Source organism: Triticum urartu, chromosome 5 (genome assembly GCF_003073215.2).
Source record: "Triticum urartu cultivar G1812 chromosome 5, Tu2.1, whole genome shotgun sequence".
NCBI lineage: Eukaryota > Viridiplantae > Streptophyta > Magnoliopsida > Poales > Poaceae > Triticum > Triticum urartu.
This window is the reverse complement of record NC_053026.1, coordinates 53118708-53190796: the sequence shown is the minus strand read 5'-3', so window position 1 is coordinate 53190796 and position 72089 is coordinate 53118708. Positions and strand designations below refer to the sequence as shown.

Here is a 72089-nt window from a genome sequence, read left to right as displayed (position 1 = left end):
CTTTGGTGGATTGTATATCTGTGTTCTTGAGGTAGCTATGGGGCGTGAGGAGCTCCAAAAAGCCGAATCCTTCCTCTGGTCGCCTCGGGCCTCCTTTTATAGAAAAAGGGGTTGCCACAGTGGCACACAGGAGGTGGAAAGGGTACAGTGATGCGAGGTCATCCCTCGCATTATGTGACAAGGCGCATTTAATGCGTCTTGTTTAGGTGTCCTTGCTTTATCGGGGATGGGGGAGAAACATGTCTCATCCGTCGCCGCTCCTTCTTGTGTCGACACGCGCCCTGGCCAGTGACGCTTGCGATGCCACGTAGGTAGGCAGGCAGCTGAGGTGGCGCAGTGGTGGGTCTTCACGAAGATCTGCATGCCGCCACGCAGGTGTCCGCCCAGCTGGTTGGGTCGGCAGCTACATGCGAATGGCGGTGGAGGTTTAGTCGGCGTGGGCCTGATGGTGGCCCTGCGGGTGTCCTCGGTAAGGGCCTTGCCGGGGCGCCTGCTGTCATCCCCAACAAGGCGCTTGCCGGGGGCCTTGTGGTCTTCCTCGGCTGGGATCCCACCAAGGGTTGTCGTCTCCTTAGTGCGTATCTGATCTTGAATGTCTTCACAAAGATCTGCATGCCGCCACGGGGATGTCTCTCGAATCCTTGCCCTTTGGGGACAGTGGACTCAAGGGTGGTTTGCTCCGTAGGTGCGGGACGAGTCGCCGCGGCAAGGGTCTTGCCGGGGCTGCTAGAACTGTCTCCCGGCAAGGATCTTGCCGGGGGAGTCCGCTTCGTCCCCTTTGCTCTTCGTGGTCTTGGCCTTGGCGTTGTTCTAGTTCTCTTGAGCTTCGGTCTTACTCTGGCTCACCTCCCTTGCCTTGCTTGGTGTGGTGGTGCCCGTGGCTCAGACTGCCCGTGCACAGTTATAGGGGTACAAAAAGTGTACCCCACTTTTTGTACACCGACAGGAGCCCCCGGGCCTGGGCCACACATAAGCGCAACGCGTTGTTGGGCTTGGCCCAAAAACGGTGCGCGGGCAGGCGGGGCGATTTTTACCGCGGTAAGGTTCTGCGCGCGCCGCGCTTCCCATGACTCCCGCGCGTGGCGCGGCATGGGGAGGCACGTGTGACGTGGGCGGCATGCGTGGGGTTGGTTCCCGCAGGCATGCGTCACATCATAGTAAAGGGGCGGTTCGCGCCTTCCCTATAAACGGAGGGAGGCGTGGAGGCGCGGCCCATTTACTGAATGGGGCTGAGGCGCGGTCTTCAAGGCGTCCGCTCCCCACGATCACGGGGTGGGGAGTGGTCTTCTCACCCGTCCCCTCGGTTCTGCACGTCCGCCACGTGTCCCCATGCACCTGGGGTGGCAAATGGTGGAGGCGGGAAACTGGGTTGTTGCTGGTTGGGGCGGCGGGTCGGTCCTGGCTCCCTGCGCCTTTCGTATTTTGATTGTCCGAGCGGGGCGGCCGAGCCCCAACCTCGATCCTTTATAAAGAGCGGGAGGGGGGGATGGAGTCCCACATTCTTTCATCTTCTTCTTCCTTCAGCTTCTGCTCCTCCCTTCCATCCGTCATGGAGAGAGGGAATCCCGGTCCTTCAACAGTGGCGGCGAGGGTCGCCGCTCGACAACGCGTCCCTACTTCTCCTGCACCTGCGTGGCAGAGCCAACCGCGAGGGGAAGGGGGAGGGGGCGAGGCCGTGGGCGAGGCCGGGGCGCTCGGGGAAGAGGAGGACGGGGTGGCGCGCCGGCCTCGCCTCCGCCAGCAGCTTCTCCTCCAATAGAGGGGCATGTTGGGGATGAACCTTGTGAGTTCTTCGTCAGGCTACGCCGGCCGCCGCGCCATCGCCTTCGTCTCCCGACTCCATTTGCGTGGGAGATGGAGCTGGATCCGCCGGAATCGTTGCGGCTGCACATGAGGGGCTGCGGGATCAGTGGCACGCGGGTCTGCGTCGACTTCCCCGCCCCTCACGTGATGTATCTTTGTCGGGGATGGAAGACGTTTGCTCATATCCACCGCTTGACGGAGGGGCTCACTCTCCATTTTAAGCTGATGGAGGGTGGCCTTCTCTCCGTCAAGGTCTTTGGGTGCTTTGGGACCCGTGCAAGGTGCTGCGTGGAGATCTCTTCTGATAGTGAAGACTCCTCCTTGGGAGGGAGTGACGAGGAGGACAGCGGCAGCGACGATGAGGGTAATAGGCAGCAGGATGACGGGTCCGACTAGGTGTCGGGTGCCGCTCCGTGCGGCACCGACGACCCCATCATCCGTGTCGCCGGCTCCTTGAACTTCTCGGGGTTGTCTCCTTGGGCGGCTGGCGTTGGGAGGCTGCGGAAGAGGAAGAGGGCGGGCGGCAAGGCCTCAAGTCGGAGTACGCGGGCACTGACGCCTTCGACGCGTGCTGACGTCCTACCGCCTCGTCTTTGAGCTCTGCTTCCGGCGCCGCCATCACCATCCAGCCTTTGGACGGCCACCAAGATGTTCTCTTGGTGTCTTCTGCCACCCGTAGCTCGCCTAGGCGCTCCTTTTGTCCCTTTCGCCTCCTTGACCTGCCTCTTAAGGAGAGGGACAAGAAAGGGATTACGGGCACCTTATCTCTTTTTAGTTTGTAAGCCTTCAGGCCTTTGTTGAATTTAAAACTTGTAATCCCATCATTCATGTTTTACATTCCCTATGGACTGTACCTGAGTGGAATGTTTTTTTAATGAAAAAGGGATGCTTGCCGGGTCATTTGTTTGCGGGTGGAACCCACAACAAGGAGTAAATCCTTGATATCTTCAAGATAAACATTTCCTTGCCTGGCAACAGGCCTTGCCGTCTCCCCACTTTGCTCGACCTTCCTCACGCCTGTGGCGGAGGCAGGGATGAGGCGGGTTCAGGCTCCTTGTTTCATCCTTTCGCTGCCGCGACTACGACCAAACTTGGCCCCAGGAACGAGCCCTAGGGCCTAGAGTTATGGGAGCACGATAGCTTAGGGGAAAACGAGGTTTCACATACCTCAGTCCATAATGGAATGCATGATAAGGGATGAAGAACTTATCTGAAGCTGCAGTCCCCGGCAACCCTGGTTCGCCGTGGGTGAATCTTTGCTCTTGCAGCCCCCGGCAATACTGGCTTGCCGGGGGCTAGATGCTGGTCTGTTCCTCTTTTTTTTCCCCAAGTGGTTCGGCACGGATATCTGTGTGTCCTGTGAACCAAAGAAGACAAAAGAAAGACAAAGAGACGCACACTCGACCTCTAAGCTAGGGTTTAGTCACCGCTAAGCACTATCAACCCTAACCAAGGACGAGACTCGACCTAGCATGCATGCTATAACTTAGGGCACCAGCGCTTCATTTATTTATGGTCAGGGTCTGCGCCTGGCTTTGTACAGAGGGTTACATGCGTCATCGGCAAGGCTCATACAAAAGGTGGATTGTCGGGGGGCCCGACAAGCCGTGCCTCACGGGTAAAACTTGCGAAGATGCTCAATGTTCCAGGAGTTACTCACCGGAACGGCATCTTCGGTCTCCAGGCGGACTGCGCCGGGCCTGGTGACTCGTATTACCCGATAAGGGCCTTCCCACTTTGGCGTCAACTTGTTGGAATTCTTGGCCGATTGAACGCGCCGAAGAACAAGGTCGCCTTCCTCAAAGCTTCGGGCATGAACCTTGCGGCTATGGTAGCGGCGCAAGGCTTGCTGGTAGCGCGCTGCTCTCACAGCCGCCCGAAGACGATCTTCCTCAAGGAGCGTTGCATCATCTTTCCGCAATTGCTCTTGCTCAAGCTCGTCATAAGCGAGTACTCGAGGTGACCCATATATGAGTTCCGTGGGGAGAACTGCTTTTGCCCCGTATACCAGGGCAAAGGGTGTCTGGCCGGTGGCTCGATTTGGTGTCGTTCTGATTGACCAAAGAACCACCGGCAATTCATCAATCCAGCGCCTTCCACTCTTGTGCAGTCTGTCAAAGGTCTTTGTCCTCAGGCCTCGTAGTACTTCAGCATTTGCCCTCTCAGCTTGACCATTGCTTCGTGGGTGAGCAACAGAAGCGAAACAGACCTTGCTGCCGAGGTCTTCAATATATTGCATGAAGGTGTGGCTTGTGAACTGCGTGCCATTGTCGGTGATAACCCTATTGGGTACACCAAAACGGAACACCAGTCCTTTGAAGAACTTGACGGCTGACTGTGCTGTGACCTTCCTCACTACTTCCACTTCTGGCCACTTTGTGAACTTGTCGATTGCAACGTACAAGTACTCAAAGCCCCCGACAGCGCGGGGGAAAGGGCCCAGTATGTCGAGCCCCCAGACCGAGAAAGGCCAGGAGAGAGGAATGGTTTGAAGGGCTTGAGCTGGTTGATGAAGCTTCTTTGAATGGAACTGACACGCTTCACACCTGGTGACTAGTGTCGTCGCATCCTGGAGGGCGGTGGGCCAGAAGAAGCCTTGCCGAAACGCTTTGCCGGCAAGGGCCCTTGACCCGATGTGGGATCCACATATGCCTCCATGTATCTCTGCCAACAGCCCCAGTCCTTCCTCTCAAGGGATACACTTCAATTTCACTCCGTTCGGCCTCTTTCTATACAGGACGTCATCGACGAACTGGTACATAGTAGAGCGACGGGCTACCTTTTCCGCTTCTTCCTGCTCCTCAGGAAGTTCCCCTGTTTGGAGGAATCAGATGGTATGTTGTGCCCACGCTGGAGCCTGGGGCTCGACGGCGAGGACTAAAGGCATTTCCTCAGCTATCGGAGTGGTTGTCTCCATGGCAAGAGCTTGATGCTCTGTTGGAGCTAGTCGTCCCGTGGCGGGCTCAGTGTCTCCGGCAACATCCTTGTCGGCGGCTCCAGGGAGCTCGGCGGGAAAGTACTTGCCGGGCCCTGATTTTCTCCTCTTGTTCTGCTCTGTTGATGGATCAACTGATGGCTGAGTTAGCCGAAGCACAAAGGTACCTGGTTCCACAGGTAGCTTGAGGGCAGCGCGTTTTGACAGGTAATCGGTGATATTATTCTCCCCTCAGGGAACGTATTTTGCCTGTATACCGTCAAAACGCTCTTCCAGCTTTCTCACTTCATCGACGTAGGCCTTCATCAACGGGCTCTGGTAATCCTTGTTGACTTGCTTGATGACAAGTTGCGAGTCGCCTCTGACGACGACATTCTTGATTCCGAGGTCCGCAGCGATCCTAAGACCGGCAAGCAGCCTTTCGTACTCAGCCGTATTGTTTGTTGACACCTCCCTGGGGAAGTGCATCTGGATCACGTACTTGAGGTGCTCTCTAGTGGGCGCGACAAGCAGTACGCCAGCCCCGGCGCCCTGTAAGGAGAAAGCTCCATCAAAGTACATGATCTAGTCGCAACTTGCCTCCTTGCCGGGGAGAGCAGTCTCTTGGGTTTCTTCGTCAGGCATCGCGGTCCATTCTGCAACGAACTCCGCCAGGACTCGGCTTTGAATCGTCGAGGTACTCTCAAACTTGAGACCAAAGCTGGACAGTTCCAGTGCCCACTCCACGATCCTTCCCGTTGTGTCTGGATTGTGCAATATCCGTTGCAGAGGGAGGCGAGTGACGACAGTGATTTCGTGCGCCTGGAAGTAGTGACGCAGCTTCCTCGAGGCCATAAGAAGGCCGAAGAGCAGTTTCTGCACCGCGGAGTACCTCGATCTAGCCCCCTACAGGAGGGAACTAACAAAGTAGACCGGGTGCTGCATCATTTTCTTCTTCAGCGACACTTCAATTGGTTGCGTCATCTCGGCATCGGTGGCATCGAGCTCCGTCGCTGCTATTACCTCATCATCAATTTCTCTTTGTGCCACTAGTGCGGCGCTGACCACCTGGTTCGTTGCTGCCATGTACAACAGTAACAATTCCTGTGGCCTAGGCGCAACTAGTATCAGCGTGGAGGAGAGGTACCTCTTCAAATCTTGCAATGCTGCTTCGGCTTCTGGTGTCCACTCCATCGGGCCCGCCTTTTTCAAAATCTTGAAAAAGGGAAGGGCGCGCTCGGCGGACTTGGAAATGAACCTGCTCATGGCGGCAACGCAACCAACAAGCCGACGGACATCCTTGACTCGCTTGGGCGCTTCAATCTGCTCTATAGCTTTGATCTTGTCCGGATTGGCCTCTATCCCACGCTGTGACACAAAGAACCCTAGAAGCTTGCCAGATGGGACGCCGAAGACGCACTTCTCAGGGTTCAGCTTGAGATTGATCTTGCGTAGGTTTGCAAATGTTTCTTGTGAATCTGATATGAGGGTTGTCTTGTTCTTGGTTTTGACCACTATATCATGCATATAAGCTTCCATATTTCTATGGAGCTGGGGTTCAAACCAATCTGGACCGCCCTTGCAAACGTTGAACTAGCACTCTTCAACCCGAAAGGCATCCGTATAAAGCAATACGTACCACATGGGGTGATGAATGCCGTTTTCTCTTCATCTTCCCTTGTCATGAAGATCTGGTGGTAGCCGGAGTAGGCATCGAGGAATGACAACAGATCACACCCAGCTGTGGAGTCAACAATCTAGTCGATGCGCGGCAACGGGAAGGGGACTTTGGGACAAGCCTTATTAATATCTGTGTAATCAATACACAGCCTCCACTTCCCATTTGCCTTGCGCACTACCACCGGATTGGCCAACCACATTGGATGGAGCACTCCTCTTAACAAACCCGCTGCTTCCAGTTTCCGGATCTCCTCTGTGATGAACTCTTATCGTTCCAAAGCTTGCTTTCTGACCTTCTGCTTGACGGGCCACGCATGAGGACAGACAGCAAGGTGGTGCTCAATCACCTCCCTGGGAACGCCGGGGATGTCGGATGCTTGCCATGCAAACACATCGACATTCGCCCGCAGGAAGGTGACGAGCGTGTCTTCCTATTTGTCATCAAGGGTGGAGCTTATGGTAAAAGCTCCTCCCGTGCCATCCTCCTTGACAGAAACCTTCTTGATTCCCGGCAGTGTGGCCTTGGACTTCTTGTTTTTGTCGGCGGAGCTCTCTGGCACGTCCTCGACGGGAGCGCTACACTCTGAAGAGGTGCGCTTGCCGGAGTGGGTGCCTGAGGTCTCACCGGTCTTCTTCTTTCACCTTCCCGGGGCTCCAGCGGCAGGAGCAAGCGCCTTAGCAGTGGCGGCTGCTGCAACTGCTTGTTGGTAGAGTTGGTCAGCGCAAATTAGCGCATCCTTCTTGTCTGATGGGACAGTGATGATCGTCACAGGCCCCGGCATCTTCAGGGTGTTGTAGGCGTAATGCGACGCCGCCATGAACTTGGCCAGCGCTGGGCGGCCAAGGATCCCGTTGTAAGGTAAGGGGATCTTGGCAACGTCGAACACAATCCTTTCTGTCCTGTAGTTCAGATCACTCCCAAAAGTCACGGGCAACGTGACCTTTCCCTTTGGTTGACTTCTTCCCGGGTTGACCCCCTGAAACGTGCCCGTCTCTTCGAGGTCTTCATCAGGAATCTGCAATTTCTCGATCACGGCAGGCGAGATTAAGTTCAGACCGGCCCCGCCATCGACTAGCATCTTTGTCACCTTGAGGTTGCGTATTGTTGGTGAAACCAACAATGGCAAGTACCCGACTGCAGTAGTGCGATCAGGGTGATCCTCAGTGTCAAAAATGATAGGTGTGCTGGACCACTTCAATGGCCTTCGGGCATCAAACGACGGTTTCGCCGCTGTAATCTCACGCGCCCACTATTTAAGCTGGCGGTGAGAGGTATGCAGCGAGGCGCCGCCATCGACGCACATGGCCTCTGTAGCTTTCTGAAATTCTTGGTCACCAGACTCATCGTCCTCTTCGTGATCATCGTCTTCTGGCTTTTTGTCATGGCCCCGGGCGGGCCTCTCCTGCTGTTTATCTTTGCCGCGACGGCCCGCCTGGCCGTTACGCTTCTTGCCGGACCCCTCAGCACCGTCCTGGCCTTTCTCCTTGTCCCGCCTCTCATATTCAGCCCTCTGCCTCTCAGCAAGGAGCTCAACCTGTCGGCAGTTCTGGAGATCATGGCCTTTGGTGCGATGGATCTTGCAATATTGCTTGTCGGAGTTTCCTGGCTTCTCGGGAGCCGCCAAGGCCCGGCAGGCGACACATCCGGCAATTTCCTTGCCAGGGTCATCTGCCTTGGTTTTCTTGGCGGAGCCGGCGTCGTCAGATCCCTTGACGGCAAGCACAACCTTACCTTTGCGCTTCCTGTTGCGGCGCCGACCTTTCTTCGCCGGGGCGGCAGTATCCTCATCTGAGGAGTCGGTTTCCACACCAGCATCTTCGCCGGGGTACTTCCTTCCCTCTTCAGCTCGGGCACATCTGTCAGCAAGAACATAGAGTTCTGCCACATCTTTCACCTTGTTCATTGCCAGTTCTTCGCGCATCTTGCGGTTACACACGTTCTGATGGAACGCGCTGATGATGGCGGCAGGGTGAACATCAGGGATATTGTACTGTACCCGGCTGAACCTCTGTATATACTTGCGCAGACTCTCGCCTCCCTTCTGGGGAATGAAATGCAGGTCGCTTGCTTGGCCATGGGCTTGGTGAACTCCAGTAAAGGCGCCCACAAACTCATGGCACAAATCCGACCAGGAGGAAATAGAGTCTACCGGCAAGTGCATCAACCACGACATGGCGTTGGGTTTAAGAGCCAATGGAAAGTAATTCGCAAGCACCTTATCGTCGCGGGCTCCGGCGGCTTGCATCGCGATGGTGTAGATGCTGAGGAACTCAGACGGGTGAGTCTTGCCGTTGTACTTTTCGCCAACGTCAGGTTTGAAGGTGCGGTGAGTGGGCCACTGGAACTGCCGCAACTCACGGGTAAAAGCCGGACAGCCTACCTCGTAAGGTAGGCCTCCAGGGCTCTCCGGGGCCGGGTGGTTCACAGCAGGCCCTGCTCGCCTGTCTGACTGGTGGCGCGCTCCGCGCCGACGCTCAATAGTGGTTTGAGCATCTTCATGGGCTCGTTCCCGAAGAACTTGGCGCTGGTCACAGTGGGTCCGCAGGTCAGACGATGCTATGGAGATGTCGTCGCCCGCAACGTCGCGACAAGCCGGCGTCCGCGGTACTGGATGGGGAAGAGGTGAATGCACCGTGGTCGTGGCACCGCCGACTTTTCCGCCACTGGTCCGCGGGACTCCATCGGAGCGTCGACCCGGGGGACTCACCGGACTTGGTTCATCTTTGTTGGCCACCGCAAAAAGGCTTCGGATAGTGGCTCTCCATTCGTCGAGTTTCCCCGTAGTGGGAGGAAAATCGAGGAGCAACTGCGCGCGCGCCAGGGCCTCTACTGGCGTCGGTGGCAGCGAAACCTGCACAGATCGCGACGCGCTTCGACTTCAAACCATGTCAGAAGGAGCTCTATCACGACCCCGCGGTCGCATGCCGTTTTCACCAGCGCCTCGGCGAGTGGGCAGGTCTTCTACGTCCCGGGAGTGGCGCTCGGGGCTCTTCCCGTGGCGACACCCGGGATCTTCGGCGTGATTACGCCGTTCATCGCGCGCTGTTGGCGCCGGCGTGGGAGTCTTGGAGGCCCTTGCGTCGCCTTCGGGCGGGGCGGCGATGACCCTAGAAGGCTCCGCTCCACCCGCGAAGGGCTTGGCTCCGCCTTTGAATTTGGCGACGTGTGGCCCATTACCAGGCGCACAAACATCGCCGCCTCCCAAACTCCGGCTGTTGGGATGGTGTTGGTGTTCGCGAGCAGTGCCCCGGGTCCTTTATACGACCGGTCCGCTGCTCGCCCGTGTCGGGACGGGCTGTCTGGCTTCCGACTGGCCAACCACCACCGTCGTCTTCTTCTTGGGCGCCATGATGATGAAGAAGTGTCGAACTAACTGCTAAAGCCGATTCTCACAACTGCGCCCCCTACCTGGCGTGCCAGAGATGTCGGTGGGAACGACACCTATGGGATCACAAGAATCCCTACTGTGGTTGGCGGGGCGCGGGGTCGTGAGAAGAGCGGATCAAACATATAGCACACGGTTCGTTTATCTAGGTTCGGGCCGCGAGGATGCGTAAAACCCTACTCCTGCTTTGGTGGATTGTATATCTGTGTTCTTGAGCTAGCTATGGGGCGTGAGGAGCTCCAAAAAGCCGAATCCTTCCTCTGGTCGCCTCGGGCCTCCTTTTATAGAAAAAGGGGTTGCCACAGTGGCACACAGGAGGTGGAAAGGGTACAGTGATGCGAGGTTATCCCTCACATTACATGACAAGGCGCATTTAATGCGTCTTGCTTAGGTGTCCTTGATTTATCGGGGACGGGGGAGAAACCTGTCTCGTCCGTCGCCGCTCCTTCTTGTGTCGACCTGCGCCCTGGCCAGCGACGCCTGTGATGCCACGTAGGTAGGCAGGCAGCTGAGGTGGCGCAGTGGTGGGTCTTCATGAAGATCTGCATGCCGCCATGCAGGTGCCTGCCCAGCTGGTTGGGTCGGCAGCTGCATGCGAATGGCGGTGGAGGTTTAGTCGGTGTGGGCCTGATGGTGGCCCTGCGGGTGTCCTCGGTAAGGGCCTTGCTGGGCCCCAGCAAGGGTCTTGCCGGGGCGCCTGCTGTCATCCCCGGCAAGGCGCTTGCCAGGGGACTTGTGGTCTTCCTCGGCTAGGATCCCGCCAAGGTTTGTCGTCTCCTTAGTGCGTATCTGATCTTGAATGTCTTCACAAAGATCTGCATGCCGCCACAGGGATGTCTCCCGAATCCTTGCCCTTTGGGGGCAGTGGACTCAAGGGTGGTTTGCTCCATAGGCGCGGGACGAGTCACCGCGGCAAGGGTCTTGCCGGGGCTACTAGAACTGTCTCCCGGCAAGGATCTTGCCGGGGGAGGCCGCTTCGTCCCCTTTGCTCTTCGTGGTCTTGGCCTTGGCGTTGTTCTAGTTCTCTTGAGCTTCGGTCATACTCTGGCTCACCTCCCTTGCCTTGCTTGGTGTGGTGGTGCCCGTGGCTCAGACTGCCCGTGCACAGTTATAGGGGTACAAAAAGTGTACCCCTCTTTTTGTACACCAACACCCGGCGCTTCTGAGATCCAGAGCCGGATGAAGAGCCAAAATCACGGGAGTGCTTGTGTGAAGCGTCATAATCAGACTGGCCTGTCTCAGCACTAATGGCTTTATTGACCAAGTTCTGAAAGGAGGTGCACTCGTGCAGACGAAGAACTCGGCGAAGCTCAGGGAAGTCCCTTGCGGAACCTTGCCTGCTTCTTAGTGTCGGTAGATACTTCTTCAGGATCATATCGTGCCAGATTCCCAAATTCACGGCTATATGCATCCACAGTCAGTCTTCCTTGGGTGAAATTGCAGAACTCTTCCCTCTTGCGATCTATGAGACCTTCCGGGATGTGATGCTCACGGAAAGCCTCACTGAATTCAGCCCAAGTAGTGATTTGGACGACTAGGCGCATAGCTTCAAAATTTTCCCAGCAAAGACTAGCAGGGCCTTCGAGGTGATAGGCAGCATAAGTAACCTTATCAGCTTCGGCTACGTTGGCAGAACGTAGCTTGTGGGTGATGCTGCGAAGCCAGTCATCCGCGTCGAGGGGCTCGACGGAATGGTTAAACTTTGGTGGGTACAACTTGATGAAGTCATTGATTGACACCAAGTCATTTCGCTGATGGCGTGCAGTGTTCTGCTCAATCCGCTCCAGCAAGCAGTTAGTCTCACGCTTGTTTCTTTCCGCCTCCAGCATCACTTCGGCCAGAGAAGGCGGGTGAGGCAGATTTTCACCCCTAACTGCATTGGCTTCCCCCTGCTCTGGGGCAGCAGGGTTACTGCGGGTGTTGACCATCCTAGGAGAAAACAAGGCAACGGTTTAGATAAGGATGGCACAACTTAGCAAGTAAGTGCATAATGTAATGGATAACACGGAATGCAGAGATGTTCATCCGTATGTCATGGTAATATAGAACTTCCATATATATATACCAACGGTCATACACACCATACATAGTTTAGTACAAGCCCAGGCTACAGTACAACTATGATGAAAGACGTTACATCTCATCGGAGGCATTCCAACTCCTATACATTATTTTTCTACACCTCCAGAATTGATTACACACTAAGTCATATTCCACAAGTCACGCAGGACATTGAAGATACAACTATTACAATACTAGTGATACTACTACTAACTCAAACAGCTCCGTAGTAGTCCTCATAGAAGTCACCTCCATAGCCTGGAAGTTCAACGTGATCATCCGGGAACAGACGGTCCTGAGGAGCTTGTGGACCAAAGGGGCTAGGATGAGGTCTTGGACCAACAAACGGTGGCCTGCAGGGACCACGGGGTGGGGTGATGCCTCCCACATCACGCCAATCCACCATGTCTGGCAGAGCAGATCTCACAGGATACAGATCCCTCGTATCCATACATCCAGCTTGCACAGCAGGTGCAAACCGAGTCAAAGTGGCCCAATGATCAGCACGGGTGTTGAAAAGCTCCAGTCTCAAGGCCCGATTCTCTCAGTCCTTATCCTTGAGCATCTCGGCAGTGGTGCGAGTTAGTGAGTCCTCACGTGTGGAGTCAGCATAGATATCCTGGAGATACCCTTGCGCTCCCGGGAGTGAAGCTGGCATATAACAGAAGTCGGTGTTCCGAAGCAGGTCAGTCCGGACTCGCATGATGGTCATCATGGAATAGGCAGCATCCTGCACAGCCATCTCAACAGTAACCCTGAGTCCATAGGAATAGTGGAGGGGCTCGGTAGATCCAGGATAAGAAGGAAATATCCTGATGGTGCAGAAATATTGGCTTTGATTAAAGTCTTGGAATTGCTCTTCGACAGTGTATTCGGGATACCAACGCTAACCCGTCTCGATCATTACCCGGACTAACATAGAAGTATGTCCTAGCACATCGAGGCACCGGGTCAGGCGAACCACTTGGTTTTGAGCACGAGTGGCCATCTAAAAGCACAACCACAATGCAAAGACATTAGAATTTCTAGGGAAAATTGGACAGCATAACAGCTGTAAATGCTCAGAAAAAGATTTGAGACATCCACAACAGTTTGCAACACCACTCAACAACATCATATCAAGGTTCTGATTCAACTGGCAACATACTAAAAGTAGTAGAAACTGTACTGAGGCTTGTAACAACAATCCTATAAGCTACTACGGATTAGTAACACGTGAACCTGATAGAAGAAGAGAGCCTAGTCCTTAACCCACGTTGAATGAGAAGAGAATGACTTAGATCAGAGGGCATAAGGTAAAGGAGTAAAAGAGCCTTATGTTCCCTCCCACAATCAATTCCCCTACATATAGCTAAATCATTTCTAGACTCGACATCGACCAGTTTGGCTCAACGAACCTACAGGCAGTCCAGCTCTGATGCCAACGCTGTCAGGACCCCGATTCCAAGTCACATCGATCTAGCCGGTAACACTTCATATCACATTGCGGCCTCCCGCACGGTATCCCCACGGGTGTTGCCTTACCATGGCCCGGGACCGTTTGCGCCTTTTGGCTCACGTATATGATAGTGTCGCTAGCATCCATATGATAGGGAACCCGGGCCGACATAGCTAGTCGTGAACCCAAAGCGGCACAGACCTATGGAGACAGGCATACGTGAATCACATCAAGCATGTCGGTCATCAGTGTATGAATCCGGGCTGTAGCACTGGGCTAACAGGACTTCGGGGACCCCGGGCTGTAGCAGGCTAGGCAGGACTCCGGATATCACCGCGTGACATTTCCCCGAAGGGACAGACATAGGAACGAAGTGAAACACATGCCGACCAGTCAAGTGTCCTGAGCAGTAGTGCTGGGCTAGCAGGACTCCAGTGAACCGGGCTGTAGCGGACTACTATGGCTCGAGGAACACTAGACTACATTTCCCCATAAGAAAGGCTGCCAAGGATAAACAACTAGATTGTCGGATCCCACACATACCAAGCATTCCAATCATACACACAATATGCTCGATATGTGTAAATACAACATGGCATCACAACAAAACTCTACAACTCAAGTACTTTATTTAAAGGCTCCAGAGAGCCATACATAACATGTTAATATAGGTAGGGGTCACATGACCCGACACTCAAGTCATACAAGCATACAAGCACATGCGGAAGCAAATAGTCTGGGTACAGACACTAGAAAGAAAGAAGGCTTCTCGAAGCCTGTCTATCTACATAGGGCCCTCCATGGCCAGGATCACCACCTGGGTGGCAAGTCACTCATCGACGTCGAGATCTACATAAAACCCATCGGAGGGGCGGTGTTGTCATCTTAAAACAGTAATTAAACAAACATGAGTACAAAGGTACTCAGCAAGTCTTACATCAGAACCTACTATACATGCTCATTCTCAAGAAGGTGGTGGAGTTATTGTAGCAAGCCAGCTTTGACTCTTGGCTAAGCTATCCTATGAGACTCCACTAGTAAAATAGTTTTCGCACATGAGTCCGCTAATCACCAGCACAATACTCCACTGGGGACCTCCCTCGTCATCCTACGAGAGAGCCATCCTCGGTACTCACACTTATCTTGAGTCTTTTAGTAGTATCCATTAACTTGTCTATGAACTGTATAGGCAACCAAGTAGTCCTTTACTGCGGATGTGGCTATTCGAATAGAAGATGTTAACCCTGCAGGGGTGTACTTCTTCATACATGCTCTAACCACTTATCGCCGTTTACACGACATGTACTCGGCAACCTTCAAGCGGAAGCCCAACGAGGGTGTCCGCCACGGCCTACCTAAACACTCAAGTCTCTAGTCCAGGTTTATCGCCTATCCAGGTTCCATCCGCAGGGAGTCCGGCCAAGGTTTCCACATACGGCCCCGAACGATGTGAACAGGGTTCCCGAGACACCAAACGGGTGACTCGGTACACCGTGCCACGGTGTATCTACCGCAACATAGCCCACCCCTAGGGTCAGCGCTATGCACATCCGCCAACACATAACCTACAAACACCAGAAACTAATTGCAACTCCTGGACAGAGTACTAGAGTGATTAAGAAGCCGAGAGGGTCCATTGGTTTCGGGCCCAATGTATGGTAGTAACTGAATCTTAAATCACACATACAAATCTCAGTTCTTAGGGACGGCCTCAATGAAACAACCCACCATGTACTCCTACATGGCCTCTCATCGATACCTTTACCAAAACATGTTCAACACATCCCTCACATTACCGACATAATCATTTCACTCTAGCCCATCACCCAGATGAACCAGACCTGACACAACTCTAAGCATAGCAGGCATAGCAAGGTAGGAAACACAAACATGGCTCAATCAACTCCTACACATGCTAGTGGGTTGATTTTCTATGATAGGTCATGCAGAGGATAAGGGTTCAACTACCGTAGCACACAGCAGTTTGAAACGATGTTGTCTTAATGCAGTAAATGAGAGCAGAGGCAAGAACATGGGATTGTATCGATATGATCAATGGGGCTGCTTGCCTGATGGAGTGGTAGTAGGGTACTGCCCTTCAGTTGGATACTCGGAGATATCCTCGGAGGCAGAACCTACCACGAGGGACACACAGAACATAATCAACACATGACAATATGCAACAATATGGTGCATGCTATGACATGGAAAAATGATGTGTCCTGCCTAATGCAATGTGAAACAAGTTGAAATGGGTCCATTTGAACCAAAGATTCAAATGGAAGTTAAAGTTCTTATGCATAATAAGTGTGTTAGCTTGTTTCACCTAAACAGCAAGGTTAAAGTGGTTTGTCATGCATGAAACCATTACATATGGATAGATTGAATTTTTCTAATTATTTTTCATATATAATTTGTTTGATTTGGAGCTATGGTTGATTTTCTATGATTTTTAGAAGTTTTGGCTATTTCCTGGAATTTCCTATATAAAAATAAATCCAGAAAATGAATAACTGCGTCAGCACTGCGTCACTGTGACATCAGCGAGTCAAAGGCGCCAGGGCTAGTCAAACCTGACTGGTGGGCCCTGTCTGTCAGTGTCTCAGCTAACTAACAGAGTTAAGTTAGTACTAATTAACTGTCAGTGGGGCCTGGGCCCACATGTCAGTGACCTAAACTAACTAAAATTAGTTAATACTAATCCTAAACTAATTAACAGGTGGGCCCCACCTGTCATAGGCTCAGGGGGAAGTCAATTTGGGCCCACACGTCAGTCCACGGGTCAAAACGTGGTCAACTCGCCGGCGTCTTGACGCTGACGACGACAGACGCGGCGGAGGGGCTCGGGTTTGCATCTCCGGTGACCAAACAGGCGGCCGAGACCATCTACGGGGAGATGGAAGCGAGCCGCGTTGTTTGGTGGTGGAAGTGGAGCTCGGGGAGGCCGGGAACAACGCCGGCGACGACCTTGGCGGTCGCCGGAGCTCGGGTGAGCTCGGGCTCGTTGCTGCAATGGCCTAGGCGGGGCGGCGCTAGCATCTACGGCTCCTACGCGATGCGGGGAGTGTGTTGGACACAAGCCCAGGACCATATGGTCACTGGAGCATGACCGGTGACGACGCGTGCGGGTGAGCTTCGTGCAGTCGATGCAGGGGACGACAGCGAGAACGGAGAGGATGGGAATGTAGCTGAGCTCACAGTGGTTGCGACGATCTAAACGGCGAGGTCGGGGACGAGCTAGAGCAGTGGTGACGGCGAAAGGGATCTCCGGTGGCGATCAGCGAAGACGAGGACAAGGCGGTAACTCCAGGGCGAGCGAGCGCTCGGGGCTCGGTCTGCTCGATGGAGAGGAGGGTGGCAAAGCTCCTGGACATGGTGGCATGGCATGGAGATGACGGAGAGCACGACTATGGCGACGGTGTGGCTACGGCAACGTCGGCCATCGTGGGAGAGAGCAAGGGAGAGAGGCAGGGGCGCGTGTGAGGTGTCCACGGGGTCGGGGCGGTGCCGCAGAGGCTCTTCGAGGCGTCGCGCTGGCGCGGGCGACGGCAGGCAGGTAGAGAGGTGGCGTGGCGAGCTCCTGTGCTCGCCGTTGAGCACCTGCTCGCCTCGCTGGCTAGGCGAAGCAGCTGCGTGGAGCGGCTGCTGGGCCAGCTAGGTGGGCCGGCTGGTGGGCTTCCAGGTAAGCTCTAACTCTCTCTCTCTTTTCTGTTTTGCTTTTATTTATTTCCTACTATGTGTATTGAAATAGAATAGATACTATTTCATTTCCAAAAACTCTGGAAATATTCAGAGGCACATTTGGGAATATTCTCAACTGCCTAAAAATGCTTCCAAGATTACTTGAGCACTTTAAAATATTTATAGCATTTAAAATGCCCAAATTCAAATACTTATGGCTTGTTCAAAAATCCAGAATGGCTCCATAAATTGCAAGACCATTTTTGGCAGAGGTTTTAGACAAGACCAAAAATGGTGGGCTTTTATGAAGGGCATTTTGGGTTCATTGAAATTCCAATTGTTGGAAATTAGCATTTTCAGGGGGGGGTGTTGGGGTTGATTAGGCCCCATTTCAAGTTTAAAAGAAATTTAAACATGATGCACATGTTCATCCAATCCTAATGCATGACTAAAAGCAGGGATGTGACAAATTGATAACAAAATGAAAACGACAATTCAATTGTTTGTGCAGGTGTACAACATGGATTAAGGAAAATGTGGAATATGACACGTTCACATGCATTTTGGCAACAAGTGCACTTTTGGAGGGGGAAAACAGGTAGCCCCCGTGCCTCCCACGATTTTTGTTCCATGTATTTCGCCACAAATATTGGAGGAAAAAATAAAAATGTATTTTCCCCTCAAAAAACGACTTGGGAACAAAATTTAAAGTAACCATATTTAGCTACTCCGTGGAGGTTGTCCCCCGTGGGGAGATTCGATCTACCTCTCCTTGATTTTAGGGTGAGTTCAACGTGAACGTGATGGTGAGAGGCTGAAGAAGGAGTTTTGTGTGTTTATAACAACCTTTGTTTTAGAACTGTATAATAATAAATGAAAGAGAATATGTGAAAAACAAAAAAGAAAAAGGATATGCGTACATGATGGGCCAGCCCAACCATCTATAGGGACGTGTGGTCCAGCACGCGGGTGAGGTTCGCCTGGGATAGCCCAACAAAAATTGGCCCAACGCTGAGATGCACCGGGCGCAACTGACGGGTGGTGGGAGTTTAGTCCCACCTCGCCAAGAGAGACGCGCACGCACCTACTTACATACGCGGCTGAGACACCAATTGCATGAGCCTCTCTCACTGAAACAACAAGTTCCCTATCCACTTCTATGTATGCCCTATGGGGCCTACTAGCAGGAGAAATCAGCGTCTCACGGGCTTGCATCCTGGCCCATATGGTTGTCGGGTTTCTAGTCGTATGCAGGCCGTGGGGTTTGATATCTCTTGTTAGTTGGAGGGCGTTTTCTTTTCCAAATCACCCATTTTTTTCAACACAGTCACATCCATGTAATAAACATGATTATCAAAGAAAATTCAGCAATAATGAAGTTTACACTTTCTCCTTAGGGTAAAGTCAGAGGTATGTACCTGAGTTTCACTGAGCCACTTTAAATTATATAAAATTCTAAAAAATGGAAAACTTTCAAATTCCGTCTATGTTTATGGAAAGATCATGTGTACAAAATTTCAGGTGATTTGGATGTGGTTGAAAAAACCACCTTGTTAGAACAACTCGCTTAAGTGAGAGCAAACAGTCCGTTTGTAATGAAGTGATTTTTTTGACCATCTCCAAAATAACCCCAAATTTGTTGTACATGATGCCATAAATGTAACAAACAGGATATCCAAAAATAAAACTCAAATTTTTTAGGTTTACACTGTCCCCTTATGAAAAATTTCGTGGTAAGGCAAGTGAGGTAGCTCATGACCATAGCCATGGCATCCATTGTTCAAATGGCCTCAAACCGTTCCTGTAGGATCGAAAGTATGTCTAGAGGGGGGTGATTAGACTACTTGACCAAATAAAAACTTAACCTTTTCCCAATTTTAGTTCTTGGCAGATTTTAGCTATTGTAGGACAAGTCAAGCAATCATCACACAATTCAAGCAAGCATGCAAAGAGTATATTGGCAGCGGAAAGTAAAGCATGCAACTTGCAAGAATGTAAAGGGAAGGGTTTGGAGAATTCAAACGCAATTGGAGACACGGATGTTTTTCCCGTGGTTCGGATAGGTGGTGCTATCCTACATCCACGTTGATGGAGACTTCAACCCACAAAGGGTAACGGTTGCGCGAGTCCACACAAGGCTCCACCCACGAAGGGTAACGGTTGCGCGAGTCCACACAGGGCTCCACCCATGAGGGGTCCACGAAGAAGCAACCACCCACAAAGGGTCCACGAAGAAGCAACCTTGTCTATCCCACCATGGCCATCGCCCACACAGGACTTGCCTCACTAGCGGTAGATCTTCATGAAGTAGGCGATCTCCTTGCCCTTACAAACTCCTTGGTTCAACTCCACAATCTTGTCGGAGGCTCCCAAGTGACACCTAGCCAATCTAGGAGACACCACTCTCCAAGAAGTAACAAATGGTGTGTAGGTAATGAACTCCTTGCTCTTGTGCTTCAAATGATAGTCTCCCCAACACTCAACTCTCTCTCATAGGATTTGGATTTTGTGGAAAGAAGATTTGAGTGGAAAGCAACTTGGGAAGGCTAGAGATCAAGATTCATATGGTAGGAATGGAATATCTTGGTCTCAACACATGAGTAGGTGGTTCTCTCTCAGAACATATGAGTTGGAATTGTGTATGTGTTCTGATGGCTCTCTTCACGAATGAAGAGGAGGTGGAGGGGTATATATAGCCTCCACAAAAAATCCAACCGTTACACAAAGTTTTCCAATCTCGATGGGACCGAATCAACAAACTCGGTCGGACCGAAAATGTAAACCTAGTGACCGTTAGAGATTTTCGGTGGGACTGACATGCAACTCGGTAGGACCGATATGGTTAGGGTTTGGGCATAACATAATCTCGGTGAGACCGATTACACAAACTCGGTGAGTCCGAATTTGGTAATTAGCTAACCAAAGAGTTGGTCAGGCAAACTCGGTGGGACCGATTTGCTCTTTCAGTGAGACCGAAAAGTTACGAAAGGGAAACACTGAATTTACATTGCAATCTCGGTGGGACCGATTCGCTCTTTCGGTGAGACCGAAAAGTTACGAAAGGGAAACAGAGAGTTTGCAATCCCATCTCGGTGAGACCGAGATCCCTATCGGTAGAACCGAATTGCTAGGGTTTGGCAGTGGCTTATGACAAGTGAAACTCGGTGGCGCCGGATAGGAAGAATCGGTAGGACCGAGTTTGGCTTAGGGTTTAGGTCATATTTGGATATGGGAAAGTAGTTGAGGGTTTTTGGAGCATATCACTAAGCACATGAAGCAAGAGGCTCATTAAGCAACACCTCATCCCTCCTTGATAGTATTGGCTTTTCCTAAAGACTCAATGTGATCTTGGATCACTAAAATATAAAATGAAGAGTCTTGAGCTTTTGAGCTTGAGCCAATCCTTTGTCCTTAGCATTTTGAGGGTTCCACTTTCACATCCATGCCATGCCAATCATTGAGCTTTCCTGAAATAGTCATCTTGGAATAGCATTAGCTCAATGAGCTATATGTTGTTATGAATTACCAAAACCACCTAGGTATAGTTGCACTTTCAGTTCCCCTTTACCCAAGTTGATCCACACCATCCATCCACCCTTGACCCCACCTCAGTTTGTTAGTTCTCCAACCAGTCCCTCCCTCCGTAAGCCAAGCATGTCAAAGAGACACACGGCTACCCGTCTTGCACACCGAGATTGGGCATCATGCACTAGTGCCAGCAAACATGTCCAACTGAGCATCTTTGCCCATCATGGACACTACCGCATGGCTACATCAAGGTGGCTAGCGGTGCATGTTGTCGGCTTGGTTGGCTAAGGGTGCATGATATGGGTCAACATGAATTTTATTGCATCACATCTAGATTCCCCTGTCCGGTACCGGACGCCAGAGGCCCAGAGCAGCACATGCATGGTACAAGAATCTGCACGGTCGCTGGCGGAGCTTGGATAAAACAAATTTGACCTAACTGACATGTGGTAGGTGCATGCTGAAATTCAATATTTAGGAATTGTTAACAAAATAAAAACAACAATTCAATTGTTTGTACAGGTGACACGTTCACATGCAATATGGCAACTAGTGTACTTTTGGAGGGGAAAAACAGGTGCACTCGTTCCACCATGCCTCCCACGATTTTTCTTCCATGTATTTCGCCACAATATTGGAGGAAAAAAATAAAGTGATTTTGCCTCAAAAAACGACTTGGGGAGAAATTCTCAACTAACCATATTTAGCTACTAGCTGGAGGTTGTCCCCCGTGGGGAGATTCGATCTACCTCTCCTTCATTTTAGGGTGCGTTCAACGTGAACGTGATGGTGAGAGGCTCAATGTGGAGCTTTGTGCGTCTACAACACATTTGTTTTAGGAAAAAATAAGCACCTTATAATGTGAAATTATAAAATCCTTATTAAAACATGCTAAAAACCCTTAGTTTAAAAAACTTGTTTGTCTTGCCAGATAAAACAAACATAAAATTATGGGGATCATTTATTGCGTGGCCTTCCCCCTCCCCCCTCCCTCCCATATTCGGGACATTTACCGCATTTCTAGGGTTGTAACATTGAAAGTTCAAGATCTACGGCGGCCACATGAAATCATAGCAAGGCTTGGGATGAAAGCCCCATGTTAAGCTCTTTGGTCCATATATGCACCATATGCTACCAAAGGGAGGGGTGGCCTCGACGCCTTTCTCTAGGCTATGATGCTCATCATCTGTCGTTATAACCATGCAAATTATGGAGGGGCCGAAAATTCACGGGACCTAGCGCAAGTGTAATCATACGACCCCTAGAGGGTGTGCTAAAACATCGAGAGCGGCATGCGTAGGCCCTCACGTAGGTTGTGGGCAACTGGGGCCATATCCCATGCTGGATCAAGCCACAGAGTGGGAATGCGTCCGTCCTGTGAAGGGAGTGCGGGGCCCGTTCCTTCATTTGCCTCAAATATCGGTGCCGCATGATGTTAGACCTAGTAACCAAGAACTGTCCCGTGCATCGCACTCAGCTGGAACCACAACATGCATGCACACATGGCCACATATGAGTCTACACGGCGGGGATGCATGGTTCGGGGGCTGGCATAAGTGTCGCGGGTCATGTGTCTAGGTGCTACTCCACTTGGGTCTAAACAGCGGGGGTGCATGGTTTGGATCTAGCTACCGAGAGGTAACGCGCCCGGTTTGTGCCTAGGCGGTGCATCACGGGGCTGGCGTGGTCTCATCATATGACCCATGAAGGGTATGGTCAAACAACGAGAGGGGCATGCATAAACCCTCACACGGGGTAAGTATAAACGAGGCCATACCGCATGTTGGATATAGCCAATGGGAGGGAACAAGTCCGGCATGCGGACGGTGTGTGGGGCTCGTTCCTTCACTTTCCTCAAACTTCGGTGCAGCTTCATGTGGGCCCTAACCACAAAGGCCCGTCCCGTGCATCACACTCACCTGGACCCAGATTGTGCAAGCACACTTGGCCACGTAGACACACACCGATAAACCTTGACAATAGCTAGGGTTTAATAATTATCCATTCATTTTACCTAATCGGTACAACATAGCTAGCGATGAACAAAAAAGCTAGTAGATGCCATGTGAAATTAAATGTGCCAACTGTCCCTTCTAGTATTTTTTTCAGTAGTTCTCCCTTCTAGTATTTAGTAGTACCGCGCAAAACAAAAAAACGTCCCTCCTATTTTGCTGTTTTTTTAACACACTATTTTGGTGTTCGGTTTATGTTGCCACGTTTGTGGACCGACATTGTGCACTTTTTCTTTTACTTGGTTGGTTGATTGGTTGGTTCGGGCAAATCTCTGGGTGTGCACGATGCCGTATACATGCATGTTTGTACCTAAATTTCAAAAGTGACGAATTGTGCGCGGCCATGACCTCTCTCTCCCAATCAAACTGAATTTTCACTCCCCAAATCTCGCTCCTGCCTCCAGCGCTCAATCGCCTCTGCATATCCACCCACGTCTTCATCGCCACCCACTACTCGCCGCCGCCAAAAAGCCCACATTCTTGCCGGCGAGGATGATCCTACCTGCCGGGAGAGGGTGCGTGGCTGGTGCGCTCCATGCGGTGGATGTGGACCCCATGAAGGAACTGGTCGACAAGGACGTCGTCGCCGCCGATTCGCAGCCACAGCTGGTCCAACACAGCACCAACGACGACGAATCGGTTAGTGTCTGCAGATATTAACCCTAGAATTTGCCTTCTCGAGGTTAACCCTAGAAATTGCTCTCTTGTTATTCCTCACTATTCGTATAGACAATCGTACCGTTCGGCTTTTTTTGATTAATCGTACGGTTATCAGTCCTAGGGTTTGCAAATTTAGATGAATGGATCATTTGTATTCCATTTTATGCCTGTCTTTCATATAACCAAAGTTTTAGGAAACCAATACAAAGAAAAAACAATCTATTACCTGCCTTTGATATAATGTACAATTCGCTGGCACAAGATTTTTTTCTTCTAATACCAGATTGCAGATTTGGAAGAATGGGAGAACTACCTACAGCCGAGGGAAGCTTTCAGAAAGAAAATCTTCAAGTGGTTCATGGCTGCAAAGATTGTGTACCGGCGTAACGGTCTCTATAAATGCCCGTTCTGCAGGAAAGAGAACCAGCATTCCAAAACCACAACAATTGCATCTTACAGAAAGAGGTGGCATCTTAAGGCAAAACCTGCTGAGTTGGCCAACAAATTGGGGAGGGTGAAGATCTAAAAGCATATAGTCATGTTTGTTTTTTGTGTTCTATCGACACCAAATGTAAAAAATATGGGCCCACATGAACAAGTATCAATCTTTATCTCCTTAGACGGTCAGTCCCACATTGGCCAACATGAACAAGTGTTGATCTCATTGGACTTACATCCTGGCAAAATTCGGTGTCATTCTGAACCTGCTTCATGGGAGGCCTTTCGGGACGGGAAGGGTCCATCTCGAAGCATGTTTTTATCGACATCCTTGAAGTGGACCAACAACCTTGTACCAACATGACTAGCATCATTGCCAAGTTTCGTAGCTTTTTGACATTGTAAGGATTATCTAGGGCTTTCGCGTCGATAAATCATACTAATACTTACGTTTCTTTCTGCGCCTGTTCTTTTTCTGCACTCGAGGGTGGGCTGCCATGCATCGTGTCGTTGGGCTGTGTAAAGAAGCCCACCCGTTGGACCGATGATGTCCGCCGCCATTGCATGCGCCCGAGCGAGCCTACGTTGCATGCGGTTGCATGCATGCGTCCGCTTCAGCCTATGTTGCATGCGTGCACATACACGAAGGAGCACGCGCCGCAGAGCCGTCCCCGGTTGACCCGACCGACGGCACATAGGCCAGCACTTAAACTTCGCATTTTGATTCACACTACAGTTTCCCACGCGTGTACACTCCCGATGCCGCGGTGGGTGGAAAATTTGTTCACATTTGACCCCATTACTGGCACGGTGGCTATTTAAGCCACCTATCATGTTCCTCTTCCTCTCACACCCTTCATCCATCTCCCATACTCTCCCACGTGCATTTTGCGCCTGCCCTTCTTCTTCTTCTTCACCATAAACAGCCCCAAGAACCAGCCCGCCGCAGCCATGCAGTACACCGGGCCAACCTACCGCTTCCCCCCCACCGTGCCGGAGATGCTCTACCCCGCCGGGGTGTACGTCGAGAGCACCCTTCGTGTGTGGGCAATGTCAAGGTGGAGGGGCGCAAGGGGGCTCACCGACTTCTTCCTTCGGGCCGGCTACGGGCACCTCCCTCGGGGATCTCCAAGGATGTACCGAGTCGAGGAGGTCATCCACAACGGGGTTGTGGTTGCTATCATTGCCCACTTCACTAACCCCTTCGACGCATTCTACCTCCTCGGCCGCGTGTTCTGGTGTGGCTGCGAGTTCATAGCTTTCACCACCCATAACATCTTCACGGACTACGACAACGTCTTCCCCACCGACGAGCGCATGCACACTCTGCCATACCCCATCAACAACACCGCGGAGGAGCAGTGAAGGGCGCCCGGAGGAGGAGCAAGGAGGAGCCTGGTGGAGAAGCGGCGGCCATCTATCTATCTATCTTTTTTAGCTAAAAAATCTATCTATCTATATTTGACTTGGTGTTATTTAAGTTGTAAGTGTACTATTAATTCATGTTGTGGGCTTTGGTTGGCCCGAATTATCTATATTTATTATAGAAAGTTTTACAGTGGTTGGGCTTTTTTGGAACCGTTTTAATCTCTGGCATTTTAGTCATAGGAAAAAATTATCTCAAAAAAAGTCATAGGAAGAAAACAATCACGCGCCGCCCCTCTCATCCAATGCAGAACCGCCGCCATCGTCCTTCCTCTCACCCATCGCCATTATAACTACGACATCTCCTCCCTCTCCTTCTCCTTCTCACGGCCGCAACTTTGCTCGTCTCCTCTTCCACATCCCACGCCCTTCTTCCATCCACACAAGAACCTTGATGGAGGAGCAGATCGCCGGCAGCGAGAACGCCGACTTCGTGGAGATCGCCGGCGGTGACCAGGTAAAGATGGCCAGGTTGATGGAGATCCGTTCTTGGTTTAACAACATAAGGCAGTTGCACTGTACGACAAGGGCCACTTTGAGGGAAATGACATCCAGGGAGAAGAAAAAGCTTTTCCCCCCGCCCGCATAACCGAGGCACGACATCGAGATCCTCCCGTGGGTGATGGAGCAGGCCAATTCGTCCAGCCCGTGGGACAGGCGCAGGTGGTGGACGTTCAGATCCAGGGTAGAACATCCACTGAATCAGGAACCCACGGTGCACGAGGTGCCGTTGCAGATTGTGGAGCCTCCAACCAAGGCGGAGATGACTCCGAAGCGCAAGAGGAGGAGGACAGTGGTCGCGACATCGCTTCCCCGCCGTTCTCCATGCTTCCCTCGCCGCTCCCCTCGTCTGAACGGCGGCGGTACCGTTGTTTAGGGTAAGCTTCCCCACTCCTAATCTTCCTACGGCTCGTACTTACAGTTGCGGTGGTAGTGATTGAGTACATGCTTTTGGGGGCTGGATTATGATGTATATGAACCCTAGGCTAAATTTGTACTGTTGTAGTGGTAGTATTTGATGTTCACCTGCACTTCTACTCCAAAAAGTTGTTATGTGTCTTTCTATTATTAAGTGCTTGATACTATATTTGAACCTTTTTTTGAGTTGTTGATTTCTTTTTGGTAGAGCTACCAGCTCTTATGGAGATGCTCATGTTGTATGTCTTGTTCTCCATTATTTGTACTTAGCATTTTGTGCAATTAGATGCCATGACAAGCCATGTAGCATATTTATTTATTGCCTCCAACATGCCATCATTTTACTCTGTGCATCTCAGCAAGTATAAATCTGTCAGCTATAAAATTTTGCGAATTTGCTTGATGGTTCCCACTAAACTATAAACCCCCCTTTTGTTTTCAAAGTAAGCCACTGACATCCGGGTTCCACGACAGTCACGCACACACAAATGCTCCTAGTCATGTGGCCCCTGGCCCACTGGTCATCCTCGATGGCTAGCCAACGTCAGTGTGTCTCTACCAATAACAGCAGCCCTTTCTGTTATAAAACTATGCAACTTTGCTTGAAGGTTGCCACTAAAAATATAACTTCTATGGCCATGCTTCCTAAAATTTATTTTCATTATGTTGTCAATACTTTCATGCCATGCCTTTTGTTGCTATGACAAGTTTATGTTGCATGGTAAAATTTTGCTCTAAAGTGGCCATGTTAATATAATTGTTTGATGTTAAAAGTAAGTTGCACTTGTGAGCTTGGTTTTGTTTGCTTGTTGTAACCATCATGTCAACACTGTTTGTCATTATAACTGTTTCAACATAACTGTAATTTTCACTAAGTCCTAACCTGTAACAGCAACTTTGCCATTTGTGTTTCGCATGAAAAAAACTGGAGTTCACAAGGCTGGAGACCTGGAGTTGTGAGGCTAGGAGGCTGATGGCGCTGCTGCTGGCTGATCCTTCTTCTTCCAGCTTTTGTTCCTCCTTTTCTCTCTACTCGTTGGATTCCTGGGCTACATCCCTATGTGCTGTTAATGTATTAAGTTGATCCTTTGAATTTATTGTATCAAATTTAATGTGGAAGTACCTTAATCTCTATGAAAGAGATGTTGGTTCTATGACTGATAATTTCTAGGAGCATGCTTAAATTCAATATTTAGGGATTTTTTTGACTTGTTTAGATTGCTTACCATATGTGTCACATGGTCAATATGTAGGGATTATTAACATATGAAAACAACAATTCGATCGCCTATGTAAATGTGTACAACATAATTTTCAAGATAAATTGAAACATGACACGTGCACATGCAATTTGCCAACAGGTCCAGTTGTAGTAGAAAAAGACAGCATGTGCACGTATCCAACCGTGCCTCCTACGATTTTGCCCCATGCTTTTGTCGCCACATGTCTTTGGAAGTAAAAAAAATATAAGGTGATTTTCACATAATAAACCGTTTTGGAGAGAAATTTGCAACCAACCAAAAATATCTACTGCGTGCAACTTGGCCCCCATGGGGAGATTGGATTGACTCCTAGATTATAGGGTGAGGCCATCGTGATCGTGAGAGAAGAAATCTTTTTTTCGAGGGAAGGTAGGAATTTTGTGTGGTTACGAAATGGACCTTATTGTAATTAAGAAAATTATTATTTAACAGAAACCTTGCTATTTTCAAGCCATTATAAAAATAACTAAATTGTTTTGGCAAAAAAAAGTTGATTATGGGTTAGTTCGTTTTTTGGACACGTACGTGTAGTGGTGCATGATGTGGGCCCAGGTGGCTCTAGGTGCATGCAGTGTATCATGCTGGCTAGGGGTGCACAAGGTAGTAACCTGGTGAATCGGGGTGGAAGTCTTGTGCTAATTCTATTTTGTGGTGTGCGACATATGAGTCTACCCGGGGGGAATGCTTGGGCTTGGGGGCCGGTGTAAGTGGTGTGGGTCTACTGCGTAAGTGGTGCGCCACATGAGTCTAGACGGCGGGGGTGCATGGTTTGGATCTAGCTACCTTGAGGTAACACATCCGGTTTGCGCACTGAGTGCGGGCCCGTTCCTCCGTTTTCATCGGTGCTTTCTCTCGGGTCAACGGAGAACAATCCAAACGCGCATGCTAGGTCCCGGCCTTTCTTGGGTCCCGCGTGCCATATTCGGGACAGTTGCCGCATTTCTAGGGTAGTATCATCAGGAATTCACGATCTATACCGCGGCCACATGAAATCATAGCAGGGAATGGGGTAACAATCACATGCTAAGCTCTTTGGTCCATATATATGGGCCATGTGCCACCAAAGAGAAGGGCCGCCTCGGAGCCATTGTCCATTGAGAGGAAATGAGTCTGGCCTATGAACGGTGTGCGGGGCCTGCCCTTCATCTGCTCAGAACTCCGTGGCGCAAGATGTGGACCCTAGCAACCAAGGCTCGTCCCGTGCGCCGCACACCAACTGGACCCACACCATGCATGCACACGTGGCCAAGTAGACACTCACCGGTTAACCTTGACAATGTACACAAGACGCATGCGCACTCATTAGCCATCTAGCACACAACCATGCACACCTAGCCAGCTTCACTCAAACCGTGAACCATTTTCCAGGTTCACCCACACCATCCATCCATTATTTACCCCTCCTCGGTTCATTGGACCTCCGACACGAGTCCCTTCCCTAGGCATTTCAGGTATGTCAAAGCAACACGCGACTACACATATTGCACACCGAGATACGACGTCATTCACTAGTGCCAGCCAAAACTGTGCACCTGAGCATCTCTACCCATGATGGACACTAGCGCATGGTTAGGATCGAGAAGCCTAGCATCACATGATGTCGGCCCGATTGGTTGGGGGTGCATGACATGGGTCCATATGAAACGCATGGCATCGCATGGATCCACATTCCCCTGCCCAATACCAGACAGTGGGCATATACCAGACGAATCCAAGCAGTCGCTAACGAAGCTTGGAAACCATGTGTTATGTGCATGCTGAATTTCAATATTTAGGAATTATTAAGATACGAAAACAATAATTCAAGCATATATGTAAAGGTGTACAACATAGTTTTCAATAAAAATGAAACATGACACGTGCACATGCAACTTGCCAACAAGTGCACTTGTAGTACAAAAAGATAACATGTGCACGTATCCCACCATGCCTTCTAAAATTTTTGTTCCATGTTTTTTCGCCACATATCTTTGGAAGGAAAAACAAAAGAATGTGATTTTCCCATAAAAAACCATGATGGCGAGATGGTTGCAACCAACCAAGATAGATAGTGCGTGGAAGTTGTCCCCCGTGGGGAGATTGGAACGACCACTCCTAGATTATAGGGCGAGGCCACCGTGAATGTGATCGTGAGAGGGTGAAGAAGGATTCGTTTTTTTGAGGGAAAGGAAGTAATTTTGTGGGTTTACAAAAAGGAATGCACCCCTTTTTGAGGGACAACAAATGAAAATTATAATGTGTAATTAATGAAATTATAATTTAACAGAAACCTTGCTATTTTCAAGCAATTTAAAAACAACTTACTTGTTTTGGCAAAAAAATGTTGATAATGCGATAGTCCATTTTTTGGACACTTACGTGTAGTGGTGCATGTTGTGGAAATCGGGGTGGAAGTCTTGTGCTAAGCTATTTTGCCGGGTGCGGCATATGAGTCTCCACGGGGAATGGTTGGCTTGAGGCCGGCGTAAGTGATGTGGGTCTAGTGTCTAAGTGGTGCACCACGTAGGTCTAGACGGCGGGGGTGCATGGTTTGGATCTAGCTACCTTGAGATAACGTGTCCGGTTTGCGCAATGAATGCGGGCCCGTTCCTCCATTTTCGTTGATGCTCTCTCTCGGGTCAACGGAGAACAATCCAAAAGCGCATGCAAGCTCCCGACCTTTCTCGGAGCCCGCGCTTGCCATATTCGGGACATTTGCCGCATTTCTAGGGCAGTATCCTCGGAAATTCAGGATCTATACCGTGGCCACATGAAATCACAGCAGTGATTGGGGGTGACAGTTCCATGCTAAGCTCTGGTCCATATATGTCCCATGTGCGACCAATGGGCAGGGCCGCCTCAGAGCCATTGTTAAGGGCAAAAATGTCGGGTCTCGTCTGCCGCCGCTATAATCCGTGCAAATTCATGAGGGATCCAAATTTCTTGGGACCTTTCGCGGTGTGGGTGTGGTCGAACATCGAGAGCGGCACGCATAAGCCTTCACATAGGTTGTGTGTAAACGAGACCAAAACGCATTCCGGAGCTAGCCATCGAGAGGGAACAAGTCCTACTTGTGGACGAAGACCGGGGCCCGCCCCTTCATCTGCTTCAGAACTCTGTGTCGCAAGTTGTGGGCCCTACCCACCAAGGCACATCCCGTGCGCCGAACGCAAATTGGACCCACACCATGCATGCATGCATGGCCACGTAGACAACCACCATTCAACCTTGACAATGTATAGATGACGCATGCGCACTCATTAACCATCTAGCCCCCCAGCCATGCAAACCTAGCCACCTAAACTCAAACCATGCACCGTTAGCCAGGTTGACCCACACCATACATCCAGCATTGACCCCACCGCGGTTCGTTGGACCTTCGACGAGTCCCTTCGGTATGCCAGGCACGCCAAAGAGACACGCGACTATACATATTGCACACCGAGATCCGACGTCATTCACTAGTGCTAGCAAACCTGTCTGCATGAGCATCTCTGCGCATGGTGGACACTAGCTCGTTGTTTGGATCGAGAAGGCTAGCGGCGCATGTTTTGGCCCGGTTGGCTCGGGGTGCATGATATGGGTCCAGACGAAACACATGGCATCGCGTGGATCAACATTCCCCTCCTCGGTACCGGACATCGGATATATGGCAGACGAATCCGCGCGGTTGCTGACGAAGTTTTGTCACATCCATTTCCCATTCCATTGTTTGTAAAGTTTTACAACATATTTTAGCACAAATATAAAACATGACATGTGTAGATGAAACAAGCCTACAAATTCAGTTGTCCCACTGTATGACTTTGTTCTGTGTAATGAGGGAGCAGTTGCATTACAAAATTTTTTGAAGGGAAGTTGCATTACTCCTAAATCATGGTTGTGCACGATCGGGCTATTCATTCTAGTGAGAAGTGACAAGTTACGTTTTGACGTGGCAAGACGTGGTGGTGTGAACAACGCACGGGGAGGTGTGAACGTGGCAACAACTCCTTTTGACTGCCCACGACTAAATCGGCGGCTCCGCTTCCCCATAGCACGCTCCGCTTCCCCATTAGCATTTATCTCATCGCCGCCGCCCTCTTCCCATCCTCTTCCCCATCTACAAATTCGAGGGTTTTCTCCTCCCACGCCTCACCACTCGCCTTCCCACCCCGCCGCTGCTCCCTTCCCGCTGCTGCACCTCCGCCGTCGAGATGCCCAAGCACACCATGGGAGGGAGGGCCGACGCCGGGGCCGACGCCATGGCGCACGAAGCATCCAAGCGCCGTGCGAAGCTGCACATGGAGAAACCCCTCCCCGCCGGGGAGGGGTCCAGCCGGCAGCAGGGCGGCCGTGACATCGTCGACCATGTCCAGGCTCCGGTGCAGGTGTCACCTACGCCGGAGCAGGTGACTCCTCTGCCACGCCATCTGCCTCCTCTGCCACAGCCCGTGGTCAACGTCGACGACGACGACGAAGAAGATGAAGAGGTCGGTCCTATTTTAGGAAATATCCTAGGTTTCCTTGTTCAGTCCCTTATCTATTTTTGGGCATGGCTAGGGTTTATGCTTTTCTTCCATCTATGAAATCCGTACCTAGATTCGTTAGATCAGATAGGTTTGGTCCACATGGGTGCATGGGTGTGGGGGTCGGCTCCTCATTGTATATGTTATCTTGTTTTTAAGATCTACCAACCACTCCGATCCATGGCTCTCGTGCATCCAAAATGTGTTGATGCCAAATTTTAAGATAGATCTACCAACCACCCAAAATTATTTGCCCCAAATTTCTTATAAGAGGTTAGTCATCTATCCCCTTTATTTATTTATTTATTTATTTATTTATTTTGTAATATCCTAGGTTTTCTCTGGTCAGTACAAGGCAAATAAGGTATTAAAATGTTGAGTACATGTTTGGTTGCACTTGATCGATCTTTGGTTTAAATGTTCCATAAGTGGCTGTGGCAATGATTTTAAACATTGATTATCTCTAAGCAATGGCTATTTTAGAAAGAAATTGGATATCATCAATGTTTTACTTGAGTTGTTTTAATTAGTTCTTTTGTAGGGTTTTTATCATTTATGCCACCAGTTGTATCCCACTACTCAGTTTTTCCCTTAGAAGTTACAGCCGCTCAAAAATGCCATCGATTCGTGACATGCTTACTCAGAAATGCCATTAGATGTATAAAAAATGCCATCGTTCCATTAGATGTTTGCTCAATAATGCCATTAGACATTGTTATTTTCATTTAAAACTTGTTGACCATCCAATATGACAAAAAAAGCCCAGGCCCACATTTCAGTTCTCTCTATCTCACAATGATAAGTATGGCCCCACTTGTGAGGAGTAAGTAAGCGAATAATTTTACAGGAAAATAAGAATGCTGTTGGGATCAAGTGGGCCCCCACTTTATTGTAGTGAGATAGATGGAGAGCTGGCATGTTGGTCCATAGGTATTGATGCCATTATAGCATGTCAAGGTAGATTTGATATCACAATAATGATGTGCAGTGGCATTTTTGAGCATGTGTCTAAAGAAGCGATGGCTTTTTTTAGCAGTAGAAATTCCTAGTGGTGATACTTAATTGTGGGACACAACTGGTGGCATAAATGATAAAAACCCTTTTCTGTAAGTACAACATTTGGGATCACTTATTGTCAGAATTCATAATAATTAACTACTTTACCTAGAACGTTGAATGGTTCAGGAACATTGATGGGTGGGGTATCGATCAACAGGGGAAACTTCCACAACGATAACATGTGGACTTCCAATATCCATCATCATAAACACAAAAAATTCTAACCCTAAATAGATACAGCTCACGAGCTATTTTATCTAGTCATGCATGTAAGTTATAAGTCTTTGTTTTGCATTAGTACATCTGTATGCTGCTCTGCCATGTTACATCATCAGTTCATGCATTTTTACGTAACAAGTGAATTTTGTTGCACTAAAGGCTGTTTGGTTAGTGACTTTGCCAAAGATTGCCATACCTAAGGTTAGGCAAGTTTGACCAACTTAAGTGAGTGTTTGGTTCCAGCCACACCTTAGGCAAGCCACACTTTGGTCCCACATGGCATACACACAAAAAGTGTGGAAAGGTTCCCTTAGGCTTGCCAACTTGTGGCTCTCATTTTGATGAACTAACCTTAGTCAAGCTTGGGAAAAATGTGTGGCAAAATGTGGCAATGCTAGTGCTCTCTTCGACATGTATGATTGATCCTTCATTTCTTTACTATATGGTACTATCCCATTTAGTTGCTTATGTACCAACTAATAAGTTATGCATTTATTTTTTCAACATCATTTGAAGATATTTTACGCTGTCATCAATTACACTATGTTTCATAGACTCTGTGCCTGCTGAATTCTCATATTATATATACTTACGCAACATTTGGTACTACATGTAGGTCCTAAGTGATGACGTCGACAGCGACCAAGAAACTCAGAGGATCTACAGGAGGCAGAAGGCAAGGGAGCTGCACAGTGGTGCGCTCGAGAAACGTATCAGGCCAAGAATCGTAAGGGGGGGGCTACGGATGCCCTTACTGCAACAAGTTGATGAAAGGCGACCTGAGAAGTACCATCAACCATGCAGTCCAAACATCCCAAGGCAGCATCAAGAATGGCTACACTTTCAGGGTGAAGCACGCCGCGTATGCTGAGTACTTGATGAGGCTTCTTTGAGGCTTTAGGGAAGTGCGCACCCTCTCAGCTAGAACTGATGCTCTTTTGGTTTTAACTATGCTAAGTACTACCCTATGCTATACTTTGTTGGTGAACGTTTATGGTCAAACTATGTGCACCAGTACTACTAAGTGGTGCTTGCTTTTGTATATATGGAAGTGTTGAACTAAGGTAGAACTATGTTAATTGGTGTGTGGTTTGGCATCTCTGCTTGTTAAACTCGTGCTCATTAATCATCGGCTCATTTAGATTAAGTAGCATAAAACCCTGATTGGCTTGGTTCGTTTGAAGCTAGTTAATAACACCCGTATGAGTATTATCCAGCATGCACTCGGACGAGCCGCTAGCCACGCCCATGGATATGCTTCCAGGGTGGCACACGCGGCCCTTGCTGAGTTCTTGGAGGGGGTTTATGGCAGTGCGCGCACCCTGGCAGCCAGAATGGAAGCTCTTTTGGTTTGAACTAGGTTAAGTACTACCTTAGTTTGTGGTATGTTGGCAAGACTTTATGGATGAACTATGTTAAGAAGTATCATATGCTTACTGTTCAACTATGGTACAACTATGCATGTTAAGTTGTGTGCCGACTACATATCTAATGTACCAGTGCAATGGAATTGTAGCCTTGAGCTGCATTCAGCTTGGTAGATGGAAATCCAAGCTTCTCTTATAGCAACCTAGGATTGGAATAATGATGCTTTAGTACCCCATCCATCCCAAAATTCTTGTCTTTGATTTGTGTAAATACCAACGTATCAAATCATGTTTTAGTCAAAATTTTGGGACGGAGTATTTTCTTGTTTTTTTTTCAAATTATTTTCACACGCCTTTTAGTTTATGACATCATGTGATGAAATTGCTAGCATCACAAATGCATGCGAGACGTGATGAATATCGATGCATGGCTAGAGGTTCTAGGCGGCCAACAGTGCATGGTGTGATGTCTACATGGCCACGGAGACCATCATGTTGGTTGTGGCGTGGCTACATGATGATCACAAAGTCTCGATCCAAGTAATACTATAATGGCCTCTGCGTACATTTCTTTCTCAGTTTGAAATTTCTAGATCAATTGATGACAATTTGATCTGATGTTTCACAAGTCTTGAGCACCAGGGTTTATGTACAAAATTTTCAACCCCCAACCCATCCACCCCGGAGACGAACTTTGGATTGCATCATGTAGATGTACAAAATCCAGTTCCTAGAGCCTGCCCCAAGCACCTAGGATTGTGATTTTTTTCCAGGATCCTAATTGAGCGCCTAAATAAGCCAGCTGCATTGTAGGTGCCCAACGCCGAAGTATTTCTGCTATAGTAGGTAACTACCAATTACTCCCCGCATCTCTCCCCCTAGGGCACGCTCTAAAACTATAACTATCGCCGCTGCTCACACGCCCGCCTCGCTGCCGCCGGATATGAAATCCACTCGTGGAGGTCGATTGGCCGTCGTGATAGAGCGGGGCCATGGATGTGTGGGGCCTGTCATGGACGCCGTCGTGACAGATCGTGGACTTGCGGAGCTAACCACCGACGTCGGCGTCCATCGCATGGATGAGGATCCCCACGAGAAAGCTTTGGACTACTCGGTGTCCGACCCAAAGAAGCATCGTGTCAACGAGGTGCAGTACTCCGTCATCGATCACAAGTAGCAGCACATGCACGGCATGGGCTGGAATTCCGTTACGGTAATTTTAATTTTTTAACCCTAGATCTGTCTTCAAGTTTAAGGTTAGAGGTTAATCATTAAACCATCATTACATTGTTGAATTGGCATAATGGAATCTAGCTCTAAATATAATGTTGATCATCAGTATGTAATGATCATTATTTATTCAATCAATCTTTGAGAAATTAATGGTTCATCCACTCCACAATTTAGTGCGTTTTGGTTTTATGCTAAAAGTCAGACAGTGCATGTTTATTGACAATTTTTTTAAAAGTACATCATATGATTTATGCTTTCATATGGATTTGATATTGCTTTTTTCTCCTTCAATTTTCAAAGTTAATAAATATTTACTTTAAAAATAATTTATAGGCACTACAGTATGAAACTTAGGGAATATTAGGTACTGTAAACAATGGTGCAGCTTATATCATACATAATTTAAACTTGCAGCCTTATTCTCATGATTATGCGGACATTTCCGAAGGAGAGATGGATGCACACACTCACAAAACCCTTGAAGAATTGCAGAATGGGCAGTGCAACGTACTTAAGCGTATGGCATATCGTTGTGCGTTCTGTGGCAAATATCTGGACCCGGCTTTCGTTAGTATTCTTGAGCACGCCGAAGGAGTTGCCAAAGGATACCAAATGAAGCATGGTGTGAGGGCGAAACACAAGGCACTAGCCCAATATCTCAGGAATTTGTCGGACAAAGAGAAGGTCCGAAGAAGGCGTTATGAGAACCAGCATGCCAAAGAATAGATGAATAAACGAAACCATGAAGAAGTTCTGGTTGGCATAAGTAGTCATTCGTGGTTTTTTTTGAAAATACCAATGAATATTTTAATTTATCATAGTTTTTGCAAAAATGTTACATTTATTAAATTTAATCATAAAAATGCATACAATTCAATTATTCATTTTTTCAAATATTTGCAACCTTGCATCTAATAGTTTACCATTTTATTGGTTAACCATTATTTTCATATATATATACTGTGGAGTGCTTAAAATTATTCAAGATCAATTGGTACTAAAAGACTCATCCACATGCAATATGAACAACAGTGTATTTTTAGGGTTTCTTTAAAATAACACCTGTGGTCATGCTGATCTTTTGCGTTTGGCCAGAATTGGTAAAGCTGCCAAATCTGCATCTGATCCGTCCCAACACTTTGTTCCTTTTGTGGGCCTGCACAAGTGGGAGGCAGAGAGAAAAGTGAGCGATGGCCCCAACCCCAACCCCACCCCCATTCCCAATCCCACCACACTTTGTTCTTTGCAGAGACAGAGAGGCGACGCGGAGGGCGACGGCTAGGGTTTGCCAAGCCGTCACCTTGGCCGCCCCCGTCGTCATCAAATCAGCCGGATCCGCGAGGCCACACACTCCCCCCTGCTCCGGCCACGATTCTCCACTGCTTTGTCGACGGCAAGGTCCGACAACGACACCTCTTCTCCCCAATCCTTGTCGCGCCGCCCGAAGCTCTGGTGGTGCCAGCTTCGAACAAGTCTACTCCAGCCCCATCTGGTACCACTTCGCAGGTAAGATTGATCTTCCCTGCCCTTCTAATGTCGATCTGACCTTAATTTTGCGATCTAGCAGCACCGCCCAAGTTAAAATCTGACACTTGCTTGTGTGCATGTTTCAGGTATTCGCAGATTTACTGTCAACTAGTAGGTCATATTGCAATAAGTAATTTTACAACAAGATAATCTGACAATGTACTGCGTAATCATGGTTTTACTTGTTCGTATGGGTAGTAATGGGTAAACACTTTCATGTAAGTAAGAGAAAAAGGTGGGTGTTGGCCAGCATACCTTGCTCGTTGACATAGCCTTCACTATGCTATCATCTTGCTTGACAGATGCTATCAAGTACTTTTTCCCCTGGAAAATGGCCCCCCACTGCTAGATACAGAAAAAGTATATTCGCAGGAGCATACACATGTTTTGGTTTGTTGGGATAGTTTGAAGACTGTGTATATGTATTTGCTGATGCTTAGTTATTAAAAACTAAAAAGGCAAGCATAGAAGCAGTCCATGAGGAAATTTGTAATGATGGAATGAGGATCAGTTATAGTTTCATGTATTACTCGATGGTAGTATGATGATTAGTGCATATTTTGAAGGATTTGTCAAGTATAGACTGCTCTTGATTGGTGCATGTTTCAAATGATATGTGCACACATGTAATATTTTTGGTTGGTGCATATTTTTGCTGATTGTTGTTACTGCTTACTTGAATTATGTCAGCCTATCTCCAAGATATGGTATGGGCTTGTTGGGGTCAATGAAAATTTCCTGTGAGCTAGTAGTACACATTGCAACAAATTCCTCACTGTTGGATTTTCTGACATTATACTTCATATTCATGATTTTACTTGTTGGTATGAGTAGTAATGAGTAAATAAATAGCAAGTATACAAAAGGGTGACAATTGGTCAGCATACCTTGCTCGTTCTCATAGCCTTCACTATGCTGTCATCTTGCTTGAGAGATTCTATCATGTCCTTATTCTCACTGGAAATTGAAAAATTAACCTCCACAGCTACCTCTAAAAATGTTATGTACAACAGAAAATGCATTATTTGTTTTGTTGGGACAATTTAAAGACTTTATATTTATTACCTGATGGTACCACACAACAGCCCATCAGGAAATTTGCAGTGATCAAAGGCAGATCAGTTATAGTTTCATGTATTGCTCGATGAGAGCAGTCAATCATGGTTCATTTTTACATGGCTACTAATTGGTTGGTTACCAAGTTTTCTTGTCCATCTCACAAAATTGTAACCTTGAAATATCCTAATTGGTTATGTCTGCCCAATGATTATGAGTCTAACCACTAGTCTTGACTAGTCGTGCGAATAGTTGTCGACTAGCTTTTTCGTGTAGATGTTTATACATGAACTACGTACTTAGCAAGAAGTATGCGAAAAGATTATTCACATTGTATATGGTGCTAACAATTCATAATGGAAGACTGATTTCATATATCAATAACTAACATTTGTTCATTACAATGCATGCAACAGGTTTGAATGGCAAGGGAAACCATCTTCATCAGCAGTGAAGAGAGTGATCACCGGACCACCTCAGATGATGCTTCAGATGGCACTTCACATGGGAGTGACGGCTATAGCAGTGATGATGACACCTCTAGTGACTATGACACTGATGATAGTTCTAATGGAGATGGAGATGTGGACCACGATCCTATCTTGGCACTACGGGGTAAAGTTTTATTTGGCTGGTTAGATATTAAATGAAACGTGAAATATCGAAAGTTGATGTTTGAGTGACACTTGATTACCACACATTACTCTGTTTGGGTTCTAAATGATCTTCCAAATCAACATTGACTGAACTAGAGCTTACATAGAGCAGTGTTTAGTTGTTAGTTTAAATAAATCAAATATTCAATTTGCCCATGTTTCTACGAGATATTGCTGGGTGGATGTGATTGGGTTATCTATGTCCTTCATTTCTTGATCATTGGAGTAGGCATTGATCATTAACCCAGTGCTGATGTTCTAGATCTTACATATGAAATTATTTACTACTCTGTCATCTTAATTTTTTTGATACAGGTCCGGGATACCATGTGAGAAAAGGAACTTTCGAGGATCGCATCTTCTACGGCAACCATGTATTGCTAAACGAGGATCGGTGGGACTATCTCAAATCCATAGTAAAGCAGTGCCAACCTCCCATACCATACTATGTCAGCACCGTCACTCGCTCGACAGTCATCAGAGGGAAGAGCAAGATGGTAAACACTTGGACTTTTCTTTTTGCAAATCATACTTCACTAGTGAAAATGCCATCATGTAGAGACAGAGAGGAGGACAGGCGTGGTTGTGCAAATCATTCTTACTTTTTTTGTGCAAATTATACTTCATTTTTATGTAACATTATTTATTTCCCTATGCAATCAGTGCTTCTCAAAGGAGTACAATCAGGCCTACCTCAAAGATTATCTGCGAAAGCCCATGGTTGTGCGTGTCACCAGCGAAAATTTTGATGGTAATAAAAAGGTCTTGTTCAAGATGGGCAAGAAGGACGGGCGAGCGATCATGACGAAGAACTAGAGAGAAGTCGTTGAGGGCGCCAGAATGAAAGAAGATCAAATGGCTATCTTCAGGTTCATGGAAAGGAGTGGAGGTGGGCTTAGGGTGAACATGGTTAGTGGCATGAGGATTCGTTGACCCGCCGCAATAGTTTGACGCTAGTTTTATAATCTGTATGTACTAGCCAGTAACTGCAAGTTGGTAGTATCAGCTTTAGTGTCCAGTAAGTGCAACTTAGGAGTAATTGGTACTTGGTAGTAACTGGTACTTTGGTGGTATAACTTTTGGGTCCGACTGGATATGAAGATCGTCCAGTAAGTGGAACTTGGCAGTAACTTGGTGGTAGTATGAACCCTATGTGGTGTAATGTACTTGCTATGCAAGTCTATATATATACCGCACCTTGGTACCCTCCTTAATATAATTACCTTTACGGACTGCAATTATATTTCCTTTTTTTGCCACAGTGATGCTAGTATTTTTAGAATCAAATATAATCGGGTTTCCAATGAATTAGACACTACTTTCATTTTTGAACGAGGTTTGTGTGTTGGCTAGTATGAGTTATTTTGAAAATGCGGTTTGTATGTGTGTCGCACAAAAAAATGAAATGCAAAACAAAGAGCGGGACCTGTATCTGTTACTTTCGAGATGGCATGCTATTTTCAAAACGATGATTTTTTAATTTGAAAAACAATATATACTAAAAAAACATGCTATCTTTTGAAAAGCGTAATTAAAAATATGTTGTTTTCAAAATCAGCACGCTGCTTTCAAAACAACATATTTTAAAAAGCATGTATTTTTTGAAATCAATTTAAAAATAGTGTTATATTTTTAAAAACAACGTTTTATTTTTTAAAACAGCATTGTATTTTTAGAATGAGGCTGTTATTTTGAAATCAGCATGCTATTTTTAGAAACAACATATTCAAAAGAACATGATTTTTTTGAAATCAGCATGCTATTTTTTTAAATCAGCATGCTATTTTTGAAATCAGTATGCTATTTTTGAAATCATCATGCTATTTTTTCAAATCAGCATGCTATTTTTGAAATCAGCATGCTATTTTTGAAATCAGCATGCTATTTTAAAAGTACCATATTGAAAGCATTATATTTTTAAAATAAGAATGCTATTTTTTAAAAATATCATGCTGATTTCAAAAACAGCATGCTATTTTAAAAGTAGCATATTGAAAAGAGCATTATATTTTTAAAAGTACCATGCTATTTTTAAAATTAGCATGCTATTTTTGAAATTAGCATGTTATTTTAAAAGTAGCATAATTTTAAAATCAGCATGATATTTTTAAATCAGCATATTCATTATATTTTATTTTCAATTGAACATGTTTTTTCAAATGAGCATGCTATTTTTAAAATATCAGTATGCTTATTTTCTATTTGAAAATAAACGATTTTCAATGTTATTTGAAAACGAGGTTTCTATTAACGTTCTATTTTCTTATATATATATATATATATAAATTTTCGGTTTCTATTTTATATTTCAAGTATGAAATTTGACTACACTTTGAACAAATTTCAGCAATATATTATGTAAAAAATGAAAAAATAAAAAAAATACAGAAAACCAACTGCACTAAAAATGCATTGTTTCATCGATGTTGATAAATCATAACTAGCCTACCATGTCGACCCGTCCATAATAAAATGAGGGTGTACCAATCAAAAGAGGAATTCAGAAAAATAGTGGCAGTCCATCAAATAGGTCTAATACATGAGAAACAAGGTGGATCACGGCATGGAAAACTGTCTACTTTAGTTTGTTCTCAATTTTTCGACCCCTGAAATCCTTTTGTTTTCTCTGCCTGACCCTGTGCATCTAAACATCCTGTCTCGACTTCACTTTAGCTTTCCTGCATGAAACAACGTTTGTTAATAGGATAGCAAAGAAGATTTGAGCATGTACAATACACTATAACAGAAAAAACACTAACTTCACTGATTTTCTCTTCATAGCTACAGAAGCTAGCTTGACAGCTCATATTCGCTCAACCTGTGGTACATTCCTATCAGGCCTTTTTGTCTTCATCACCCCTTTGGCCTATTCTTTACCGCCGTTACTAGAGTCTTTCCTGGAAAAGTTAAGAAACGTCAACACAGTACTAGCAAATACCCGACTTCTAGAGCGGACATGTAAGTACAGACACTAACTTCACTGGTTTTCCTCGCGCACCCTTGTCATCGTTCTTTTTCGTCCTCCCAGCATTGACATTTGGAGCGCCCTTGCGTTTCCTGCAAAAAATGAAATAGAGGAATCTGCAGCCAGTATTCGAAAACATGTTTAAGTACGCACAATTGTGCTAATGCCCACTTGTTTGGTTTTGCGTAATCCTCTTCTGCAACCTCCAATGGTCTCTTTCTAGCCCTCCTCAGCCCACCATCTTCTGTATCTGAATCTTCCTCTTCTTCCTCATCTGAATCTCCCTCTTCTTCTGCATCTGAATCTTCCTCTTCTTCTGTACCTGAATCTTCCTCTTCTTCTATACCCGAATCTTCCTCTTCTTCTGTATCTGCCTCTGTCTCTTCTTCTGTATCTGCCTCTGTCTCTTCTTCTGTATCTGACTCTGTCTCTTCTTTTTGCTTCTTCCTCCTTGTGCTATTTGATTTCCCCGATTTTTTCCTGCGTAAATTGAAGAAAAACATGTGAACACTCTTCGAGGAAAAAAGTCCATTTTACTACCCTGAATAAAGTGGGTGGTTCGCTTTACCCCCTGATCTATTTTTCGGTTCCTATACCCCCCCTAAACAATCTCATACCGGACAAAAAAGCACCCTAGGTGGTTTACTCAGACCGGATGATGATGTGGACACAGTCAAAGGTGGTATTTGACCTGCCGATGGGTCCCACACATTAGTTTTTTTTAAAAAGAAATAGAAAAAAGAAAAAAAGGGTGTCCCCCTACTATAGTACCAGCTGTCCACAGCGGCGGCGGCTGGTGCGCGTGGAGCTGGCAGGCGGCCGTGGCGGGCGGAGCCGGCGCGCCCCGAGCGCGGCCAGGCGCAGTGACGGGTTCACGCGCACGAGGGCAGAGCGGCACAGACCGGCTTGGGTGCGGACTGGACTGCGCGTGCGAGGGCAGAGCATGCGTGGTCGGAGCCAGCAAGCGGAGCCGGTGTGCGTCGAGCGGGGGAGGCTGGGCGCGGCCAAGCTCAACGATGGGTTCACGCGCGCGAGGGTAGAGCGGCTTGGGTGCGGATAGGGCCGCGCGCGCGAGGGCAGAGCGGGGGCGGTCGGAGCCGGCGGGTGGCCGAGGACGACGGCGCGAGCAGCGCGCGAGGGCGGCTGGGGTCCACAGCGCAAGCTCGGCGAGGAGGCGGAGCAGTGCAGGCGCGCGGCCGGAGCGGCGAACGGGCGGACGGCGCCGGAGCCAATGCCGCGGAGGAGCGAGGCGAGGCCGAGCGGGATGCTCACCGAGAGCGCCACGGCGAACGGCGGGGCGACGTAGCCGCTGGAGGAGGCGGGCCAGCGGGGTGGAGCAGGTGGCAACGCGGCTTGTCGGCGGGGTCGCGCTGGAGCCAGAACGATGCGCGAGGGAGCGACGGGGATGCCCACGCCCGACCTGACAAGGGGGGCCCACCGAGGTCAAAACCACCGTTGACTAGTGCCACATCAGCAGCGAGTTGAGACAAACCAGCCAGGGGGGTGTTTTGTCCGGTTTTGGTTTGTTTGGGGGGTAGAAGGAGTCAAAAAATAGATCAGGGGGTAAAGTGAACCACCCACTTTATTCAGGGTAGTAAAATGGACTTTTTTCCTCTCCGGGAGAACATATTAACACTGTAAGCATGTATGGAAATGAACAATGAGATTAACATGTGCACTAACTTTGTTGCTCTTTTTAATCTCCCTCTTCTTCTATATCTGAATCTGTGTCTTCTTCTGCCTCTGAGTCTTTGTCTTTTCGCTTCTTCCTCCTTGTGACCTTTGATTTCCCCGATTTGTTCCTGAGTAAATTGAAGAAAAAGAGAGAACATATTAACATTGTAAGCATGTATGGAAATGAACAATGAGATAAACATGTGCACTAACTTCGTTGCTTTTTTCCCTCTCATCCGCTCGCGCCTGGATTTAATCCTCATGTTCGATTCTTCGGTAGTTGGTCTCCTTTTTGGAACTATTTTGATTGGATTTTCCACGTCATCAATGCAGCATTCGCGAGCAGCAGAGAAGTATGCCGGCAAAGGAACAAACGATTTATGGCCTTCATCCAAATCAGTTTTTTCTCCATCAACCAATATACTCCAGAGGAACTCCATCACCTGTTCTGACTGTGAATCGCTAGCTGCGGCTGTGAATAAAGCGTCACTAGCCATGTTGCGTATTTGATGATACTTATTCATGTGATCAGATCATACATGAGTATTCGCAGTCCTCGAAGAAGGGAACGCTGGCTTGGCCTACATTGTCCATCTTTTCTTGACAATTTTTTTTGGAAATGTGCGTACACCAAGATGATCCAGAATGCAGAATATATGTGCGCATGGGTAATCCTGAATTTCCAACTTTTTACATTTACAAGCTGCATCATCCAGTCTTGCTCCTGTAAACAGACAAGTCACATGATATATAAAATCCACAGACTTAGCATCCATGCCTTGTGCATCCAACTTTTTTTGCCTCCAACTCCTCACTGTCCTTACCTTCAAAGTGATTGGGATCCTTAGCATCTAGGTTTTTGGCATGCAAGTCCACACCACCCTTGCCTTCCAAGTCATTGGGATCCTCAGCATCCAAGTTTTTTGCATGCAAGTCCTCAGCATCCTTACCTTCCAAATCATTGGGATCCTCAGCATCCAAGTTTTTTTGCATGCAAGTCCTCAGCATCCTTACCTTCCAAGTCATTGGGATCCTCAGCATCCAATTTTTTTGCATGCAAGTCCTCAGCATACTTACCTTCCTTACCTTGCAATTCTCTAGCATCCCTGCCATATGGGACTTTATCATATGGGGCTTTGTGCAAAACTCCAAACACGACCAAACCATCACATGCTACCCGGTCCGTGACCTGCCAATTTGTCCCTTCGACAATCTGACGCTTTACCTTTGGAAACATCACAGTTGTATAAATATAAGAGGCGGCAATCTCCAGAGGGTGTGCATTCAACTTAGTGAAGGGTATCATATGTGTTGCTACTGCGTCTAATGCTGCTTCAGTCTTACGCATTATGGATACACAGTGCTCAACATGCTGCAACAAATCAACAAGCTGCATCTTCCTGTTCAGGTGCACATGAAGCCTTGAGTTGAGAGACTCACTCCTCTGATTACTCATCATGCCTAAGAAATATCTACCCTTTGTGTACGCAACAGCCCATTTGTGTCATACCTTGTACATCCTATTAACCCATGACGACCTCTTGCCCGTTGGTTTTATTTTGAACCGAACCTTATAAGCCTCCCATCTTTTCTCAAACTCATCAACATCCCAACGACGGTAAATGAATTCCCTAAATTGCTCCAGCTTTTCCTCGCGGAGGTGCATGACCATATTCTCCTCGATATGCCACGTGCACAAACGATGATCTGTTCTGGTCCAGACAGTAGCTATTGCTTTAGCCATTGCACCGTCCCCATCGGTGATTGCTGAAATTGGTGCCGTCTGGGACATTGCCTCCAAAAATACATGAAAAAGCCACTGATATGATTCAACTGTCTCGTCTGACACTAGACCGACCCCAAACAAAACTATGCTGCGGTGATGGTTCAGACCAACAAATGGAACAAACGGAAGCATGTACTTGTTAGACCGATATGTACTGTCGAACACCACGACACCACCAAAGGCAGCATAGTCAATGCGGGATTGTGAGTCAGCCCAGAATATGTTCCTCAAATGGCCTTCACTGTCTTTTGTGTATTTGAAAAAGAATTTCGGGTCTACTTTTTTCTGTGCAATCATATAGGTGAGCAAATATCTAGCGTCACTGCCTTCTATCTTGCGCTTCTTCTGGACTGAAACATGGTTGTATAGATCTCGATCTATAAATCCAAGCTTGTCGGGACCTCCGGCATTCTTCTCCATTACATTCATAATCTGATGTGTTCGAAGTACACCGACAACATACTCGATGACATCGGCCTTTTGTGCGTCAGTCATTCTACGATGAGCTGACAAGTACGGAGTCAGGTCAACAGGGACAAACAGATGGTTATGCTTGTCCACAAAATTCTTGACGAACCAGAGGCCACTGCTATCTTGTAGCTCAACCTGAAAAAGAGTGGGACACCCACACCGAGAAAGACCCCTCGGTGTTCTTTTTCTTTCAGTTCTGTTAAAGTGCTTAAGAGCCCGCCATCCTTGTTTGCAGCACTTGTATGTCCTTCTGTATGCATTTTGTTTCGGACCCGGACCCCTGTACTTCAGATCATCCTTTCTAACACCAAATCCTTTTTTTCTCGCATAGCCTATGTAGAACATGTAGGCTTCTTCCTCAGTCCTGAACGTCTTCTTCACAATCTCTAAGTATTCCATACACTCATTCCGGTCTGAACCAGCCATGCCTTTATTATCAATTCCTTTACCTTGTATGTGTACATCATCCATGTCTATGCCATCCTTACCTGCATCCTCATTATCCTTATCATCCATGCACATACCATCCATTCCTTTGGGGTCCATGCCTTTGCCTTTGTTACCTCTATGACCCATGTCCTTGTCGTCCATGCCTGTATCACCCAAGTTTTTTCCATCGTTGCCTTCATCATCCATGTCGTTATGCTGCCAGCGGAAACAGATAGTCAATGTTACGGATGGATAGCATACGTTACCGAAATTATGCACTACTCTGCTTAAATAATTGATTTAATTTTTCATATCGGATTCATGTACCTAACTCAGTCCTTCAAAAGCTGTAAGTAAATATGCCTTGACTAAATCCAGAAATTTGTAATTGATTGTGCTAGCTCTAACTGATGATCTCCTAACTAAATCCAAAGTCCACGAGTCGTTCAAATGCCTTGATAGATCCACCCTGATAGATCAATTATCTCCAAACTCCATTCAAAATTATATCCTAACTAAATCCAAATTATCTCGTAACAAAATCCAAAAGTATGTCCTAACTAAAACCAAATTATCTCCTAACTAAATCCAAAATAAGTCCAAACTCCATACAAAATAATTATCTCCTAACTAAATCTAAAATATATCGAAACTTAATTCAAAAGTATCTCCTAACTAAATCCAAAATAACTTTCTTTGAATCCAAATCTGCTGACAACTTTCTCATGCCACATAATCCTAGCTAAGTCCTTCAATATGTCGTAGCTACATCCAAATTACACTTCCTTTCAATCGTAATCTCATCACAACTTTCTGAAAACATAAACCCTAATCCTCAGATGACATATCCTAAACCCTAACCAAATCCGACCGAAATCTCCTCACAACTTTCTGAAACGATAAACCCTAAACCTCACATGACATATCCTAAACCCGAATCAAATCTGACCCCTATTGGTTCTATATGCAGAAGGGACCAGAAAAGATTTGAGATGGCTAGGCACTTACAGCGAAGATCCGGCGTGAAAAAGTTGATGCACGTCGATGAGGATGATGTGGCCTCTCGGGTCGGGGAAGGTGGCGTCCGCTCGGGGAAGGAGTGGATTAGCAGCTCGTCGGAAGATCTGGCGCCGCGACCCGACTGGGGTGACTTGCGATGGAGGGAGTGAGGGGGGGGGGTAGGAGCAGGAGGGGTAGACACAGCGAGTGCGGTCGGCGGCGATCGAGGGCGCCGGAGGCGATCGGCGCGATCGAGGGCGCCCGAGGTTAGGGCTCGAGAGGAGGAGAGAGGACGAACCGCTCGAACCGAAATTCAAAAGAGTACGCACGATGATGGGGCCTCTATAATGAAGTGCTTTATTAATGCAATTAATTTAATCAAAAATTTAGGATGATAATACCCCTGGACCAAATTGGGCCGATTAAAGGTTAAAAAAATTAGGTCAAAAATACCCTTGAACTTAAAAAGGCCCAATTATTCTTATCCGTTAGATCGGCCATATAATACATGTGCTTTAGTGTATTATAATACACCGTAAAATCCTCCTTAATTTACTTGCCGCACAAACACTCTCGTTCCTCCAAATTTCTTGTGCTAATGAACGCACCCCAGAAGAAACGCCCGGAAATTCCCAAGACGTCCGTCGCTGTCATCCCCGACATTTCACCGCCGGCCGGCCGCTCTCTTCCTCTGTTTTCCCCGCCGTGTCTCTTGTCCTCTTCTCCGACCATCCCCCGAATCTAGTTACTTACAAGAGAAGGTAGCTAGTACCAGTAGTTCTGCAATCCGATCGACACAGCCGACATGCTGAGGTTACTGATCATCTGGGCTGCGATCTTGGGCTGCTGCCATGGGCAGTCCGAAGTGTCCCGGAGGAACAGCCGCCTGAAGGTGATGTCACCGCCGGAGCTCGAGGCCACATACGACTTTGCCATTGCCGACTTCGGTTTCCCGCATCACGGTGGCTCCATGACTGGCGTGGTGGTGTACCCAAGACACAACGGGCAGGCTTGCGGCGACTTCGATGAATATGGCATCTCTCTCCGTTCTCGCCGAGCTGGCGCACTTCCTGTTTTCTTGCTCGTCGACAGAGGAGGTAAGGCAAAGTAAATTTGTCCATTCTTTCTTATTATTTCATACTGTATAAATTTATCATCTTCAACCGCGGAAAAAAGATCTTAATCTCATAGTACTGCTGTTTTTCATCGCCTGCTGGCTCACACTCCCCGTAGATAAGACACAAGCGATGGTAAATAGTCTGGAACTGTACATAATCTGGAATTGCTATATTTTCTTTTTTTGAAAAAGGAGGTTATCCCTCGGCCTCTGCATCTAAAAGATGCATGCAGCCATATTATTAAAAGGTTCGTAATTACGAGTCTTAAATCCAAAATAGCTCGCAGAAGAAGCAAAATAAAGAAAGAAAACAACTCAATGCCACAACCGGCATAATAATAGAACTAGAGCACTAGCCATCTATCTATTAGGAGACCGCCATCTGGAATTGCTATATGCTATATGGGGTGCAGAAAACTGCAATCTATTTGTACTTGTACGAAGTTGCTACACGTCCTCTTGCGTTACACTAATCTTTATTATTGAGCATTATTGAAATCAGTTGAATATATCTCCTGCTACCATCTTTCAATGGTTGTACATGTAATTCATGAAAGTTCGCGCCTCCGCAGACTGTAGATAGGACCACAGATCTAGCCGGCAGCCACAAAGATAACCTATGAAAAAAATTGAAATTCTTGTCCTGCTAAAAATGTTATGAAAATGCAGACCTTTGGCCGAACCTTCAATTTAGGATGAATTTCCATCAACATTTTTCGGACGTATAAGTAATACTTGTAGGTGGTGGTAAGTTATACGCGACATAGAGGGTGGCAAACGGGCAATCTAAAAATAAATGCTCAACTTTTTCCATTACTATCACAAAAGTAACATCTTTATATAACCTTGCCATCTTTTCAAGTTATCTCCGGTTAAGACAACCCCTCTGTTCAAGTACCGCATCATTAGCGTATTTTCAATACAAGACGCCTAGATGATAAAACAAATCTCATAAAATTAAAAGCCCATCTAAACGCTTTTGGTCACAACGCTAGACGCTAATTACGGGGGCGCTAACGAGACCGGTCCGGCAGCTTCACACAGCCTTCCATCGTACTAGAAAATAGCGCTAGCGCTCGATTCCTTTTCTGGTGTCGATGCTATACGTGGCGCCAGATTGGATCACCCAACTACCCCATCGACTAGGAATTCAATCCTGGCGCCTACACTAGCACTCGGCATTGTAGATGCCCTTAGGTTCAAAAAGGTGCGAGCTCCTTGGTCGCTCCGTCGAGCAGCCAGGAGTGAAACCTAGACGCCGCACAAGTCGCACTCTTTTGCTCCGCCTCCTCTCACCGCCGTCGGCAGGCGTCGCCGAGCAAAGCCCGTGCGATGTGGCGGCGGCGGGGCCTTCTCCTTCTCCAACACGGGGTGGGGTGGCGCGGGACGGCCACCCCAGCGGGCACTCGGGGAACGACAAGGTCACGCAAGGGGCGGCGCTTGGAGATGCGCCGCGGGCACGCGTGGAAGCTCTAACATCGCAGATCTGGCTACATGGAGTTCTTCGCGCGGTGGATCTACAGCCCAGGACGGCCGCATCGCAAGGGGGCTATATTGCGGCATGGCGGCGGCGCAAGGGGTCGTGGAGAGGCACGGTGGCGGCACGTGGTGGCCCAGCTGTCAGGACCGAAGCGCGTGCGGTATTTCTTCAGTTAACTGTATCAGTTGGGTTCAGAAGAAGAACGGCTGGGATCACGCCTCACTTAAATATGCTCGTCGCTAGCCGTTAGATCATAACGGTTCCGTTTTAGGCCGTTACTGTTACTTTTCATGTTGTTGCCGTGAGCACTTTACACCTATAAAGGGAGCCGGGTTGTGGCCGTCCTCATTATCGAATCTTCTCTTGAATTGCCGTGCTGGCTAAGCAAAACTACAGCTAATACAAATGCCCTCAGATCTGGGCGAACTTTTCCCCTTTTCCTTCCTCAGAACCCTAGTTCATACTCTGAAATATAGTGGGTCCTGACAAATTGGTATCAGTAGCGAGTGATTCCTTGGCAGAGGCGTCTCCTGGCCGGCGGAAAATCTTCCCCTCCAAGTATTCCCACCCAATTCCCACCCTCTTCTCTGGTGTCGATGGAGGCGCGGTGGCGGTGATCGACGGCGTTGGCGGCGGTGAATTTCTCGGGTACAGATCAGTCGAGCCGGAGCGGTTGATTGAGCACACTGCTCAATTGGTAAAATTCCGCGTCTGAGCACTGATCCGTGTACCTTGATGGCAAGGATCGAGGCGGCGGCAGGATCTGGAGTTGAGCAAGGTTGCGGTCTCACCCGTGGTAAATCCCTTCCCTCTTCTTCAGATCAAGGTGATGGGTCAGGCCAAGACGATCGACGAGACATATCTGCAAGAACTGTTGTCCGTAAGAGATGATGTTGGAATTATGCAAAAGGACCAGGCTCAGATGCAGGCTGATATGGCAAAGCTGCATGATGACGTGCACTCTATCAGTTCCAAGCAAGGAGAAATTGCGACACAAGTGGGTAATGTGGAACAAGTAGTTCTGGATCTAGGCAAACAACTCTCTACAATCAACTCTGTGTTACAAGCATTGGTAAAAGCCCCAACATAGGGAAATACTACTGATATACCCTCCAGCTCTCAACAGAGACCTAAATCACCAACAGTGTCGCAAGAACAGCTGCAACAGCAAGCAATCAGAACAGAGTAACTAAGGAAGCAACTGGAAGAAGAGAAAGAGAAAACAAGGCAATTGGAAGAGTTGCAACTCCACAACCTACCTCCAATCAGAATTACCAAACCAGCAGTTCCTCCTGGATATGCACAACAGAGCAGAACAGAGCAGGCAAGCCCCCTGGGTACCCCAACCACTGCTAGACATCATCCGTATACTCCTGTTTTCCAACAGTACAACCAACAAAACAGAAATCAGCAGCTGTGGCAAGGATATGCAAAAACATATGAACAGGACATGCAGTGTCAGTTCATGAAGTCTATAACTAAAGGACCCAAAATGGATTTTCCTAACTTTGAGGGAGAAGATCCAGTAGGGTGGATTAGGCAATGCAACAAGTACTTTCAAATGTCTGGTGCTCCAGAAGAGTATAAAGTTTCCTTGGCCCAATTATACATTGTTGGTGAAGCAGATGTGTGGCTCAGAAGATCAGGCTTATTAAAGAAAAAAGTGTCATGGAAAGAATTCTGCTCTGAGGTCACTAAGAGATTTTCTACACAAGGTTCCTATGACTTAACTGAAAAATTCAACTCAGTTAAGCAATCCAACAGCACTGTGTCTGAATATACTAAAATATTTGAAGATCTCATAGCTGATGTCCAAGAGGAAAATCCAGAATTAGGAGAATCTTGGTTTGTAAGATGTTATGTCAATGGTTTGAGAGAAGGAATAAAATTCCAGATCAGACCCTTGAGACCACAAACTCTTACAGATGCATATTGGTTAGCTAAGGATGTAGAACCTTGTCACCCACCAGTGGCTGTGAATGCAAAAAGGACAACTGTTCCTTACAACAACTATTATCAGAAAAACAATGCAACTTACCCTCCCAAAGTGAATGTTGCTCCTGTTGCACAACAGCAACTTCCTGTCAGACACACTGAAATTCCTGTTAGTACTGCTCAGAAAATTAGGAAAGTGGGGGAATGCTAGAGATGTGGTGACAAATGGGTACATGGGCATAAATGTAAATTAGTACCTAATGTTCAAGCAATGTAGCAGGAACAAGAAGAGCCAGTCACTTATGATGTGGAGGAGCAACTGTTAGAAGAACAGACAGAGCAAGCAACTGAAGGGGATCAAGCTATGTTCATATCTACTTTTGCAATGGGATAGCAACTGGCAGTGCCAACACCTACATTGGTCATTCATATCAATGGGAAAAGAGCAGTTGCACTGTTGGATTTAGGTAGCACCACATCCTTCATAAATCAGGATTTTGCTGTTAAGGCAAATTGCAACTTGCTACCTATCAAACCTAGAAGAATTGCAGTAGCTGGAGGAGGCATATTGACATCTACTGCAGTTGTCCCTAACTGTCAGTTTCAGATCTCTAAAATGACACTCTCACACAATTTTAGAACTCTGGCTTTACCAAGTCATGATGCAATACTGGGATATGATTGGTTTACTGCTGTGAGCCCTGTTTCTTTTGATATTCCTGCACAATAATTCAGTTTCACTCATGGAGGAAAGCAGACTGTATCTACAGCAGTGTTTACTACTCCAGCCAGTGTGAAGGAAGTGCCTGTTAAGAAAGTAAACAAACTGTTGGATAAAGGACCTGAAGTTTTCTTGTGTCAAATACACAACTTACTCATGGATACACCAGAGGATTTTAAAACTCCTCCACAAATACAGAAATTACTGCTGGAGTATGCTGACCTATTTGAGGAACCTAAATCATTGCCTCCCCATAGGGCCTTGGACCACAAAATTCCCTTGGTGGATGGTGCTACTCCACCACAGGTCAGACCTTATAGGGTGCCTCAAAACCAGAAAAAGGAAATGGAGGATCAGATCAAAAAGTTGTTGGCTGCACATCTCATAAGACACAGTCAAAGTCCTTTTGCAGCTCCGGTGTTATTAGTAAAAAAGAAGGATGGATCAATGAGGCTGTGCACAGACTTCAGAAAATTAAATTCTCTTACAATTAAAAACAAATTTCCTATACCTGTTATAGAGGACCTTTTGGATGAATTGCATGGGGCAAACTATTTCACCAAACTGGATTTGAGGTCTGGCAATCACCAAATCAGAATGGCTCCTGAGGATATACACAAAACTGCTTTCAGAACATTCCTGGGACATTTTGAATTTCTGGTAATGCCCTTTGGACTGTCTAATGCTCCTGGCACTTTCCAGGAATTAATGAACACCATCTTTGCACCTTATTTGAGGAAATTTGTGTTGGTATTCTTTGATGATATATTAATCTTTAGCAAAATCTTCACAGAACACTTGGATCACATAAAGTTGGTGCTAGAACTTTTAAGAGAACATCAACTGTATGCCAAAATGTCCAAGTGTGTGTTTGCAGTTCCACAAGTGGAATATCTAGGGCATGTGATTTCTGCAAAAGGAGTGGCCACAGACCCACAAAAGATTTCTGCCATAGCTGAGTGGCCTGTTCCTGAGAATATCACAAAACTTAGAAGTTTTCTGGGGCTAGCTGGATATTACAGAAGATTTATTAAAGGATATGGTGTAATATGCAGGCCTTTACATGATTTGCTCAAAAAGGGAAATTTTCATTGGTTGTCTGAACATACACAAGCTTTTCAACAATTGAAACAAGCCTTGACTTCTGCTCCTGTGTTGTCCCTACCAAATTTTTCTCAACCATTTATCTTGGAAACTGATGCTTCAGGTAAGGGAATTGGAGTTGTTCTAATGCAGCAGGGCAGACCAATATCTTACTACAGTTCATCTCTATGCCCTAGGAATGCTGCTATGTCTACATATGAGAAAGAGGCCCTAACAATACTTGAAGCATTGAAAAGATGGAGGCACTACTTGTTAGGAAAAGAGTTGATCATTAAGACTGACCAGCAATCTCTCAAGTTTATCACTGATCAGAAAATCACTGAAGGAGTTCAACACAAACTCATGATGAAGTTGTTGGAGTTCAACTTCACAATCCAGTACAAAAAGGGTATTCATAACAAAGTGGCTGATGCACTATCAAGAGTTCTTCCTCAATGCATGGCTATTTCTGCAGCTACTCCTACATGGGCAACAGATTTAGTGGCAAGTTATCAGCAAGATCCTTCTAGCTTGCAGCTCCTGGAAAAACTACTCCTTCAAGGGGATAACAGGTTGCCAGATTACTCTCTAGTAGCTGGAATTATAAGGTACAAGGGAAAAATTTATGTGGGCAATTCCCCTGACTTACAGTCCAAGTTGCTTGCAGCTTTGCACAGTTCTCCTGTGGGTGGCCACTCAGGGAGAAGAGCAACTTACCACAGAGTAAAAAGCATCTTCTACTGGCCTGGTTTAAAGGCAGCTGTAGAAGCTTTCATTGCTGCTTGCCCTGTATGTGAAAGAGCCAAGCATGAGAATTGTTTGCAACCTGGACTGCTAGAACCCTTACCTATTGCAGACATGGCATGGCAGCATATCTCCATGGATTTTATTGAAGGATTGCCCAAATCACAAGGAAAGGATGTGATCATGGTAGTAGTGGATAGGTTTACAAAATACTCCCACTTCATACCACTGTCTCATCCTTATTCAGTAATCAGTGTTGCTCAATCATTTGTGGACAATATAATTAGATTGCATGGCCCTCCAAAGCTCATTATATCTGACAGAGATAGAATCTTCACTAGCCAACTCTAGAAAGACATCTTCTCTGCACTGAAAGTGGACCTCAGATACAGTACTGCCTATCACCCTCAAACTGATGGCCAGACTGAGCGTGTTAACCAGTGCTTGGAAACCTACCTCAGATGCATGACTACATCTGCTCCCACTAAGTGGTTATCCTGGCTTTCCTTGGCAGAATTTTGGTATAACTCTACTTATCACACTGCAATCAAAATGTCTCCATTTCAGGCCCTATATGGATTTCCCCCTCCCCTCATATCAGAATTGGCCATTCCTGGGCCTGAGGATGAAGAAGCACATGACTTCTTAAATGCCAAGCAACAGATCTTAAAGCAACTCAAAGATAATCTGGTGTTGGCCCAAAACAGGATGAAGAAATATGCAGATACTAGAAGAATTGAAAGAAGTTTTCAGGTGGGAGACCCATTTTACTTAAAAATGGCTCCCTACAGATTACCAGCATTTGGATTCAGGGGTGCGTTGAAGCTGCAAAATAGATATTATGGCCCTTTTAGGGTCATTCAGAAAGTGGGCAATGCAGCCTACAAGTTGCAGTTACCGAGCGAGGTGCAAATCCACCCAGTGTTCCATGTGAGCCAGTTGAAGAAGCACATTGGGGACAAAGCAATACCTGATCCTAATCTGCCACTAGTCAACCAAGATGGCACAGTCAAAGTGGGACCAGCGGAAGTTATAGAGGTTTGACAAGTTCCTCGACAGAACATGCCGGTAGTACAGTGGCTTATCAGATGGATCAACTTACCATCAACAGAGGCGACTTGGGAAGACGCATATTTTATCAAGTATACATTCCCGGAGTTCTTCAGTAACACTACACGCGCGTGGCGAGAAGCAGCGGCTACGCCGTGAGGACACGTCGAGCCTTAAGGCGGGAGCAATGTCAGGACCGAAGCGCGTGCGGTATTTCTTCAGTTAACCGTATCAGTTGGGTTCAGAAGAAGAACGGCTGGGATCGCGCCTCACTTAAATATGCTCGTCGCTAGCCGTTAGATCGTAAGTGTTCCGTTTCAGGCCGTTACTGTTACTTTTCATGTTGTTGCCGTGAGCACTTTACACCTATAAAGGCAGCCGGGTTGTGGCCGTCCTCATTATCGAATCTTCTCTTGAATTGCCGTGCTGGCTAAGCAAAACTACAACTAATACAAATGCCCTCATATCTGGGCGAACTTTTCCCCTTTTCCTTCCTCAGAACCCTAGTTCATACTCCGAAATATAGTAGGTCCTGACACCAGCCAGCGCGGGTCTACCTAGTGTGGCTCGCTTCGCAGCGTGGCGATGCTTCGGTGGCTTGGATGAGGCTGCGCAGGAGGCACGGGGTGCTCTTCAAGTCCGTTTGAGCCTTAGGGGCCTGATGGTCACGCGGTGGCTCGTCAGGATGCTACACCTCCGACGACATTGCAGCTCGGGCGATGCGGCTCGGTGACCAGGATGACGCGGAAGGGCTGCTTCATGTGGCGTGTGCAATGGATCTGGTCTCCAACAGGCGCGAGGTGGTGTGCGTGGAGCATGTCGGCGCGCCTGATGTATGGCTGCTGGCCGAAACCATGACAGTTCTTGTGTCGGGCAATGCTCCACTACTCCTTGTCGTACGTCCGGTCGACCATTGATGATTCTAGCGCCTCGTGCTGGAGTTTGGCCGTCGGTGGCCTCTGCGAGGTGCGGCTGGTTGCAACGGATCTAGGCGCTTCTTTGTCAGCAGGAAGATTGGGTGGTGGTGGTTGGTGGTCTTGCCCGCACTGATGCCAGTTGATGTGTGACGAAGGGTGTTTGTGGAGCTTGGATGAAGACCCTGTCTTGACTATGTGTCGTGACCAGTGATGGTGACGGATGTGGGCGTCGTTGACCTTCTTGGAGACATCACTGCCGCACCCCTCCCGCACGGATTTGGTCGTCGCCCTAACTCTGGGGGAAACTCTTGATCCTTTGTGATCAGACATTGGCGTCACTTTGGTGTCGTTTCCTATCTTGGGGGCTTCATCTTTCGAGCTGGGCACCGGCAAGTGAGACTTGTGGATGGAGTTGGTGTTGGCGTTAAGGATTTTGTGGAAACGGTGTCGCGGGGAGCGATGTAGGAGACACTACATGGGTTGCGGTAGTCGGCTCTTCTCCGGCACGTGTTTGTGGGATGGCCTCGACGGGCTTGTTGCTGTGAAGTCGAAACTGCGGTGGCAGGGCCCTGTGGCGTACGATGACGAGTAGCAAGTTGTCTGTTTGGTGATTTTCCACGACGCCAGCCTTGTCTGGTTCTTCATCGTAGCTCTTCGTCAGCGTCGGAGCAACGTTGTCTTGTCACGGTGGCTGAGATCTGGCACGGATCTTTATGTGCCACATGGCCTTTCTAGTGAGGGTTGGTTTGACGATCGTCTTTGATGAACTTGGAGTGGTTTCTCAGAGATTGGGATGGTGATGACGCCTTTAGGGGAGAAGTGATGACAATGGCGTCGTTGTATTGTCTCGATGAGGTCCTCTTCGAGTGGTGTGTGTGGGTATTTTGTCTGTGCCGCTTAGCGGTATGTGATGGTTTTCACCCAGTTTTTCACTAATTAACTGGGCAACTCTCTTCTGCTTAATTAATAGATGAGACAAAATCCTTTGCCTCCATTTTGAAAAATTAGGTTAAAAAAATACCAGATCATTTGTTTGATCTTTAATGGGGCTCTGAGTCCTCAAATAAATTTCTTATGAAAAGTATGTCCATCATTGATAATCTGCATATACTGTTTTGACGGAAAAGGGGGCAGAAGTACTCCCGCGGAAGACATCTGGTTCATGTGTTAGGGTTTTGTGTTAGGGCTTTCTTTTTTTAGACTTATGATCTATTCATTTTTAATCATGACAGCACAACAAATATCAGAAATAATAAAAACATACATTTTGATCCACCATCTAGCGACGACTATAAGCACTGAAGCGAGCCGAAGGCGCGCCGCTGTCATCGCCCCTCCCTCGTTGTTCTCGGGCAAAACTTCTTATAGTAGATAGTCGAGAAATCGTCATGGTAAGACCCCATAGGACCAGTGCACCAGAGCTGCAACCGTCGCCGATGAAGAGTAGCATAGCATGAACGTGGAAGAACGATGACCAGATCAAAGCAAATCCGTGCACTCGTGTTCCTGAGTATGACACAAATTCTAACAAAACTCGAAGGAACATTTAAAGATGGAGCCCTTCCATCGGTAAGGGCTAGGATCCACCACGCGCCCATGTCCCTAAGGTCAACGGAGACGAGGCGGACCAACGTCAAAAAGAAAACCCCTGATTTCTTTGGAGAGGAGGCGGCTGTGTATACGTGAGGCTGGTTCATGTATTAGGTTGATCAACATCAACGTATTAACCAGGTTTAGGCATATCACACACTTATCTATAAATATACTTATATCAATATAAAAAGACTAAAGACACAGATCCAATAAATCTCAGCCATCAACCAATGTCAATCCAATGACTTATATTGCTCCAATTGTGAATGCTCAACATGTTAGCGTGCAATTAATAACATACCAAATATAGACTATCCTCGTAATTAACGCATGATTGATGCCCTAACTAATATTAACGTGCAATTATGTATGATATCAATATGTAATTAATTTTATGCCTGACATCAATGTGCATTGCACATACGCATTTACTAGTTTCTAGTAAGAGCCCGATGGAGCTCAATATTCTTTTTTTCGGAAATGGAGATCAATATTCAACGGGACCTCACCTAAAACTGATGCAACAAAAAGTTTAAGAAGAAACTGGACATGTAAGAAGTATAAGATAATAATCAGTACACTAGTAAGAGGTGTGTTGATGAGAACAAGACATTCCAATAGAAGTAATGGCACTTGGCGCGCTCCATCAAAGATTGGTGGATTGGTCTTGCCAACTCAACCGTCCCAAATCGAAAGGCTATGACCACTCTTTCCCTGCTCGGCTCCTGGACCCTCTGGAACGAAAGGAATGCTCGTATCTTCCAACTCAAAGCGCCCCTCTGGCGGTTTTCCTCGCAAGTATAAAGTCTAAGGCACTAACTTGGGTAGCTATTGGTGCAAAAATTGGGATCAATCATGTAGTGAGAATAGAATTTTTGCTTCAGGTGTTGTAGCACAAACCTTAACTTTGTTTCTCCTCTTAATTAATGAACGAGGCAAAACTTTTACCTCCTTTCAAAAAATAGAAGTAATGATGTGTTTGATTTCCTCCATGGATTCTAGGCCTCGTTCCTTTTTCTGTGACTTGATTCAGACTGGCTGAGCAAATACAAGTAGTAACCATGTTCTGCATTGCATTTGATTACCCACAAAGCTCCAAGCTGCATGGCCGAAAACAGACACATGACTTTGATTGCAATGCAACCAGCTACTATTTGGTTACGTGCAAGACATGCAATGCGGTAACCTCTTTTTCTAGTGATGAGGTTACCAACACACATAGTCATGCACATCAACAGTAAGGAACAAAGAGTAAATGATTTTAACACACGTAGATCAAACCACAGATTAACAAACTGACATAATAGTAACACACACAACCACACACGAATAGACATAACAGTAGCACAAAGACAACCAAACATAGTTCAGGACCGACAGACTAACCAAAAGACATTGCAACTCTTCAATCGTTGCAAGTGTTGGGTCGTGCTAGCCGCACTTGATCAACACCTCAGCGCTGGAAAGGTCAAACAAGATCACCTTGAAACTATCCTCATTCAGGACCTTGAAGGTGAGCATGTACACGATCTTCAGCTTGTGAGATATGGTGAAGCCAGCCCACCCTTGATCAATAGCAGGCCTCCCATTGTTAGCCCAAAGCTTCACCCTCAAGCTACAGGTGGTGTTCGTCCTGAGAACGATATCCCGAGGGATGGTGGTCATGTACTCATAGAAGGCATCACAGATCAAATGTAGATCCAACCTAGGTTCTAAAAGCACCTTCAAAAGTGGGATGGACCTATGTTCTCATGGAAATGGCCAACATTCGTCGGCCTCCCGCAATGCCTCTTCGAGACACGACATTGTACTACAGCCTTGCCCTTGGAGTAACTGCCCAAAGCATCATTGCCAATGGCCAATTTGCATGTAGAGCGCTAAAAAGAACACTAGGCTCAACACACTGCCGAACTACAATGTGTAGGATCACAATGTGCATGCCTAGGGTGATGATTTTCATTGCATGATGTCATGTAGAAGGGGACAACTGGTAGAAGGATCAGAACCACAATGTGTAGAACCAACCCCTTTACCAAAGATCACCCTAATACATGGATTGCACATTAGAGAAGATCGTTGTTCAAACAGTTCTAACCAAATTGTTCTTCCCCCTAACCAGACTAGTCTACCCCCTAATCAAACTTCGCGGCTTCGGCAGATGGAAGAAGAGAGCTTGCGACAGAGAGCGAGAGGGAGAGGGAGGATGGAGGCGATGCTCTCTATGAGAGGAAAAAATAATGAGTGAACTAGTGACCGGGGGAGACTCACATGCGGATAAGGTTGAGGAAGTCGCGTGTGGCTCAAAGCCTTTTTTGTATGATGTGGCGTAAATGGGAATGATAGACTGTGTGACACTCGCGTGACCAACACGAGGCACTGCTGGCTGTTAGAATAAATCGGAGGCGCTCCGTCGATCTACCGAGGACCAAGTAATCACACGAGGCACGACACCGAGATTTGTTAAAGAGGTTCATCATCATGGCTACATCCTCGGGGCATGACTACGGGCGCTCCTCCCCATGACACCGCTACAATACCGCACCCCGGCCGCCCGGGTGCCGGCACACGCCGCCGGCTCCCCCGCGTGCCCATGCTATTACGTTGGCATAGGTTACATCGTGTGTCTACCCTCGCTATATATGAGAGGCCTAAGATACAAGTGTCCTACTTGGACACGACTCCATATCCTGTCTACACACCGTACGACTCCAAGTCCAACTGTAACCTAACTTGTACAATAATATTCGACACAACTCTAACAAACTCCACCTTGGCGAATATTCTTCACCACCTTGAATTCGTCCGTGCGTCGAACCTCCATGTACATTGGACTTGAGATACGTCATGAGCACTGCTGCTACTCCCAGACTCCATGTGACTCCACCTGCAACTGTAGTCCCTTCTCGTCTTCTTCACAGTCAACCCTCGAGCAAAATTAAGTTCCTCATTACTCTACTTTGTGCTCCCAACTTCCGTAGAATCCGTTCAACACCATCACACACCGATCACTGTTTGCGTGAAAATGAACAACTCGCATATTGGACGCCACATATAAGAGTTACCTGAACTCAATGCCACCGCTCTTTCTTGACCGTCTATCTGAAACTTGAAGGACTTTCACCGTCGCCTTGTATCACCCTGAGTCAAATCACAGTTGTCTCACCCTTTTCTCGGATAGTCTTTGACATGTCCCATAGCTATAGCACTCCGCCTCCTTCTGTACTTGTCATCAGCACTTTGCCATGTGCACTGAACACCACAGAATATACGGCCATGTACTCTCCTAGCTTTTGACAATTTCAGACTTTCCGCCACTTTCTCAGATTCTCCATGGTCAACTCCTGTCCATCAACCGGCACCGATAGACCCAGTCACCAACTTGAATCTGCTACTCGTCAACACTGCTTCAGCACCCCTGCACACTTTGTCTGACCACACGTCTCACCATTAGTGCCTTGGTCTGTCGCTGTGTCCCGTGCTTACCGCACGCCTCGCCGCTATCACCACGTCGAGCCTCTGCTGTCCTGGTCGAGTCTCCCGGGTAGCTAGCCCACACTGACTCAACCCCCACTACAGAGAACCACCGATCATCACTGACCGATGCCGAGTATCACGTCTCCATCAGACCATTGGGCCCCAGTCCGATCCACGTGTCTCTCTCTATCCCGCTGAAATAGGCTTCAACTCTCCATGCATTTACGCCGTAGCCCCTCCATCAGCTTAGAGTGTAGTCATCCATCAACTCCAGCTCCACCTTCAACATGACTCCATGTAGCTGTGCCTTTGCTACCCCACGCTCCGTCGACTTCAAGCTCTCTCATGTGTACACTGCCTTGAATCAACCCTGCGCCATAGTCTGTCGAAGCCGCACAAGCCCTCAGGCCCGCACCACGTGTTTCCACGCCTCAGAAGTCGGTCACCATCAGCATCACGCTCCTATGTCGTCGTCGTCGAAATCACCACTGTCTTCTGCTTTGACCAACATCCACGTCGATCCGCCAGACTGTCCAGTCCGACCCAGCCGAAATTATCCGAGTGCAACCATGCTCCACCCTCCGCCGTGTCCGCCTCCGCACATCTCCGTGCATTGCCTTGACGCCATGTGTATGCATGATCCTTGTCACGTCACACTCCAGACTCCCCAATCATCTTCCCTGAAACGCATCCATCACATGATACTTCCATCTTAGTTTGCTTTACTTCTGTCAATGACTTCAAACATCCCTGTTGTGCCAACAAAAAATTTCCATCCTTGTCTACCATACGGTCGACCCATGAAAAAGTAACCAAGCTGCAATACTTCCCGTGCATGTGTCGAAGTGCACCAAGCAAAATCGCAAATATAGAACCTTTAATCCAAGCCATGCTCCACGTATTGCACTGCTTCTAGACACAACACTTGATGCCCTTCGTAACTGCTTCCAAAGCGTATTTTTGATGGGTTGTTCCCTTGATGAATACTTTCGCTGATTGACTGCCTCCAGCCTGCATGTACGTGCCTTTTTTCTCTCAAACAAATCTCCCCTCACAGCTTCTCACGTGCCTCTTGACCATGCCTTGGCTTCCCTGTGCGTTCTAGCACTTTAGACATGCCGTCAAGCTCCCTTGCAAGCCACAAGTCCACCTGAGTTTTCCCGTTACAATCGCACATAGGCCTCACGCGACTTGGGCCTTGATTCCGCGTCTGTACTTTGGGCCTCTAGCCAGGCTGCATGCCCTGCAATACGCGCCTTGCTCGCCGATCGCCACACGTCTCCTGCCGACACACGTTCCGAAGCCGCCGCCACTGCACGTATCCGATACCCTCGATCGGATCTGCTGCCTTGCAATTCGGCACTGCCGCCGCCACGCGTGTGCTGCATCCACCGATGCGCTGCAGCCACCTGTACCGGCCGCGGGTGGCGCGGCTTCGATCCGCCGACGGCGCTGAGAGCCGCTGCTGCTTCGATTGCTATTCTGCCGCCACCGATTCTGCTGATGCCCACGAACGCCGTTTCATGACGAACGAAATCAACTCACGGTTCGGCCTCCTTCCTCTGAATCAACGGAATCGCAACCTCTTCAAACCTTGCTCATGATACCACTTGTTAGAATAAATCCGAGGCGCTCCGTCGATCTACCGAGGACAAAGCAATCACACGAGGCACGACACCGAGATTTGTTAACAAGGTTCACCATCATAGCTACATCCTCGGGGCATGACTACGGGCGCTCCTCCCCATGACACCGCTACAATACCGCACCCCGGACGCCCGGGTGCCGGCACACGCCGCTGGCTCCCCCGCGTGCCCGTGCTATTACGTTGGCAGAGGTTACATCGTGTGTCTACCCTCGCTATATATGAGAGGCCTAAGATACAAGTGTCCTACTTGGACATGACTCCATATCCTGTCTACACACCGTACGACTCCAAGTCCAACTGTAACCTAACTTGTACAATAATATTCGACACAACTCTAACACTGGCTGCCCAGCCGAAACATTTATCTCGCAGCAAGCAGTTTCAACACATCTAGAACGATGCTTAAAAAGATAGGTGACAAAGAGTCACCTGACGCAGTCCCTTCTTTGGATATAGTGGACGATGTCGTTATTAACCTTAGAGCATCTACAGTCGAGCATCTACAGCCGGACTTGGCAAATATGACCCCCCGTGGACGCGTCCGATCAATGACCAGGCGTGCCCGTCTTGAACCCATATTTTCTTTCTCATATGTTTGGTCACTTGCACGTGATTGGTGGACCGATGCAGGAGTTGTGTGCCAACACGGTGTATATGGTATATAATCTATAGCTTTCTCACTTGCACGTGACATGGTGTTTGATGCATTTTTAATTTATGAATATTTTTAGTGAACGTAATGGTCAAAGCTATACTTTAAACACCGTGTCATTTTCCAAAACATGAAATGTGTGTAAATGGAAGGAGTAGCTATCTGGCCAACTTGAATATTCCTTGTCGGTTTAGTCTTTTCATACATGTATCTACCTTCCTCTCGTCAAAATTCCATGACTGGTGTGGTGATTTGTCCATTTCACTAGTTGTTGGTGATAATCCTAACTATAACCAGTCAATGCATTATAGCATTCCAATAAATTATACTGATACTATTACTAATCTACAATTTTATATTCATTTTTGTGAACCAATGCATTAAAATATATATATGCATACTCGACCTTTACATTTTTCACTACATCTACTTATGACCGGATGGAGAATGATACAACACGGTTGCTTTGAACAGAGTGTTTCTTCGCAACCAAGGTGAGGAATGGGCAGAAAGCCGGAGCAGCAGCAGTTCTTGTTGCTGATACAAAACTTGAGCCATTATTTGCAATAGAAGGAGCAGAAAGCAGAAGCGCAAGCAAAACAGATGCTTTACAGGATATCACCATTCCTTCGGCACTAATAACCAAAAACCTGGGGGACAGTCTCAAGAAAGCAATGGATAATGGCGACTTGGTTAATGTTAACTTGGACTGGGGGGAGTCCCGACCGTACCCTAATGAGCGTGCTGAGTATGAATTTTGGACAAATAGTATGGATGAATGTGGTACAAAATGCGATAACCAGGTTGATTTCCTGAAGAGATTCAAAGGTGTAGCGCAAACACTCGAGAAGAAGGGCTACACGCAGTTCACTCCTCATTACATTACTTGGTATTGCCCAGAGAACTTTGTCTTAAGCAAGCAGTGCAAGTCCCAATGTATCAACCATGGGAGGTATTGTGCACCAGACCCGGAACAAGGTTCCAGCAAAGGGTACAATGGGAGAGATGTGGTGATTCAAAATTTATATCAAATTTGTGTGTTCAAAGTTTCAAAGAAGACTGGGAAGCCTTGGTTATGGTGGGACTATGTGACTCATTTTGCTATTATGTGCCCAATGAAGAAAAAGATGTACACTCATGAATGTGCTTCCGGAGTAATCAGATCACTTGGTATGCAAATGTTGCACCAGCCACTCTATGTTTCAAATTGCAGTGCAGTTATAAACTTATACTAATGTTGGTGAATGTGTATGTGTTTTGCAGGCCTTAGTCAAAAAGCAGTTGAGATGTGTGTTGGTGATCCTGACATGGACGAGGATCATCCTGTGCTAAAAGATGAGCAAGATGCACAGGTTACTAGTTGAGCACTATCTTAGCTTTTGTGTTTACCGAGCAAGTTCCGAATGCAACATCTTCTTCTATTTTTCACAGATTGGCAAGGGTTCTCACAGTGATGTTACTATGTTACCAACACTTGTAATCAACAATAGACAATACAGAGGTCAGTGTTCGTCCCTCCAATATAAATAACGGAATAGCTACATGAGGTGTGCTGACCGGTGAGCCTTAACATCTTATTGAATCTTTATTTCTTAGGGAAACTTGAAAAAGGAGCAGTTCTTAGAGCTCTCTGCGCCAGCTTTCGAGAAAATAGTGAACCATCTATTTGCTCAAATGAAGGTTTGATTTTTTGGTTCCCATGATTCTTTCTCAAGGTGTACTAATATGTAAGCAGTAGTGTTATGGACCAGGAGCCCATGGGGCTAAGATGGTCATCATACACATACCTTAAGGTGTGCGGCACCACTATTGGAAACCACATACCACCCTCACTGCTCTCCCCAGATCAGCCTTGCTGATACTTATCCTTAAGATTAGATTGCTTGCAAGTTGAGTTAGGGAGTTCTTGGATTGGATGATGGTTATGTACTTATGTTAGGCAGTTTATCTTAAGTTTGTAAGAGTCTTGAGTCCATGTAGAAATGAGTTCCTAGCGATAAATATTAGCCTTTGCTTCCGTCGTTCCTCCCACTGCCCACCCCCTCTCATCTTGCGGTGTGTTTGTCAAGGCCATAAACCCCTCCCTTGTGTATTCCAGACCCATGGCGAAAGGTCACTTTTCTGTTAAGTTCCCAAATTGTAGCTCACTAACTCACCTATGCATTATGCCATGTATAGTGGTACAAACCAGGGTTCTGAACATGTACAATAGCAGCCTAAAATGGACTGGTATAATGTTATAGACATTACACTAATCTATACAAAGGTATAGAACGCAACAAGCTTATATATTTAGTTATGGCGGTAGTAGATAATATATTTCTAGTCTACACCATATCACCCGTAATCCTATATGTCACCTCTCATAAACTATTGATGTAAGCTCATTGTAAATTGTCTACCGATCAAGAAGAAGACATACAAACCAATCAATGCTTGGACAACAATGGTGGTTGCTGGCAAGATATGGCTGCTAACGTGACTGCATGCAAGGTACATGTTCTACTGTTCTATTTTTCTCAAGATTATGTTACTTCATGTGCTACATATTTGGTCTGTTTAGCTTCATGTATGCTGTTTTGTGCACATATAGGACACCTCCACTGGAACAATTTGTGAATGTCCAGTTTTTCAAGGTGTGAAGTACATTGGTGATGGTTACAACCACTGTGAAGGTACACTAGTAATGATTTCTATATTTATCTTTTGATAGCTTTTATCTGTTCTTTTGAAGTATTGTGTAAAAGATATTCATCTTTCTGTAGCAAACATAGTTACCTAGACAATTTGCCCTCATCTTCATTTCCATAGTTTCTTTTAAAGAAAGAAGCAAGGGAAGCACACACCTAAGTTAATGAGGCATACGCTTTTCTACCAAACGGTAGTACTAGAGATCTCCTATACCATTTCCCGCAAAAAAAGAGATCTCCTATACTATAATGATAGAGTTGACACATGATAACTCTAATAGGCTTCGTAGAACAAATATTGATTGGTCACAACGTAGGAAATAGCAAGATTAAATATTACTACAAAGCTTCAGCTTTTAAACATTGTGCAGCACTATCTTTGGTCATCTTTTCTCCTACTCTGCTTAACCATTTCTACTCTTCTTTAATGTGTAGCTCGCATGGATGTCCAGCGAGGGACCAACAGTCAAGACCGGCCTCGGCAGATCAAGAACCATGAGACCAAAAAAACAAAGGTGAGAACAAACTTTTCGTTCCCTTTTCTTGTCTCTCTCTCTCTCTCTCTCCGGCCTTCTCTCCGTGATTCTTCCACAAGGGCCCACCACTGTATGCCAACTTCTTGGTACAATTCTAGAAATTTATCACTAGGGTCCACTGCTCTAGTGTATGGAGTCGATTCAATTGCCCCTTCAAATCGCTTTTCACCCGCACCAGAGATGGTCTAATACAATACATATTCTTCTTATTTTGTAAGTATTTTTCAAAACCTTTCTTTACTATACCATGTTTCTCAAATAGATTACGCTAATAGCCATTTCAACTGGACCAAGAGGGTATATTAAAACCTTTGTATCTAGTCAATTGATCTAATGAGAACTCTCCAAAGTGCCCTTCGAGTTTGTAATATTTTTAACTCATCAATAGGCACAACACCTGTGCCATTTTTATTTAGAAGATGCCAGGCCTCGAATCTGGGTGAGCTAAGCGAGTGTAGATACCGCTAGCTAACTAACTGACACTCAGTTCTCAGATAGTAATATATTTTAAGTATCAGAACTCTAGAAGCACAGCCATACATCATTCCTTGGTTATAATTGGAAACTGTAATTGTTTATACCTAAGAACCCAGTTTATCGAGGAGCCCTATCCTTTATAACAACATGATGTACAATATTAAAAAAGCTTACCTTGTTAGCTTGGTAGCCAGAAAAATAGGCTTTAACTTGTTTCCCAAAACTAATGCACGCAAATACGAAGGCATATTGGAGGTTATTGACTTGTATTTTTCTTTGGATCCAGATAGAGGTTGCCCACGAGGTCATTTACAACCTCTTTTTAGGTACATGCATGGACACTCTTTTTTCTACCTTTGGTATACTTCTAATATAATATGTATTACTTATTAATCATATTAATGTTCTTTTGTCAGGCATACAGAAGTTGGCACACAAGGTGTTCTAGGATCTGCCCGGTACTGCGGTGATGTATGATCTTTGTTAGATTACATACCATATACGTATGACATTTATGTGAAAGAACGTGGTACAAAAGTGGTTTCCTGGCATAAGTGTTGTTCAATGTCAGAATATATATATAGCCTTGTAAGCTTGCCACTGGTGTTTTAAAATATTAAATTAGGCCAAACTATAATGCTACACACTCTTTCCTCCTTTGAGCATGGAAAGACATACTATTTGGGATGCAAAATATTTTTCATATTCCTATGGAGATATTTATGAGTTACTGCTTTACCATGTTCCCGACAAAGGCAAAACACAAGGATCTAATGCTATAATAAATTGGCAAAATTGTTTCCTAGACACTGTTAAATCGTGTGTGATGTACGTGCGAACGGAAATGTTTCTCTGGGATTCACTGTTGTGATGTACATACGAACAAAAATGTTTGTCTGGGATTCACTATGTGGGATGTACATATGAACGGGGATGATTGGGTCTGTATAATTGTATGTGATGGCTCGCCCGATCGCACACAAGCTCTTTTTGCCTCGCGTGTGTGATCGGAGAACCTATCGCCGACGGTTTCTCGGTCGTGTGGGAAGGACTCTCCTATGGCACACACAAACAAGGCGACGGTTTAAAATGCCATCACGGAAAGGACTTAAAAATTGTTTGTATAGCATGTCGCTGCACTAGTGATACTGAAATCCTCGTTACCGGTTTTGTTCTTCTGTCTCATTATTATGTTCCGGCATCCCCGTGACAAAGTCACGTGTGTCTGACCAGACGATGATTGATGTCGTCACGCTGAGAGGGCCCTAAGAATATCTCCCCATCGTCGGAGGAGAAAATCACACTCTCGAGCTATCCGGTCACTTGTCAAACTTTCTGATGAACTTGTAAGTTGTCGTTATGATCACCTTATTACAGGTGACGTTTGAGCAACCCCAAAGCCCATCGTACGGTGAGAAGTGATCACGACACCCTCGTGGTCAAAGGAGCAATATCACATGTTCACACTCCATGTTATTACGATTGAATGCAGATGATATTAACTCAATTTATAACGAGCAAGATTGGGTCGATTCAATATGATCATTTTTCTAACGTCATAATCTCAATGTTGTTTTCGGATCATTGTTACACTTAACGACATCCTAAGATCCAGAAAACGTGATCACCAACTGAAGAAAATATGCCCTGGAGGCAATAATAAAGTTGTTATTTTATATTTCCTTATATCATGATAAATGTTTATTATTCATGCTAGAATTGTATTAACCGGAAACTTGATACATGTGTGGATACATAGACAAAACACCGTGTCCCTAGTAAGCCTCTACTAGACTAGCTCGTTGATCAAAGATGGTTAAGTTTCCTAACCATAGACGTGTTTTGTCATTTGATTAATGGGATCATATCATTAGGAGAATGGTGTCATGGACAAGACCCATCTGTTAGCTTTGTATAATGATCGTTAAGTTTTATTTCTATTGCTTTCTTCATGGCTTATACATATTCCTTTGACTATGAGATTATGCAACTCTTGGATACCGGAGGAATACCTTGTGTGCTATCAAACATCACAACGTAACTGGGTGATTATAAAGATGCTCTACAGGCATCTCCGAAGGTGTTTGTTGGGTTGGCATAGATCGAGATTAGGATTTATCACTCCGAGTATCGGAGAGGTATCTCTGGGCCCTCTCCGTAATGCACATCATAATAAGCCTTGCAAGCAACATGACTAATGAGTTAGTTGCGGGATGATGCATTACGGAATGAGTAAAGAGACTTGCCGATAACGAGATTGAACTAGGTATAGAGATACCAATGATCGAATCTCGGGCAAGTAACATACCGATGACAAAGGGAATAACGTATGTTGTCATAACGGTTTGACCGATAAAGGTCTTCGTAGAATATGTGGGAGCCAATATGTAACACCCCGGATGTAACTTTCCCAATTTGTACTCCAACTCTTGCCGTTTCCGGCGTTAAGTTAATTTATATTCTCGGGTTCGGGTCTTTGTCTCTGTGTGTTGTTGTCATTGTCATGCATCTCATATCATATCATCATGTGCATTGCATTTGCATACGTGTTCGTCTCATGCATTCGAGCATTTTCCCCGTTGTCCGTTTTGCATTCCGGCGCTTCGTTCTCCTCCGGTGGTCATTTCTAGCTTTCTTTCGTGTGTGGGGATTAAACATTTCCGGATTGGACCGAGAATTGCCAAACGGCCTTGGTTTACTACCGGTAGACCGCCTGTCAAGTTTCGTATCATTTGGACTTCGTTTGCTACTCCAACGGTTAACCGAGGGACCGAAAAGGCCTCGTGTGTGTTGCAGCCCAACACCCCTCCAATTTGGCCCAAAACCAACCAAACTCTGCTCCATCATCTAGAGCGTTCGATCACGATCGCGTGGCCGAAAACCGCACCTCATTTGGACTCTCCTAGCTCCCTCTATGCCTATTTAAACACCCCCCGATTTTCGGATCTCCTCCTACCTCCGAAACCCTAAAAATCATCTCCGCGTGCCGGACACGTCCGTCCGCGCGCCGGACACCGCCGCCGTCCTCTCCCGCGTTTCCACGTGGCACCCACCGCCGCCTCCCACCGCGCGGCCCGGGAGCCCACGGCCGGCCCCCGCGGCCTGCTTCCCGCGCCGCCTCGTGCCGCCTCGCGCCGCCCCGCTCCGCCTCTCGCCGCCCGAGCCGCCGCACGCCGCCGCCTCTCCACGCCGGCGACGAGCAACGCCGCCCCGCCGCGCCTTCGCCGCCCGGCCACCGCGACCGGCCCGAGCCGCCGCCGCCACCACCGCGGCCGGCCCGAGCCGCCGCCACCGCCTTCACCATCGCCGGCCCCGGCCATCTCCCCCTCCGGCCGCCGCCCCGCCATCTCCGGTGAACAGTGCCCGCGCCGCCGCTACAGTGTTTCGCCCGATCCAGATCTAGAAACCCTAGGTCGTTTTTTCTCTAACTCCCGAAATTTGCAGATCCAAGTGCCTCTGTTCGTGGCCCCGTAACTTTGCATCCGTAGCTCCGATTCATGCATATAGCATATCAAAATGTTCACCTCAGAGAGTACATCATTTCATTCCATTGCATCATTTTCATTTGAGTTCATCTTGATGCCCGAAATGCTGTTTGAAGAGGGCTACTTGAGTTAATTGTCAGATCTGCTACTCCGTTTAGCACTTTTGTCATTTTTGCCATGATTAATGTGTGCATGATATGCCCTGATGCTCTACATATGTTTTGTTAAGGGTTTTGTCATATTTCCAGAGGTGCAACCCATGTATTTTTGTGATGTGTGTGGTGACTTGTGCAAGCTTGCAAAGTGGTGCACTTGCTAAGTCTGTTTTCAGGGACTTAGTAATTTCACAAAGTCCTTGATCTGTTTATCTCATATTGCCATATGTTCATGTTGTTTCCTAGTGATCCGTGCCTCTTTTGAGGATGATCAGTAAGGGTGTTTTGTTAATATTATAGTGCTCTATCCATCCATGCCTTTGTTTGCAATTATGGAGCACCCTAGCTTGAGTCAATCGAGCTCTACTTTTGCTACTTTGTGAATCTTGGCAGATTGTCAACTTGTTTGCAATTTTGCCGGTGATATGGTAGTTGATCTGTGCATGTTATGCTATTTTTCTTACCATGTCTAGCTTGAATTTTGTGCCTTCTTGGTGGATGTATGCTTGTCTTGCCATGACTTGCACCGTAGTGAGTGCATCGAGCTCGTAAACATGCCTACTTGAGTTATATTTCAGCATGTGCCAGTTTTCACTAAGTCTGAAAACTGATTATGTTTTTGCTATGTTCACATGCTTGCAATTGTATTTTCTGATCCCTTTTGGCTCAAGGTCACTAAAGGACTTTTGTTAAGCTCTTTGAGTAGCTCCATGCCATGCTTTACTTTGCCATGTTCAGATCCTGTAGCATGTAGTTTTGTTGCTCCGAAGAGGGCTACCTGATCTGAAATTCCAGACAAGTGTTAATTTCAAAGTCTGAGATATGTTTGCCATATGCATTTTTGCCATGCTTGTTTGAACCTGTTAATGGATGAATTGGCCGTAGCTCAGTGCTAGACTTTTGTTAAGCATCTTGTATCCATCCCTGCCATGTATTTTTTTGTCATGTTTGGGTGCTGTAGCATGTTCATCTCATTGCATTTAGTTGGCTACTTGCTGTAAATCGCAGACCGGTGCCATTTTTGAATCGCTTGCCATTTCCAAACCGTAACTCCGATTTCGGCGTTCTTTATATCGTTTTAAAGCGATTTCATCTCATATTTCCATTGGCACACTTGGTTTTCCTAGTTGAGGCCAGGTTCATGCATTTCCTATCATATCTTGCATTTTGCATCCCGCATCGCATCCCGCATAGCATA

General features: G+C 47.0%; 1 protein-coding gene and 1 long non-coding RNA gene across 2 annotated transcripts; both read left to right on the top strand.

Annotated features, from left to right (window-relative positions):
• Positions 1–47838: 47838 nt before the first annotated feature.
• On the top strand, positions 47839–66330 carry LOC125506768 (vacuolar-sorting receptor 1-like). The gene is made up of 8 exons (XM_048671484.1): positions 47839–48231; positions 64023–64718; positions 64812–64900; positions 64980–65049; positions 65145–65228; positions 65959–66041; positions 66142–66223; positions 66314–66330. The coding sequence occupies exons 1-8, from the start codon at positions 47940–47942 to the stop codon at positions 66328–66330; spliced, it is 1413 nt and encodes a 470-aa protein (XP_048527441.1). The 5' UTR covers positions 47839–47939.
• Positions 66331–66666: 336 nt separating this feature from the next.
• LOC125555624 lies at positions 66667–67929 on the top strand. Its single transcript, XR_007304782.1, has 3 exons — positions 66667–66753; positions 67538–67577; positions 67668–67929. It is a non-coding gene; the product is annotated as an uncharacterized LOC125555624 (long non-coding RNA).
• The last annotated feature ends 4160 nt before the right edge of the window (positions 67930–72089 follow it).

Bases quoted from the DNA above. Each gene is read 5' to 3' on its own strand.
- LOC125506768 (XM_048671484.1), top strand. From the start codon at position 47,940: ATGCTGAGGTTACTGATCATCTGGGCTGCGATCTTGGGCTGCTGCCAT. The intron at 65,050-65,144 runs GTCAGTGTTCGT...TTTATTTCTTAG, and splicing joins CAACAATAGACAATACAGAG to GGAAACTTGAAAAAGGAGCA. The intron at 66,042-66,141 runs GTACATGTTCTA...GTGCACATATAG, and splicing joins CTAACGTGACTGCATGCAAG to GACACCTCCACTGGAACAAT.